Consider the following 72,089-nt stretch of genomic DNA (forward strand, 5'->3'; position numbering starts at 1 on the left):
ATAACATAATACATAAAAAATAATAACATAAAAAAAAATTACATGTGGTTAAAAGACTTACATATTTTTTGCTAACTTTCTTCTAAAACTGTTCAGATTTTCAAAAATGTCTATTTGGCTTCCTAGATTATTATATTCACTGGGCAGTCTATGGAACAGAGAGCGCTGGATGAGGCACAATCTGGGCTTCTGAGAGGCAAAAAGTTGAGTGCTTCTTGTTGAGCGGGCAGGCACACGAAAGTGAATTTCCTGAAGAAGGCGGTCACTTCTGAGGTTGCCATTCACTATTTTATGTAGAAATATTTGGTCAGCCTGTCTATGTCTCTCTTGTGGAGTTTGGATATTTAACATTTGCAGGAGGATGGACTTTTGCAAGTGTTTTGTGGACGGAATTCGGTGTCGAACAATGGCCAGGAAGAAATTTAGGATGGAATTAAGTCTATCTGAATTTGAGGGGCATGCCATAGACCAGATCGGAGAACAGTATTCAATTTTAGGTGACACAAAAGATTTGTAAAAGGTGCTGAGGGCAGTCAAGTTGTTTATTTCCGTGAAACGATAGAGAAGACCCAGCATACGCATTGAACCCCTTGTGACTGTAGAGATGTGCTCAGAAAAGGAAAGTTTCTCGTCAAATATGACGCCCAGGTCCTTTTGTGCGGCAACTCTTTGAACACAATTATTTCTTATGAAATATTTAGTATTAAATGTGTTTTTCTTTAAGGAGAAGGTCATCATGGTACATTTTTGAGGGTTGAGTTTTAAGTTCCATAATTCACACCACTACCATCTCTGAGAGTGCCGTGCCCAAGATTTTCGAAAGGGGGAAGGAGGACGTATACTTTTTAACCTTTAGATGAAATTTGGTTTAAATTTAAACAAAAAAAATAAGTGTCTTGTCGTAATTTGATTTATTTTTGACCCATGCAGCTTTAGATAAAGTTATCGAGGGTTTGCTACACTTATATTTTTATATTGGGGTGGAAACACTGACAGTCGTTTTCCGAACAAGTTTCACCATCATGTCATCCAAAGTTATCCGAAGTTGATTGGTCCCATAGTGTCAGAGTTATAACAATTTTATGAGTAATATGCAAGTTGGCTATTTTTTGTAAAAAAAACCCAGAGTTTTACATTTTGACTCATTATTCAAACTGTATTGCACCCACAAACATGACACAAATTTCATTCTGTTCATTCGTTGAAAAAAAGGCAAAAGTTCGTGTGATCTTCCAAAAATAGCGAAGAAAGAGGGGGCAAACTCCACATATTTATGTTTTTTCATTAACATTCGGGGGTTGCGCACCCGCCCGTACCCCCCCCCCCACCCCCCACGGTTGGGGTTCCGAATTGTACACGGTTGCATGCGCTGAAGTTTTAGCTCCAAAAACAAAAGTTATCCGAAGTAGATTGATCCTATAGTGTCAGAGTTATTACGAATTTTCTCCAATAAGTATACAAATTTAAATTTCGCGCTCAAAAAGCCTGGCGACACCGGGCTTACTTTCGTCAGACCGGCGCGGCGGACTAAAGATTAAGTAGTCTGGACTCAATTGGCGATATTTTCCTGTCTTTGACGCTCTTTCTTTTAAGGAATATTGGGGAAAATAGGGCTTGGGCACGCCACTGGTCTGAGGAATAAATTATGCTATCCTAATCTGTAAAGGGACACTCAGCACACAGGACAATTAAATCCCACAAAGGTTATCCTATCCCTGAGTCCATGCGCCAGTCTGTCGTTTCCTAGCATGGACTACGTGGAAGCGAGGTTGACGTGTGGGAGCCTAACAAGAAGGTGACCCCTTGAAGGATCATTGTAAGAAATTGGAGAAGAGAAACTCTCAAAGAACTCGGACGCCCATGTCAGGGCTCGAACCCGGGAATGGAGATCCATAGTCGACCCGCTAAACGAGGTAGGCCACCGAACCGACTTCTCTTCCAGTTATCATAACGCGACACGGAGCAAAATGATTTTGTGTCCAAGTCCCGGTTAAGTTGTTCTATATTGCTGTATTTGAACACAAAAGTTGTTGTTTTTTTTGGAATTTTCAAAATTGCGAAACTCTTTGAATTAAATTGGAAAATATAAAAACGTAACCAGGTTCCTGTATTTTAGGCTATTTTTTCGATCTAAGTAACTTTTTACGTCGGTAATTCTGTTCGAAAAGTAACTACACTTTGTCTCTAGAATCTGTGGAGCTAGGCCGCCCATAACGGTAAATAAGGAAAGAAAGCCAGTGGGAGGAGCAAAGCAATGTGCGCAGCAGCCGCGTTTTCTTCCCCATGTATTCGCTTCCCTCTCTCATGCGTTCATTGGTCGATCCCTCTGAAGTCCTACTTGAGCAGAGGACTTCTTTTCGTTCCGTTGCTCCACAGTAGTGTGTTGCAGGGAGATGATTTCGCTCGAGCGCCAAATAGTTCGCACGGACGACGCTAGATAGCGTATGGAATTGAGAGTTTCTTTCCTCGAGAGGTACACACTTGAAGCCAAGTAGTACAGCTATAACCGTCATTTGTTTGTCGTATTGGCCCCTAAAATAATGTATTGTGAAGTGAAAGACGCAGGGGAATTGAAACTAAAATTTACATAGTCATCATCTTCATGTTAAGATGTAATGAATCTACCGGGTGGCCAGAATTAAAGTTACCCAACTCAGAGCCTTCTGTAGCCTGCTTGAGGCATCGTAGAACTCTGAAATTTGGTGAATCCACTATGCAGACCATGAGGAAGAGGATGGCGATAAAAAAATAGTTAAATTTTTCGCCATCAGCTTGAAATGTGCCGCTGTACTCCCATGATGGCTTGTAATAATGACGGAAACTGCTCCAATTGGTTATGGATTTGCCTTTACCTTGAAATCTTGCAATAAACGAGAGATTATTTTCTCGCAACTTCCAGCCACTAACAAATGTCTTTCTAATTAATAACTCAGCTAAATCACTTAACGTGATTATTTGTACAACCCATCATAGTACAGCGCCACATTTCAACCTGGTGGCGGAAAATTGAACTATCTTCTTTTTTATAGCCATCCTCTTCCCCATGGTCTGCATAGTGGATTCACCAAATTTCAGAGTTCTACGATGCCTCAAACAGGCTTTAATTCTGGCCACCCGGTATCTTACCAATACAGTGATATGTGAAAATCAAATAGATGATTTTGGGCTGAAACTACCAGGGTAGATTATTGTCAAATTAAAATATTTTATTGTATACGCTCGAGGGTGGGAGACTCGATCGAGTACGAGCGAGCGATACTGATCCTAGGCAGTACTCTACTCCAAAGACTCCTGGGACAGTACAGTCACCAGGAGATCATGAAATGCTTGCTTCCCTGCAAGGCGTTATCGTGCCAATCTCTAGAATCTTTGAAAACATAAAGAACGAAGAACTCCAAACTCTAGACATTTGGCCATCACCTTTCCAGTCAGGAAATAGCTAGAAATATCTAAGGAATGTCTTGTCAGACATTGCCGAGATTCCTTGATCGCCATCGTTTGTAACGAACCTGAGAGTTTAAGGTTTTATACTTGTAAGACGTTAAGATTTTTAAAATGTTTGTTACTTCAAATAATATGCAAGTTGTCACAGAAAGCTATAGTTAGATTGATACAGTTGTGTTTGGAACTTGTATAGATGTTTATAAATACGTCATAATCTGTTCGTGTTGACGTCACTTTCTCATCTCAGCAGAGGAAGTGAACACACCTGAATGTTTCTCACGTAACGACAGACTGAGTTTAAAAAACAGGTGAAGGTAAGGAATCAACAAGAACGTGGTAACAGTTAATGCCGGAAAAATGTAATGGTAACTATTTTCGTTTCATTCTGGCTATACTCGAAATAATAATTAAGTACAGAAACTTTCGTGTATTTATGTTTGTCTTGTCCAACGTTAATTCTATAAGCAAGTGTCTTTAGTGATTGTGATGTGATTTAATATGATATAGAATTGTTCCTCTTCAGGCAGAAACGTAAGCAAATTTGTGCCTTGCTTGTAAGTACACACACGATAGGAAATATAAGTGCTTATAAAACTACGTTTAACTTTGAATACTGTGTAGTGTTTCTTTTCTGCCCAGCAAGCCCTGATGATTTGCAAAGATTCTCATGTTCCCGACTAAAGGAGTAGCGGAGTAACTATCGACTACTGGTGTCCAACTGCAGTACGTTGCACGTTGTAAACAGGTGTAAAGAACCGCAATCAAGGAAGAGACTACAGGTAAATAAGTCGGCAGTATTGGGTAAATTCGATTGGAATAAATGTCTAGGAGAACGGGGGTCAGTGGTCAGTCAATCGAGCAGTGAGTTACGAGCATTAGCAGAGGGAGAGACAGGAGCACGAGTTGGGCGAGACCGTGTTCAGGCGAGTCGCAAGTCAGACTCATTGTACCGTCACGAACATAACCTCTCGTTGGAGAACTTCAGCCGCTGTGCAGAGACCTTTCCAATAGCCATGTTGATCCAGTCTTTGGGGGCTTAATACTCAAACGTTGTGTTGTGCCATTCATATGTATGTAGTTATTACCTCTCGCATCTTGCCATCAAGCTCACCATGAATAGCGAGTTGCTCCATGTTTAAGGATGAATGATCAGTGAGCTATATCACCCAGTTCGAATCTACAGGTGCAGGTAGAGCAGCATCTTATGGACTCTTACAGCCTTAACTACATAAACCAACCAGCTTTTAACGAGGCGTTGTAGTAGCATCTACAAGAATCTCACCGAACACATCTGAAAGTGCACTTTTGTTACGTTGCAACAGACACAGCAAGCGCACATGGGAACAAACAGTCTCTCGCAATATGTTCAACCTAATTTTCAGCTTTCCCTAACATGACTCTAGGCCCAACAATACTCTCTCATACTCTTGCAAGCTACCTGCCCTCAGGACCCTGTTTCCTGTTGAAATTCTCTCTCTGTGCAAGCTCCTTCATGAATAGACCTGCATCTGCGACACTGTTTAAGTTTACGACGTCCAAGGGAGACACTGGTTTCTTCGCAACGTCCATGTTTGCATTCGAGTGTTCTCCCATCCAAGCAAGCGCCCTTCGCTTAGTTTGCCCCGTGTATTCGTGAAATAATTACCGGAACGAGCCGAGAGAGGGAGCTTTCGCGCCAAAAGACCGTCTCGTTGGCTGCTCCCTTTGTCCTCTCGTTCGGTTGTTTGTCATTTGTAAAGCTGCTCTCTATGGTGTCGAGTTATTCGCGTGAATGACAATGAATGGACTATTACTAAAGGCAGTGGAGGGTCCGTACACACAAAAAGAAAGGAACATTTTAAAATATGCACTAAAGGAGAAAAACAGGGAACAAAACAAGGAGAAATAAACACTACAAGAAGAGCAAAGATGAAAGAAAGATGTCTTATTTTCCTACTTTGGACTGTGCTACTTGCGGATCGGGTGCGAGTCTATCATCTGACGCAGTGCAACAGACTCCTCCCACTCAGCCCATCTCGACGTTCATGTATATGCGCAGAAGCTCACGCGCATGCGCAGCAGCTTACACCATGCCTTATCTTTCCTCTGCAGCATAGTAAGATCTAGAATCGTTGAATCACGCCAGGACTATAGCAGTGTTGTCAAATGAACTTAAATTTTCCTCAACGCAGTAAAATTAAGATAAAGTTTCGGATCAAAAGGTGAAAGGGCAATTTTTATGAAAAATATTATAATTGTAGGGAATATTTTTTATATATATGTACGATCCAATATCATTTGAAGCGTGAAAATCACTTTTACGTGTCGGATCGTGAATTGACCATCCAATGCTCTCAGCAGAGGCAACAGGATTCTCGTGAACAGTGTCTGAATCGACAGCTACTGTCGCCAAAGCATCTTTCTACTCACTGAATCTCCGTAACGTTCAAGTCCGAATCCACGGAGGAGAGTAGTGGTCGCTTCAACTCGCTGTATCGTTACTCTCGGCAACCATAATGCAACTTCCATTTTGTAGAAGCAACAATTATTGAATCGACGATCTAAAAATGGTTGCTACTTGAACATTTTAACGATAGGACTGTATTTAGAAAAAATTGAGAAAGAAGAAAACGCATGCTACACTTTCAAATTAAGTAGTGAATAGGTGGAAAACATTATGTCTGGTTGGCGTCTGCCTTCTGCTTCCGTGCAGTTAGTCTACGCCCCAGTGAGCGGTGACACCTAACTAACTAACTAACTCTCTAGCCTTCTTAAACCCGAAGGTTCATGGCTGCAGCAACACAAACCTTCCATCTGTCCCTATCTTGAGCAAGATCTATATACTCTTTTCCATCCCTACCGATTTCCTTTAGGTCCAACTCAACGTTGTCCCTCCATCTTCGTCTTGGTCTTCCTACAGGTCTCTTACCATCAGGTTTCCCAACAAGAAATCTGTAAACTCCTCTTTCCTCTCCCATTCGTGCCACATGGCCTGCCCACCTAAGTCTTCTTGATTTAATCACTCTAATAATATCTGGACATGAATACAAATTATATAGTTCTAAATTATGTAACCTTCTCCACTCACCTGACTCCTCATCCCTTTTAGGTCCACATATTTTCCTAAGGATCTTATTTTCAAATACTCTCAATTTATGTTCCTCTTTCAATGTAAGAGACCAAGTTTCACACCCATATAATACTACAGGCAAAATTACTGTTTTGTATATTTTAACTTTTAGTTTCTTAGATATTAAACGAGAAGATAAAAGTATATGAACAGAGAAGTAACATGCATTTCCTGAATTAAGCCTACTTTTTATTTCCTCTTTAATATAATTTTCACATGTTAATATTACTCCTAAGTATTTGAATTGTGGAAACTGGTTCGAACGAGTTGTTATCAATAATTAGATTTTGATTATTACCTAACACTTGGTTTCGGGCTGTAAGCATATATTTAGTTTTCTCTTTGTTAACTTCCAAACCTATCTCTTTAGCAGTTTTGAAAAATATTTTAGCATTATTCTTGATTGTATTTATATCATCCCCTAATAAGTCTACATCATCTGCATATGCTAACAACTGAGTCAAACCAGCGGTGACACCTGGCGGGGGAAATAGCAACTGAACTACTCGGGAACCTTTCGATCCCGACAGCGTCGGGAACGTAGCTGCGCTCGGACACCGGCCCTGCAATGACTATGAGAAAAACCTCGTAAGCAGTCAGGATGGCGGCTTGCGAACGAATTTTCAAAAGAAAAGAGAAAGATACACATCGGTGAAAAAAGCGCAATAAACAATGTACACCAAAGTTACTTCTCTGGTCTTTTGCGACGTAGTGCTTCTATTTAGAAGAAAAAAAGAGGAAAATTTCTAGATAGAGTCGTAGTTACTTCATCGCCCTAGATCTAGAAGTACGAAATCGAGAGATTGCGGGAACCACAAAATTAACAGTTCCGCCTTCCGACTCGTGGTTCCGCGATAAACCGTATGGAGCATCGTGGCAGAGCAGATTGCAGCAATAAAATTGCTCTCCTGTTTTATCGTTCCTTGGGAGACATCGCATGGAAGCAAGCGAACTTGTTAACGAAAAACTGGCCCGCGGGGTTATCAGTAACAACAGGCGGAAATGGTACGCGTACATGTGTGCGTGTGGGTGGGTGTTTTTTCTGTTGTTCTGCATCTATTATATACCGCTGCATCCCTTCAGGGAATTGTGGGGATGAGGATGATGCTACTTCTCTCCCTCATCAGCTTTGCTACCCACTCAACTTTTATGTACTAAGCACCGAGGAATATATTGAAACCAGCGTACTCGTATCCACACGCACATTTACAATTTTATTCCTGGTAATATGATATAATTTTTTCTTCAACTGTTTGTATATGTGTTGAAAATAAAAATTAATGTAATCATATTGTTAACTCTTCCAAGATAGGGTAATCGCCTTGTAACCAAGGGGTCTCGGATTCGATACCTGGCGGAGGCACATGGCATAGTGGTTCGGATTCCACTTTAAACTGTAGGTCCACTCCCGATTAGCCTTTCTGTGCATAAAGTGGACTTAAAACAACAATTCAACAACAATCACAATAGGGTAATAATCTGATGTGATACATACCTCATTTACGAATATATACCCACACTATGGCTCTTGTCTGTTCTTACGGCGGGCAACCTACATGCTGGCAAGGGAAGTGGGGAGCGGGGAATACGCCAGAAACCAACCAGCTAACAGTGCTGGCACTGAGAGTTAGGTTTCCGGAGGAGATGCTGGGCGCATCTCGTTCTACAGGCGGCTGTGTTTCTCATTGTGTTGGAGGTTGTTTACCCGCTCCCCACTTCCCTTGCCAGCATGTAGGTCGCCCGCCGTAAGACCAGAAAAGTGGTATAGTTGAAACACTGTCCCAATTTAATAATGTCCCTTTGTAGGTACGTTGGTTGGGCTCGCTAAATGGTCGACTCTCTCCACAGAAGGTCCTGGGGTTAAGTCCCGGCTTTGGTATGTATGAGCGTACGTGCGAATGTCCCTTCATAACTCTCGTCTAATTATTACTGATCTTCATCGTCACGACTAACCAAACCGTGGAAGAAATGCGACGTAAGATTAGAAAAAAGTACAAATGCGATTTCTCTTGTAGCTTCGACTAATTTTAACTCCGTTCGTATCGTGCATCGATTTTCATTAGTTTTCTTTATTAATCCCCTTTATCCATTCTGTTTCGACAACTCTTGCTCTCTTACTAATATCGTTCTCCTTCCTTTCGTTTTCAGGTCCGTTCCACAGAGGCCTCCAATTCCTGCTCTAACCGGAATTTTCTTCGCATTCCATTCCGCTTCATTCCACGAAGTCTGCGGTCGTATTGCGAATTGACCGTGTAATCCGCTAATTCGCGAAAGGAAAAAAAAAGATGGGGCAGTGGAAAAAGCACTGCAAGAGTCCAATAAAAGGAATAAAGAGAAAATATGGCTACCTTAATTCTATCTTCTCCATTTTTTCTATCCCTTCACCAGGGTTGATGCCAAATCTCACCAACCCACAGCCCAACCCTCGACTTGCTAGACCCCTCCGCCCACCCGGGAACAGGATTTAATCCGCAAACCAATTAGTGGTGTCGTGATTCGGTGTGACAAAACCTGCGGGCTAATTGAGAAGGACGGAAGCCTTGATGCTGCGGGGGGAGAGAGCAGATATTATGTGTGGCCGGGTGAAGGGGGTGGCGAGGGATGCTGAGGGATATTTGGAGCATGGCGAATCGGGAGCGAAGGGATTAGTTCGACCGCGGCAGGTGTACGATTTCAACCCACACCCACCTATTGTTTCTAGGGATGTAGGAATTTGAGTAGCTGGCAATTAATTGCGGCAGGGATGCCTATTTCATAGTCTCTTTTCATGTGGTGGCTGCGATTTTTCGTTTTTGTAGCCGCAGATATCTCAGGAACTGCTTCTTCTGGGGGGCCTCCCCGCTGGCGCAGTGGTAGCGTCGTCGCCTTGTAATCAAGGGATCCCGGGTTCGACACCCGGTGTAAAGGCATATGGTGCTTCGGATCGCACGTTAAACTGTAGGTTCAGTCCCGATTAGCTTTACTGTGCATAAAATGGACTTAAAAAATACCAACTCAACTGCGTGTTCTAGTGGAAAAAACAAATTAATGGACAGATTGATTAATGTATTTATGATTCAAATATCCACTCGGGCGCAAGTCTTGATGCTAATATGCCCGCTCAAAATTGGATGCAATGTTTTGATTACATTTACAAGTATGTAAAATCACTACGATAAATATGGTCTCTAAAAAGAACGAATACCACCCGATGAAATATATTTTCCCTTGAGATATCAAGCCGAGAGTGCTCACCAGGAGGTGGGAGTAAATATCACACCACCGGGTTCGATACTCGGCGGAGGCACAAAGGTTACCCGAGCATAAAGTGAAATCAAAATATTTAAAATTATATCTACTTAGCGAAAACCGTCATGTATTTCGAACCACATAAAGGAGATGATGATAGTAATAATAATACAATTACACCTTATATACGTACATCAATTATTCTCATAAAAAGATCGGCCGGGCCAAATAAACCAGCAAATATGCCTCTCCCGGACCCAATCTCACAGAAAGAGGGAACGAATATTTGCCCGCCCCCAGACAATATAGTCCCCTAAGAAAATCATTGACAAACTCAAGTGACCTCAAAACATTTAAAATTGTTCTGAATTAGATAACAAAACCCAACGTGTATGTGGAGCTACATGAAGATAATGTTGATAATAATAATAGTTTATTTCAAGTGCTGATACATTATACAACCTAATAGAGCAATAACTGAAGTAAAAAAAAATACAAAATTACAGGGATAAAATATGTAAGATGAAAAATAATATGTTGAAAACAATTTTACATTTTAAGTTATTGTTTTTGGACAAGATTGGAGAAATAATTAAATAATGCTGAGCATATTGATGGCCAGATACACAATCATGTGAAATTTTTTCTACAATTCATATCACCATTTAACTTATCAATTAGTGTTTTCATTGGTTCACCACCATTTTACCATTTACTGGAAATGGTAAAGTAAATAGTAAAATAGAAATAAAGGAATTTTTGTCTACTGCTATACTTAGGAACCTTGTTAGGGAATACGTAGTATTGATCAAATTCTCGCTACCGATTTTTGATGAGTGCGTAGTATGTATATGATGATGATGATAATAAAATTACACCTTATACACCGTACACCAATTATTTCCTTTAGTTGCCTTTTTAGCCTAGCGAGATTTCTAGCGGCATTGTAGACTGCAGTACTACACACACACATACATATACACAAACCGTTGCTTCTTGCACAATTTGGACACGGGGTATGAGCAGCCAAAAGGATGGGCCCTCAGCGGGCACCAGCACAGACTAGGGGCTTCAAATCACGACTTGAAAATTGAAGGAGCAAAAACGCTTGTTTCCTAAGATATGGGAGAGCAAGGGCTCCGAGGCGGAACGGCATATGCGGCGGAGTCGCCTGTTTCTCCCTCGGGGGTGCTTGCCAAGGATGGGGGGAGGGGGATGTTCCTCTGCCCCGAATTTCGCAGACAATAAGCTCCGCCACGTGCGGTTATTGGAAAACGTCGCCCGACCAAAAACAACGACGCCACGGAAACTGTAAAGTTCTCCCCCGTGAACGCAACCGTGACGTATGGAGGGGAGGGGGGGGGCGCTGCTGGCATCCTTGATCTCTGGTGTGGTGTGGTCTGCAACGCGTTCCAAACGCGAAGGACTTGCGGCTCGATAGGACCCGGAGCTTCTTTCACAAAATAGCCCCGAGAAACAATAACAGACGAATTAGAAAAACAACCTCTAAGTATCTTTTGGTGGATGCTCTACAGTTGAACCCATTGCTTACAAAGCTTGAGAAAATTCAATTATTCAATTCACAATTACGAAGCACATCAAAATGAAAACATTGGAAAGTAACAAACCGATTTACTCGTACTTTGTCCAATCTGTAAATTTTAGTCATCATAACGAAACACCATAAACAGAGAAATAACATGAATTCTTAATTGGACATTATCTATTGCGTAGTCCAGGGTTCGAAAAATCCCGGTCGCCAGGTCGCCATGGCGACTAAAAATTTCAGCCTATCGACTGATTTTTGGCAGTAATATGTACGAAATTTTGAAGATTCTAAGTTCAAATTGCAGTGCAGCGTAAGTTAGCATTTTTTTTATCAACGTTGTGAACATTCCATAGATTCAGTAACAATTTTTTACACTCTTTGTCCCCCATTTCCTGCTTTCTCAAATGATTTAGCGATGTTTTGAATACCGCGATGCTCAGCTTATACAGAATGTTTCAAAAGTCGCACAACCCAAATTTTGAAAATTTATATCATGAAAACCGTAAGAGATATTTACACTGGGTTTTCTGCATTATAAAGCCTCATCCATGGAGATATTTTTCATTGCATAAAGTTATCAGTTTACGCTATACAAGAAATTAGATAAATTAATAACTGGCGGAAGGCAGGGTTAAAAATTTTCCAGAAATGAACTTTTGAGTGAGAAAAATATCTAAGAAATTATCGAAGGGTCATAATTAGATATCTGATGACTGATACCATGTCAATCCATCATTTACGACCAATATTGGTCATGTGCAAGATTTGATGGATTTTTGACTGACGATTTTATGGTTTGAGTGAATAAGTGACATTTTTGGGACATATCTCCTTAGATGGCAATGCTAGCAGGTCGAAATATTGTCAACAGACGCATGCAACATGTGCCTAAGTATTGGCCGTACATTTACATGAAAAGTCATAAATCAAGATTTTGGAACAAAAAAGTAATATAGAATTAGGACTGAGCCGATAACACAATCTGCCGATACCGATACTTGTATAACTCCAGTTTAAAATAACAGAGGCTAGATACCGAGTCATAAAACCAATTACATCAAATTCAATTAATGGCATTAAATAACTCCCAAATTAATCTCATGTAGCATTATAACAACACATTAAAATGTCTTGCGACATTTCATGTGAAATTCCCTCTACCCACAGAGGATGCAAAAAGAAGACGGAGACGTTTTCGAAATATTGCAAGCCTTTTAAAATTGTTGCAGTTAAACCGAAAAATCGGTGGATTATTATAAGTGTGCCTGCTTCATTTCATAACAACAACATTCTTGTCGTTTGGATTAACTTGGAGGAGGAGGAAAACGACGTAAAAATACATACAAATATAATAATGCCATTACTAGGGAGCGGAAGTTGACCTAAAAATTATAGGTATATGACCTATAGAATGTCCTAAAAAATGGAAAAAATGACGTACAAAATGCAAAAAAATTACCATTAAATTTGTTAGTTTCGGGTTAAAAATTTAAATGAAAAGGAAATTAAACAAAATGCAATCTCCTTATCTGATCTTAAATCTGAGTTTGCCCCAGACGGACACCTGGTGGTTTCCCCCGACACAACAAAGTCTGTCACCAGTTCAGCATTTCTTTTGCTCGTAAATTGCAATCCTGCGAGATATATATATTTCACGTTGGTGAATAGACTCAAGAATATTACCAAAATGAAAGAAGTGACAAAGTACGACGAAACAATACACCAAGTATTGCGAAAAATGACGGAAAAATGCCGAAAATCGGGGAAAATGACCTAAAACCTGAAAATTGGCAAAAAAAAGAAAGAAAAATACATTTTAAAATTACCATTTTCGGGTTCTAGACGAAGTGTAATATTGTGTATATATAATGGGCATCGTGTCCGAGATGTCAGAAAAAAGATGACATTTCATCAACTTCCGCTCCCTAGCTATTAATCTCCGTGATCTGCAATAAGAGCAAGTCACTGCAGTGTCGGTATCGTGCAGCAATCACACAGAAGGGTAGAGCACAAGAAGAGAATCGACAACCCTCCCTCCCACAGTGACATTCATCCCTTTCCCAAGAACTCCGGAATGAACCTAGCATGATAATAATGCTGGTTTTGAAAACGTCCACGTTCCTACCCCACGAGTGTGTGAGCAAAAATTGGAAATTTCCTATTATTTCCACATAGCGTTGACCACCAGGCAGTTACATGCCTTTCATGTCACATTTGGGTGCAGCCTTTTTACTTTAGTCCTGCTTTTGATCTTGTCCTCTGCTTCCTAGGAAGGCGCATCATTTCTCGAAAACGTACATGGAATTCCTGTTCGAGACTCCAACTTGTCACAAGGATGGGTGAACAAGCCTTTGAAAAGGACAAATCTTGAGTAATGACTTGTTTCTTTTGATCGCCCTAGCCACTCAAAATCCTTGGTATCGGATGGTATCTGAAAGAAAGTAAAAAAACGATACTTACCGATCGGTATCGACTCATCCCTCTATAGACTCCTTAATACCCTTAGCTTTCTTTAAAGTTATGCGCAAATTTAAGTGCAGCAAAGAATATAGTTAATATCGTTTAATATCTAAGAAACTAAAAGTTCAAATATAAAAAACAGTAATTTTGCCTCTAGTATTATATGGATGTGAAACTTGGTCCCTTACATTGAAAGAGGAACATAAATTGAGAGTATTTGAAAATAAGATCCTTAGGAAAATCTTTGGACCTAAAAGGGATGAGGAGACAGGTGAGTGGAGAAGGTTACATAATTTAGAACTACATAATTTCTATTCATGTCCAGATATTATTAGAATAATTAAATCAAGAAGACTTAGATGGGCAGGCCATGTGGCACGAATGGGAGAGGAAAGAGGAGTTTACAGGATTCTTGTTGGGAAACCTGATGGTAAGAGACCTGTAGGAAAACCAAGACGAAGATGGAGGGACAACGTTGAGATGGACCTAAAGGAAATCGGTAGGGATGGAAAAGATTATATAGATCTTGCTCAAGATAGGGACAGATGGAAGGCCTGTGTTGCTGAAGCCATGAACCTTCGGGTTTAAGAAGGCTAGAGAGTTAGTTAGTTAGTGGAAAAGAATATAGTTCTTTATAAGAAAAATACACATGCTCAGTCACTTGCAATTGGAAGTTTAGTTTACTCAGTTTCTTTAGCATTGAATCTTGTAGTTTCCGGTAGCTCTTGAAGTGTCCATGCATAATAAAACGATGGATGTTGACACCAATGGTCAGACAGACTGAGCCATGAAACGTTGAGCTACGAAACTATTTGATGCATCTACAAGTCCACCCAATTGTATGTTTGCAACACCAATAGTATCCGCGTGACTTGACTTGCATCATGGCTATTGATACTCTGATGGTTGGACGCACATTTTGAACAAACCTCGCACATTAAAAAAAAGTTCCTATTTTAGCCTACATATGGATACTGTTACAGTCGAAAGAGCATGATTGTAGCAGGATTGGAAAAATTACGGAACAAACTCGAAATCAAACAGAAAAGTCATTAACAGCTTTTAATGAAGCGGACGGCGATTATGAAAGCTAAACAATTGCACATCATTATCTCTGGACCCCTACTTTTTTTCGAAACCCCCCTTGAGGGGAGGGGGCTTTTCTAGTTAATCTCACACATGCAGCCGGACAGGATGCTCACCGAAGACCGAATCAATAATCGCAGTGGAACCATGGCGCGATTGGATGGTCGCCAGGAAATGTATTTAAAGCGACGTCGCATTGTCACCTGCTGATGCATTTTTTACGCATCCTTAATGATAACCGCCAGAGACATTTAATCGTGTATCAATTTTTTTCTTAACTGAATGGCCAAATCAATCATTGTTAACGGTACCGGTCGGTATACATGGGTACATGGGTACATAACAATACATCAGTTTACGGTGGTTTCGTGCATTTCTTCTTGTATGGTATATATTTTTTATTTACCTTTGAAGGGCAAATTTCGGTAATGTACTTTTTCTGTAGTAGAGGGGATTGCCATTTTCATATATACAAGTCAGCATTTCTTCTTACGAACAAGTTCATGTTACATGAATATCGTCACATAGATCTAATCGTAGGAGTAGATTTTGTAAGTCGGTACAATAGGCTCTATAACACCCAGGATGGAAATTGTAACAGTCGAATTGGCCGAGGGACCTAATTTTACTGAAACCTCAGAGGGTGTTTCCAACACCCAGTTTCATCTTTGCAAATGTGGTAGTTGCTGAGCTAAAGGGTGCGACTATGGAACTCCGGACAGGCATTGGTGGTATTTGAAGAGGGATGAGGGAATTTCCCCTCTAGTTACTACATCTACCCTATGATTGTTAATTTTTGGTACTTGAGGAGAAATATATATGTACATATACAGGGTGTCTCATAAGTAATAGCACAAACTGACACAGGTGAAAGTACACGATAATAGAAGCAAAAAGTCTCAATAAACATGGGTATGCAAACGAACCGTTTTCGAGATAATGCCGAATGTGTGATTACATGCCGCCACTGAATTCATTGTTTGTAAACGTCGTCCTAGTTGGTTAAATGCGTGTGCGAATGTGTGGTTACAAGCCGTCATTGATTGCATTTTGTAAACACCGAGTGCTTTACTCTTCACGCGGTCCGAGGTTTCCTCTCTGTTTACAAAACATAACATTTCCGAGAAGTGGCGTTGTAATCGAACAGAACATTTCCGGGAGGTGGCACGGCTTGTACCCACACATTCGCACACATTATTAGCATTTTACCAACTAGGGCGACGTTTACAAACAATGAAGTCAGTGGCGGCTTGTAATCACACATTCGCGATTATCGCGAAAACGTCTCATTTGCAGACCCATGTTTACTGAGGCTTTTTTGGTTCTATTATCGTGTACTTTCACCTGTGTCAGTTTGCGGTATTACTTTTGAGACACCCTGTATAATTGAGTTGTCATTTATAGTTACTTTTCTACCAGTTTTGGCTAACCGTGACGATAAGGGATGATCAGATGAAATTGATGAAGGGACACTTCCAAAGAATATCCGTGGCCAGACAGGGCCAGGTTGGGACTCAAATATATATTTGTACACAGTGCTTTTCTTCTGGCGGTACATAAAAGTACATCGTCCCGGCACCATTTTACAGGTGATCATTTATGAACATACCACAATATTTTGAGTAGTTCTAATGATGAACACAAGAACACACCAACGTGAAGAGGACCGAACCTTTCTTCCAAGAAAAAAGCACTGTATATATGTATAGGGTGTTTCCGTGATGGTGTTACAGACTTTCAGGAACGACAGAGAGGGACAAAGCACTAACATGATAGTGGTTCAAGATTAGTTACTAGAAAAGTCAGGCTCAGAGAGACTAATCGGAACTGAACCTACGTTTAAAATGAGATCCGAACTACAATGTTCATCCACTGGGTATCGAACGCGGGAAGCCTTGATTACAAGGCGACGACGTTACTAATACACCACCTACATTTTTTAAATGTAACCTGGATCACCGTGTAATGTTTCCTCAACGGTGATCGAACTCGGGTCCTCTTGCTTGTAAGGCGACAATAACACAGTGCGGTGAAAAGAGAGGGAGGGACATATGAATGTATAATATGCAGGGCTCCAAAGTTGAAGACTTTAAAATAGCCAAAAAAGGACCTGTAAAAAGACCTAAAAATATCAAAAGAAGGTCCTAAAAACGGAAAAAAGTACGTATAAATATGATCCAAATTAATTAATAACTTCAGTTTTAATTACATATTTAATGAATAAAAAAACAAAATTCTGGTGGTATGGAACACACAGTGCGAAAAACTGAAAGCTTCAAAACAAGAGAAAGTTGCCACTTACAGTGCAACCTTCCAGACAAGTTACGGTTAAAGGACCTTGTACCGTACCTGCTTCAGTTGTCCAAAAATATATTTTTATTTTTTTTATTTCTTTACTACAGAAAGGATGTTTAAAAGGTGATGAAATGATGATGATTCGAATTGACAATGGGTAGTAAAGAAGGTGAAGTTGCAAAAAAAAGCCGTTAAGACCTAAAAAAAGTCTAAAAAAGGACCAATAAGCCAAAAAAACGCCGAAGAAAACAAAAAAGGACAAATACAACCCACCATTTTCTGGCCTACAATGACCCAAAATGAGCATATATTATGTTGGGCCTCGTCTTTGGACACTAAGAAGAAAAATTATTTTTCAAGCCCTAATAATATGTAAGGGGTATGACGGACCGGAGCACCTGTTTGCATGTCTGGGAGCGCGCGCCCTACAGGACAAATTGAGGGTTTGGAAATGGAAGGGCCGCTCAAATTAGTTGTGGAACAGAGTTCAGCAGGTGTGGAAAAGTTAGAGAAAGTTAGAGTGTTTTTGGTGAAAGTGAAGGAAAAGAGAAGTGAGGCGAGGAAGAAGGAAGAAAGACTGGAAGAAGAACGAGTGAAGTGAATGATCTGTTGGAGGAGTGGAAGAGTGTGTACATATGGGACGAACTAAGAGACAGCATAAAAGAAAAAATCAATGTAACAAAATATTGCAGAAAAATTCAAATATTATGTAGTGCGTAGGCGTACAGCCTATGGCTCGCACATAATAGGAAATAAATCTAAATCTTACCACCACGTCATAACTGAGTCCTGGGATAGAAATAGACGAACGTATCGCGCTATCTGTTGTTAGATTCCCGCACTTCCCAGGCCACAGAAGCGACAACTTACTACCCATTTGTTATAAGAGCAAACACAACGACGCTGGATACTTCTCGTCCTCTGTTCCAACAATCCAAACACAATCTATTTGCGATTGTGCTCCGCTCCGGCATTAATTGGAAACCTCTCCTTCCCTCTTTGGAGACTTCCACTTACGGGAAGTGGAGATAATTATGTTCCTACAGACTGCCAACATCCGTTCCGGTACGATCCGGATCGAAACGCAGAGCAGCGCGATTATAATCTTCCGAATGAACCTGAAGTGTAGGTCTCCTTGCAAGTTATGCACAGTTTCGACATCGTGGGCGGAATGTCAGTATTTGCATATTGTACTCCTTTAATGTATGCCACCTACGCATACACGAGAGTTCAGAGGGTTTCTGACATTTCGGGATATGCGTGATAGAATACCTTATGAAAAAAAATAGTGGATCTTCAGGTACACTACTCCGAGTCCTCTGGAGCCCTTTCGAAGCAACGGTTAGCGGTGAAACTTGGTTTAGAGGCTATGAACACCATGAGGAAGATTATTCTGACTAAAGAAGTTCAAATTTTCACTGCCAGGTGGAAATGTTGCGTTCATAATATTTTTTTCCGACTCAAGAGTCGCCTAGATCCCCATCGAAGCAACGGAGTGCGGTGAAACTTCGTATAAAGGCTATGACCACGAAGAAACGAAGGACTACTGGAAAAAAAAAATAGTTCAAATTTTCACCACCAGGTGGAAATGTGGCGCTAAAATAACACCTACCCGAAGTCGGACATGCAAAACTATTATTAGTTTATGTAAATACATAAAAGTAAGAAACGCATAAACATTGTGATCAATGGGCACATGAAGAGTTTCCCGTGATGTTCACTCTGCACCAGATTTCAGCTCCACATTTCCACCTGGTCGTGAACATTTTAACTATTTTTTTTTCGTCCGTTGTTACGCCTTGCTTAATTTGATAAATTTGTTAAATCAGGGTGGCTACTCTAGAAATATAAAAAAATGCAAGTATAATTCCCGGTTTTCAAGACGAACTTTCCAAAATTCAAGCAGATGTATTCTCTATTTCACCTTCACATATTACCGCCTCTCAACATCCACACACAAATATCTTAATAATATAAAGGGTCTATGCGATTCCAACATACAAAAAATATAATTAAATTAAACGGAATACGTAATATAATTAAAATATTTAATTTAAGGTGATGAGTTTCTATTTACAATCAGAGGCGCAACCACGATTTTTTGGCTGGGCGGGGGGGGGGGGGCAAATGCCAGGATACATATTGATATTATTATGGCAAAGATGGAGATGGGTGATATAATGACATTGATGAATGGACACTCATAAACATACATGCCCAAGCCGGGATTTGAACCCGGGACCAACATTGTTATTATTAGTAGTAGCAGTAGTAGTACTAACAAAGACGTTATTATCCTCGTAAATTATGCAAAAAGGGGGTAGAAGTTGGTGCTAAAGCATTTGTGTTCGAACAAACTATTTGAATATTTTTTCAACACGTTCAATTTCACATTAATAATGGAAAACAAGCACACGATACTATTTTTGAGACAGAAAATGCTCAATAAATGCATTCTAAATATAATTATTTTCTACATTAACATGTATAACTTTCATGCACGATATAAGTTTCACATATATGCAACATGGAGCGACGTGGACACTAAATTGTGTACGTATTCAAAGTTTCTTTAATACATACAACATCAATTTAAATACATTACACAAAAAATTCATTAATCTCACAATAAACCAACAGCAAAAATTACATAATTGTCTCTGAAATATGCACGGTCCCTTTCCTCAAAACAATTGTTCATGCATTTAAGACAAAATAAATTAAGACAAGTCTTATTCCTCTGTCTGGTGATTTACAACACGATGCATTACGGAGAACAATGAAACAATCCCAGCAAGAAAATTTTTGTATCTAATTTCTTGCAGGCTGAAATCAATATTTATTTAATAGGGCGCAAATAATTTAACGGGACGCCAATGTATTATCTCTTTTACAACTTTTGTGCCTCCCTGATGGTGAAGTGGTAACATCGTCGCCTTGTGATCAAGGGATCCCGGGTTCCATACCCAGTGGAGGCACATGGCACAGTGGTTCGGATCCAACTTTAAACTGTAGGTCCAGTCCCGATTAGCCTTTCTGTGCCTAAAGTGGACTTAAAACTACAAATCAATCAATATTACAACTTTTTTTTTCATTTAGATCGTTTGGCGCCCAGGGTTGACTCCCGCCGCCCTCCAGTTACTGTTATAAACGTGATAACATTAAGAAAAGCACGAATTGCGAGCGAAGCGAGCAAGATGATTTTACAAAAATAATTTTTATTTGCATAAAATGTTAAGTTGCGGGTAGTAATTGCCCCCTGCAGGTACACTTGGCCGCCAATGTTTGTCCCCCTTGCCTCTCTAGAACTCATTTCCGTCCAAGGATTGTAGGGGGGGCAATGCTCCCTTCCCCCGTGGTTGCGCTACTGTTTACAATTTCACATAATCAGACACTAAAACTCAACTTTGAAAAACTTGCCTCAGGACATTTATAATTATAAATACATGTATAGTTTTAATAGGAGTTGGATTAATAATGTAATTTTTCACGTCTACGGAGAAAAATTCAAGTAGAATTCACGCATAATCCCCGGAGCTAATAATTCACGCATAATTCCCGGAATTCAAGGAATTCCCGGTGAGTAGCCACTCTGTAAATCATTTAAAAAGAAAGATAGAAAAATTGTATAAGGTGCCAAGTTGAAAACAAAAAGATATGTTATAACCAAAAGAGCAGAGTTGATTGCTCCGATAAACGTTATGACGTAATCGAATGAACGCCAATTGAAATTTAAAAGATGCTGATGTACTAACCATTATGTAAGAAACTAATGGCGGAAGTTTTAATTTTATACTTATGAATGTACAAGTATTTGTTATCTGAAAAGATATATCAGAACCTTTAGGATAATTTATCAAATACAACTTATGTATAAACTGCACATTTTAATGTAATTTAAGAAATACTTTGTCTTCTTAAATTGCTAGTCAGGGGTTCGAGAGTACAGAAATCGGGTATAAATACGCCAAAATTTAATTGCAAAAGGAGTTCTTTGTTGGTATCCGCGCCTGCGTGGGTCTGTTTACAAGCCTAGTGTTGAGTCGCTCACACCCCACAGGTTTTCTATACTGAGTAAAGTTCTTAGGAACGATCTCAGGCCGATATTTAGGAAGTTATCACATACAAAACACCACAATTACCAGGTTTCTAAGTCTCGCGCTCCTAACTATCACGAAGTACACAAATTGACTTACCTTAATAAACGAGATAAAACCTATATTCGGTGGTTCGAGTCTATCTGTTGCCCACCTGAGATGGTTCCAGTGCGGACCTTTGGAGTTTCCGTGATGCTGACTACAGGAGCTGAGGGAAATTTACTTAGTTCCTGCGACTGCGTGTGTCTGTTTACAGATACAGTGTCGAGCCACTCACACCCCGCAGTTTTGGGAACGTAACACAGTACCCCCTTCCCCATGATCTGCATAACCGATGCTTCGAACGGACTCAAGAGGGATCCGAGTTGGAGAACCTTAAATGATATCACCTGGTAGGTGATGTGCACTCAGAAATACATTTATCTCTTCTCCATTTCCAGGTCGTGAATATTCAAGGGATACAAATGCAAATATTGATGTTGTACACACCATTTGAAAAACAATACTTTTGTACACACAAAAGGAAAAAGCTCGAAGAAACATTCAACTTTTACTAAACTGTAATGGGATTGGATGAAAGTGCCTGTCGCTTTGGGTTTGCTGCGGATAGTGGAAATTACAAGGACGGATCTTGAGTAGGTAGTGTTTATTTTAAGCGGGTGCTGTGTATGAGTGACTCAATTTTGTGAATGGATTCTTACTATTGCCGAGCTGCTGCAAACGGCTGTAGTAGCCGCGTTTCTTTTCCATGCACTCACAGATCGAACACTTTCGAGTCACTACTTGAGCAGATCACGTGTTTTCATTCGCTTCCTCCAGATATTCCTGGGACACAGTGTACAGTAGAAAAAATTGTTAAATGCGAAGAAATTGTTGAGAAAAAATTCTAAAAAACGCGGTAATCGTACGGTCGCGAATACTGTCCGAAAGTTGGAAATGAATTTATATTTCCAATTTGGCAATACACCCTTGGAATATGATACTTCATTGCCCAATTGTGGCCAAAGTTTGTAACCATCTTATTAGATAAGATAGCGAGGAGTGGTGAGCAGGACCAGCCATTCTGCAACTGACCAACCTCACCGATCCAAGACACAGCAGGCTGTTTTTCACTTTAGTTTTCAAGGCGTAGTGCTGATATTTTACATCTAAGTTTTCACAAGAAACTTGAAGGTAGATTAGATGGACATTAAATTTGAACTTGGCAAGAGAAATTTGACCAAGTGTTCTTTCTGTGTATGAGTTTTGGTTGTCTTAGAATGCAGATACGGTGTTTCTGAATTATCTGTAAATGTTATTATAAGATTTAATGATCTAGGATAGAACCTAGGTATTTAGAACTAAGAGGCAATAGTTTAGTTTACTAACTGGTAACATATACAAATTTGCATGCCCCCCAAAAACTACCTCCCGAAATGAAATCACAAATACGCCACCCCAAAGCAAAAAGCTTATTTCACACAATGCTCCTAACTAACAACGTAGGCATCATTAGAATTCTAATTGTGAAAAGAATGCAAGCATGTTGGTTAGGAGGGTTAAATTTGGTACTATCATCTTGTTTTAGAAATCAATTTTCGCGAGGTAATAGCAGTGCCCCGAACCAATCCCAAAAATAAATCAAGAACTCCAATGGAAGTTAGGCAACTAAACTTCATTACATCACCAGTCAGTCCGTAACGGGATGTAATCCTTCTGAATTGGAACGTTACCTCAAATAGGAGTATGCATTTCGAAGTGACAGTAAACTGCCGTGACGTGTGTAAATAAAAATAAAGACCAAAGATCGGAAATATAAAACTTTGGGAAGAAATAATGAAATTTACCGGAATGGTGGAAAACTGTCGAGTGTTAAGAACTTACAGCGAGTTCCATAGTGTTCGAGAGTTCCAGTATATTTAATCCAAGTGGCACTAAGTTAGAACTATCCAGAATCCGGCGTCCAGTGTGTTTTAGAATTCCAGCGTCCAAAGAGTTCCAGTGCCAGAAAGGTCCAGGCCACTTAATTGGTGTAGGTTAGCTAGTGGTGACAAGAAATTACTTATGGTACTTACCAGTATGGAGGAGGATACTGACGAATTTGTAGATAGTTGTACTCGACTCACTCCTGCAAGAAACATATAGGTATCAACACAAATCAAATGATCAGTAGTGATACAATTTTACAAACATTAAACAATTTAGGTTAAACGTGTAAGAATGCGTGAAACTATATCATTTGCATTATACCACCTTGTTTGTTACGATTCCAAATTGATTGTGTGCATGACAACTTTGATTAGTCACTCCTCAAGTGAAGACTAAAAATGTAGAAAAATTAATGTTCTTTTGGCACAAATATGCATATTTTTGAATGGTATTTAAGGGTATTTCAAATGTGGCAAGCCCGCAATATTTTTTCCACGCCCATTTCTGCATCCCCACTTACATTTTCTGGGGGTAGACAGTGATTGTGCGTGAGTGTGTGACTGTATGATGGCGTCTTCGTGGCATACACTGAAAAAAAATACTTGTTACTATTTCTTTGAATTTGGTTTTAAGTTCACTTTATGCACAGAGAGGCTAATAGGGACTGGACCTACATTTTGAAGTAGAATCCGAACCATTATGTACTTCCACCGGGTATATACAGCGTGTCCAAATATTATTCATCCCATAAATGTTGTTCATAAATAAGATTTCTATGCAAGTGGGGTAGAGGCAGTTAGAAGAACATAAAAAAAAATCTTGCATCAGCTTGGCAACACTCTGTACCATCATGCATTGCGGCAAAACAGTAAAACAGTGAAAATGGCGACGATGCAGGAAAAGGCACACCGTGCGTGTGTTGTGGTTGTGGGAAACAAAACCTCCTGTAACTGTTCAGCATTGTTACAGAAAAGAATACAAGACAATTGGTTAAAACAATTCCAGGAAACTGGCAACGTGCTACATCAAAAGGAGTTACAGGAGAAGTATGGTTACTATGATTCTTTTAGTCAATGAATGTAATTCCATGTCGGTTATTCCAAATAATTGTATTAACAGTAAAGATACTCTGATCTGTTATGGGGTGAATTGACACCCTGTATTATTAGTTTCCATCATTTGACTCACATATAAATTTTAGTGCAATTGCAACCTCTGCATACTATTTGAGCACACGTCATACATATCAATTTACACCTAAACAGTACATAATCAGTGGATTTATCGTCGGGATCATAACCCCTCTTTGGGTCCTGATTTCCTAGAAAAAAAATACATCGAATACATGAAAAGATGGTAAAAATGAATTTATATATATATCAAAATATATACCAAAAGCTCCCTCATGAAGTTTCTGGAGCACGTCAATCCATGTAATCTTACCTGTCCCTATTAACCCTCCCTGCAACCTGGCAATCTGATAATCATAGCGTATTAAGGCTCAGATAACCAGACTGATAATGTCAATCCAATGTCAATTAGGAATTTCATGCTCGTCTGAGCCGCGTATTTGACCTCCATGCATGCTCCGGGACCCGTGCGGCCATTTGATAAAGCGAAGGACTATCATCATGCAAATAAGATTGCCAACTGACCCCACGCGCGTGATCACAACGGTGGGATCATAAGCCTTTTAAGGGTCGCTGCGCCCATTGTTGGCATTGCATCGACTCTGTTTGGATTTGCTGATCAAATATGCGGCACGCACGTCACGGCGGCTTTACGCATGTTATCGTGCCTTTACGCATGGGTGCCAATGTGCGAATTTAAATATAAATGCCTTACCAAATCGTCGCTTGGAGAACCTGTTTTATTCAGAATCAAATTTATGTAAATATGCAAGTTTCGAAAGCTATTTTGTGGTGAAAGTTCTCTGTTTAGATACTTAGTCCTTGGGAGCTACAAGCCCTGAAATGTCTTGATCTTTTTCACCCCCTATTAGCTCACTCTGTCATATCTTCTGTTCTCTTTCTCCGCTTTCTTATAATCATCTTTCTGAGGTCCTCCTCAGCATCCTCGGCCATCCTGCAGCACTTTCTTCGCGCTATCGCGTTCTTTCCCTTCCGCTGAGAAGCCATATTAACGCGGCTCCGAATCGGACACAGCCGTTTCATACATCGCTATTTGGTGGAAGACTGTGCCGTACCTGTAACGTTGTTTTACATATTCGGCACAATCTTCTCGAATATGCCGATAGTAGTAGGATCAAGCCGGTTGACCAACCGAAAATGAGGCTCGGTGAGGCTCGCCTTAATGGATTTCTCTCGTAAGGCGAGCCTCATTTTCTTGCAGTGTTGCCAGCTTCTTACTTGAAAAAATCACCAAGGTTTTTTTTTTGGGTCTAACCTAACCTAAAGCAAGGAGCTGGCAACACTGCTTGAGGCTTGCCTTGCAGCGTTGCCAACATCTTACTCGATAAAATCACCAAGGTTTTTATTTTGGTCTAACCTAACCTAAAGCAAGGAGCTGGCAATACTGCTTGAGGTTTGTTTTGCAGTATTGCCAACATCTTACTCGAAAAGTCACCAAGGTTTTTATTTTGGTCTAACCTAACCTAAAGCAAGGAGCTGGCAACTTTGCTTGAGGTCTGCCTTACAGTGCATAAAGCAATTTGCCAACCTACTGGTACTTTTGCCATAGCTTTTTACAAAAAAAAGAGAGAGAGGAGAAAAAGAGAGAGAGGGAAGAGTTAAACAACCGACAATGCTGCCAACACCTACCTACAGCTTTTTTTACTTGGCAAGGGTTTAGCCAATTTAGCAAGGAGTGCCGGCAACAAATATATACTGCCGTAAAAGAGAGAGAGATGGATGGATGGATGGCAACACAGTATGTGTGTGCGTGTGTGTATAATATGTAGCATTATTAACTAGAGTGTGTTGGCAACCCATCTGCAACTAAAAAAAAAGATAGAGATACCAACATTGCTGTAAGATAAAGAAAGAGAGACCTATTGCGACTTTTGTAAACCTCTCTCGGGGGAAACACGATGTGCTATACACACGTGCGCGCTGGTGCTTCTTATTATTTTTCGTATTGTGAGGCAAACAAACAAATAAATAATTGTTGTTTTTTAGGATGCCTGGCCCCTAACCTCGCCAGGGTGAGTGGTGCCCAACCCAAAAAGGTTCTAACGGCTGCGGCTCTAGATAACCGCACCTCTGTAGAGTTTCACGTGTTTTTTTTTGTATGGTAGTGGTGGTGCTGGCAATAGTGGGTGGGTTAATTGTTGTTGTAGTATTTTGGTTATTTGGCAGAGTGCTGCTGGTAACTGGAGGAGTTAGCGTGGGAACGTGAGGCGGTGGCGTCTGATTGTCTCCCGTGTTATTGTTCCCACCCGAAGGTCTGCTCCGCCCAGTTCCGGTCGGTCTTTGTACGGGTGACCTCGGCGGTATTGTGTTGGTTCCGCTGCCGGGCACGCCAGGAATGCTCGGGTATTGATTGACATCCGGTGAATCGGGGGCGTGATACACGCCAGGGCTTTTGTCTGCTTTTTCGTCATTCTTCTTGCTGGATTTTCTATAGTATGCCAAGGTGACCCATATTATGACGACTACAATGCAGAAAATTCCAAAAGCTGCGATCCAAATCATGACGGACGGGTGTGTTGTTTTTTTTGTTATTATTTATCGTCAAAGGCCATGCACACGTAACTCGAACCGACCTTGGAATTTTAGCTACCGACAGGTATAAGTTTCTATTAGAAACCCCGCGCACATCAGTTGCAGTCGAGTATTGCTACTGGGTAGTCGCATAAAAGTGTACGCTATACCAAGTGTAATATCAAGTGTAATAGAAACCGAATTAGTTTGGTCTGTCAGGTGAGTACCATATCAGCATAAGTTATACGCACACAAGTTGCTTGACCAGCTATAAAACTAAAATTTATGCAATTATACTACTGTTTTGTGCGTGTTAAATTGCTAGTAGTTTTTTGTAGGAAAGTTTTGTTTTTTGTTATTTTTTTTTGCATGTGTGTGTGTTAATAATAATTGCGAGCGGCGTTAGTGAACAGAAAGTGTTGTTTTGATTAAACAACGAAATTACGCTAAACAAAAAAATATGAGCATATATAACATGTGCTTGAAAAAAAACTATTCTTCATCGCAAATAACATAAAAGCGAGGTAACAATCGGAGGAAGAGGGGGCAATGATTATGATCATGTTAGTTTACTTCTAGTGGATAGTATTGACGCGTGTACACTGGGTTGGATTTGTTGTTTTAAGTCTATTTTATGCATAGTAAGGCTAATCGAAACTGGGTCTACAGTGGGATCCGAACCACTTCCACTGGGTATCGAACTTGGAGTTTACAATTATACAAGTGTACAGGGGAAACTTTATTTTTTTGGAATTTGTTGATACTCTCGATTGGATTTTGTTGTTTTAAGTCTATTTTATGCATAGTAAGGCTAATCGAAACTGGGCCTACAGCGGGATCCGAACCACCTCTGCCGGGTATCGAACTTGGAGTTTAAAATTATACAAGTGTACAGGGGAAACTCTATTTTTTGAATTTGTTGATACTCTGGATTGGATTTTGTTGTTTTTAAGTCTATTTTATGCACAGTAAGGCTAATCGAAACTGGACCTACAGTGGGATCCGAACCACCTCCGTCGGGTATCGAACTTGGAGTTTACAATTATACAAGTGTACAGGGGGGAAACTCTATTTTTTGAATTTGTTGATACTCTGGGTTGGATTTGTTGTTTTAAGTCTATTTTATGCACAGTAAGGCTAATCGGGACTAGGCCTACAGTTTTTTTAAAGTAGGATCCGAACCACTATATATTTTTATCGGGTTTGAACCTAGGACCTCTTGATTACAAGGCAACAACACAACCACAGCACTATCGAACCCTAGTAAATATGTAGGAAAAAACAACGGTATATACATAATCCAAAGTTGCGTGGTTCTAGGTCCCATAGGAACCAAGAAAATCAATGTCTTGGAAAAACATCTTAAGATATTTGTCTTAATCTTTAAGAAAGTCGACTTCCGGTCTGTCAAGATGTTACTTCCGGTCTGTCAAGAAAATTTTCTTAAGACATTTGTCTTAAGATGTTTTCCAAGACATTGATTTTCTTGTCTCCTAATTGACCTAGGATGATGATTTTAGGTTTGTTGGATAGGATTTGACGAAAACTATTCGAGTAGCAAATAAAATCGATTCCACCCCCTCAAGTTTCGAAAATATAGACAATTTTTTTATTTTTTGAGAAACTTGATTTTCTGGCTTAGTTTTTACCCTATTTCGAAAATTTTAATGACATTTGATAAAAAATTGAATGTACTCTACAACCTATTGGAAACATAATGATTAGTGGTTACTGTTTTCGAGTTATTTTAAATTTAAATTTCAAGATGTAATTTCTAAGTTGTTTTGTAACTCGTTAACTATGGGTCGTAGAAAACCTATTCTTGTTTTATCTGCTATTGCCCGACAAATACTATAAACACAAATAATGTTTATTGCTTGATTTAAAAAAATAAAGATCGAAAATAATTTTGTTTTCTGAAAATAAAAAATGTGTGTATGGAAAAAAAATACGATTGTGTAATTTTTTTATGATGTATGTTTGCATGTAAAAATAAGTATACCTGAAAGTTTTAGAATTTCAAAATAGCTATATATATATATTTGCTATTATATCAGCCAAAATAATAGAATATATATAAACAAGTACATTTTCATAGTTTCATACCTCTACTAGATTGGTGGAAAAATATACTAATGGGCAATAAAATCTGAAGAAAATTTGTGTCTAACAAAAATAAACTAAATAGAATTACACATGCATACAATATTTATTGGTTTGGTTTGAGTTGGTTTTTTAAGTCCACTTTATGCACAGTAAGGCTAATCGGGACTAGACCTACAGTTTAAAGTGGGATCCGAACCACTTGTGCCTCCACCGGGTATCGAACCCGGGACCCCTTGATTACAAGGCAATGACGCTACCACTGCGCCATGGGGGAGCCCCTACAATATTTATTGTTTTTTTTTTTTTTTTTTTTTTTTCTATCTACAATTATATTTTTCTTATATATTTTTTCTTTATTTTTTTTTTTTTATAGAGTTGATTAAAGCACATATTTGAGGAAGGCAACACCACCCATATATAAATAAACATACCCCCCAAAAAATGCGCTCCATGAAAAGTTGCCCTGTGTGCAAAAAAACTATATCAAGCAAAAATTTTGCAAGACATTGTCGCACCTGCGTGCCAGGCAAGCATTTGGCTGCCACCGAACTGTGTTCCGGATGCAATAAACACATTACAATTGCGTATGTCAAGAAGCATAAGCTTATTTGTCTAAGCAAAAATACATCTGGGTCCCAGCCTTCGACCTCCACCAAGAGGAAGGCAGAAACAGCCTCCATCAATGCACCACCCGCCAAACGCGTCAAGCCTGCGATAAAAGCGAACCAGTCTGCTTTCCAGCGTTTATTAGAGAACTTTCCCCTTACTTCGGAGGACTCATGCGACGTGCGTAGCTTTTTGGAGAACGTGCAAGCCCAAATTATTTCCATCCTCGGCGATACGCTTGCAACGCACTCCACCAAATTCTACGCATCGCTTCGTTGCTGGTACAAGAAGCCGTCTGATGAAATTTACAGCTTCTGCCACAACACCAAGGCGAAGACGCTGCATCTGGCGGATGTCGACAACCTCGAGGACATCTACAACAAGTTTGTCGAGGAGCTGGTGGCAAAGCAAGAAGAACATCAAGCCAAGGGCTCGGGGGGTTCGCTGTGTGGGAAGCCTCACGAACTGCGCGTCAAACTTTCCAAGTTTGTGCCTCTCTCCGCCTCCAGCTACGTTCCCTTACCACCTGCCATTGCGGCAAAGAAGGCTGTCCTGAACATTCAGAACAGTGACGCCAAGTGCTTTCTCTGGTCTGTGCTTGCAGCATTGCACCCTGTCCACTGGAAAAACCAACCACACCGAGTTAACCACTACCTACCCTACGAGCCAGAGCTGGAAGATGCCATTGCTGGGATCGACTACCCGGTGGAGGTCTCGGACATTCGCAAGTTTGAGGCCCGCACACACAACCCGCGGTTGGTCATCAACGTTTATGGCCTCACTGACGAAAATGTGGTGTACCCTATCCGGGTGAGCGACGTAGACGACGACGGTGCGCAGGAAATTCACCTTCTGCTCATCAAGGATGAAACTCGCCATCACTACACCCTTATTCGCTCGCTTTCTCGGCTTGTTTCGAGCCAAACAAGCAAACACGAACACCACAAAGAAGTTTGTCGAAGGTGTTTGTCAATGTTCGACGGACAAGATCAACGCAGTTACCAACACATCAGAGGTCCCAACATCGCTGCCGACAAGCTCGCTAACCACAAGCTCTACTGCAATGCCAACGAACCGGGGGTGGCAGACTTGCCCGAACCTGGCACCGTGGAGCGTTTCCACATGCACGGTGCCACGGTGAAACACCCTGCTATCATCATCGCGGATTTCGAGGCCTTCCTCAAACCCCTGTCCACTTGCGATCCCGATCCCGAAGTTTCCTCCACCACCCCTTACCAACTCCACGAGGCATCCAGTTTCGCATACGTTATGGTGCGACGAGATCAACACATCGCCCCCGAGCCCTACGTGTATCGCGGTCCCGACGCAGCCAAACACTTCCTCGAGAGGATGGTTGACGAGGCCATCGAGATAGGGAAGTTTCTGTTGACCCCCAAGTCTATGCTCCCACTGTCCCCCGACGATCAACATAGACACGAGGAGGCTACTACCTGTCCTGTGTGCACCTGTGAGTTTAGCATCAACAACCGTAAAGTCCATCACCACGATCACTTTAACGGTAGGTACGTTGGTCCTTGGTGCAACGACTGCAATCGCTTGGCCCGGGACCCGCGCTTCATCCCTGTGTTTTTTCACAATGGCTCGGGGTACGACTTTCACCACCTGATCAAGCATCTTGGGTACGACAACGAGGGAATCAACGTTCTCGCCAAGAACGAGGAGCGTTATATTAGCGTCAGCAAGTGGGTGCCGATCCCCAACTCAAAAAGCAGGAGCATCGAGCTTCGCTTCCTCGACTCCCTGAGGTTCCTCCCGGCCAGCCTCGATGCTCTTGCAGGGAAGCTGAGCAACGAGCAAATGCTTATTACCTCTGCAAATTTTCCAAACTTGGACGCCGGTCTCTTCAGGCGTAAGGGGGTCTACCCCTACGAATACGTCACCGACTCTACCAAGTTTGCGGAGACGTCGCTACCTCCCCAGGCGAAGTTCTACAGTCAGCTACGAGGCTCGAACATCACCGACGAAGAATATCATCACGCCCAGTCCATGTGGCGCGAGCTAGGTTGTCGAACTCTCGGAGACTACCACGACGCCTACCTCAGACTTGATGTGACGCTCCTCGCCGACGTGTTCCAGACGTTCCGGGCGACCGCAATGAACATCTACCATCTGGATCCCGCCTACTTCTATAGTCTCCCCGGACTGGCGTGGTCAGCCATGTTTCTAGTGACGAAAATCAAGCTGGAGCTTCTTTCGGACGTAGACATGGTGCTGTTTGTGGAACGCGCTATCCGGGGTGGCATGGTCCAGGTGTCGCAACGGCACGCGCGCGCCAACAACCATCACATGGCTACTGGCTATGACTCCACCCAACCGTCGAGCTACATCATGCACACGGACGTGAATAACTTGTATGGGCACTCCATGATGCAGCCACTCCCTTTTAGAGGGTTCGAGTGGGCTGATCCTTCCAAATTCGACATCGAAAGCTTCGACGATTCGGAATGTGGATTTTTCGCCGAGGTGGACCTTGAGTTCTCCGAGAAGCTGCAGGATTTGTTCTGCGATCTTCCCCCTGCACCCGAGTTCAAGTGTCCACCCGATTCCAACCAGACGAAGCTCGTCATGGATTTCGAACCCAAGAAGAATTACGTCCTTCACTACCAGAATCTCCGGTGGTTGATGCAGCAAGGGGTCACAGTCCACGCAGTTCACCACATCCTCAAGTTCGAGCATTCTCCATGGTTGCGTCCATATATTGAAGTCAACACTGAATACCGCACCGCAGCCACGTCCGAGCTTGATAAGGATTTCTTCAAACTTATGAATAATGCAGTGTTTGGCAAGACCATGGAGAATGTACGGAATCGCGTGGACATAAAATTGGTGACGAGGAAAGAGCGATGTCGTCAGCTTGTCGCGAGTCCATTGTTCAAGTCTCGAACAATCTACAACGAGCAGCTGGCTCTGATTCACATGAAGCAAGGTGTGGTGAAACTCACCAAGCCCATCTACGTTGGAGCCACGGTTCTGGATCTGAGCAAGCTCCACATGTTCGAGACGTACTACGACATATTACGTTCACACTACGGCCACAACATCTCGCTTCTCTACACGGACACGGACAGCTTGGTGTACCACGTTCGCACAGCCGACGCATACGGGGATATAGCCACAGTTCCATCTTTGGTTAACCTCTTCGACACCTCGGGCTATCCCCAGCCGAACCAGTACGATATCCTGGCCCGCAACAAGAAGGTGCCTGGCAAACTCAAAGATGAGAAGGACGGAGACGTGATTCTTGAGTTTGCAGGTCTTCGCGCCAAGGCCTATACCATCAAAGCCGAGGGCAGCGTTACCAAGAAGGCCAAGGGTGTCGGCAGACAGGTGGTTCGGGAGCATCTCACATTCGAGGACTTTGTGGATTGCCTCAAGACCAGGTCGTCGGTTCTAAGAGCAGAACAGCGCATCCAGAGCGTCGACCATGTGTTGACCACCAACAAGGTGAGGAAGATTGCCCTGGATCCCAACGACGACAAGAGGTGCGTTCTTCAATGTGGAATCCACACACTGCCGTGGGGGCACTATCCTGCAACATATGCCCATCTTCAACAGAAGATTCATAAAACAAAACAAAAAAAAAAAAATATTTTGTTAGTCATTACAAAAAAAAAAAAAACACTGACTGTCATTACAAAAAACTTTGACCGTATTCTTAAATAACCAGCATACCTATGAATCTCTTTGGTTTCCGAAAACAAACCAACATGGAGACTGTACACCGCGCGACGACAGATCATGAATTTCTACCTTCCATGTTAACTAAACTCAACGGTCTACTGATTGTTCACCTTAACAGCATTTGGACGAAATTGGATGACGATGTAGGCAAGATGTTTTACGTCTTCAACAACAATTTACATTTTTACGAAATTCCGATCGATGGAAAACTTCAAATCACCGTGAATCCGGAAAACGTAGGCGAAATCAAAATATCTACCGGCAAGAACATTTTTCGAATCAAGCACGACAAGATGCTTTCTAACATTACGTACGATGTTTCCGCAGGAGATTGTTTATACGTGGAACTCCTAGGAGATTACGACAAACTCATTCCTCTCTTCGTAGAATTACGAATCGTCTATCCTATTATAAATAACCGTTAACCAAAATGTCTAACGACATTTTCGGCCACACCAAACGTGTAGACCACGCAGAAGAGATTCTCATGTTGGACGTCCGAATTAAAAAGTTGAGGAGCGATTTGATCGCTTTGCAGGAGACCTTAAACAAAAGTTTAGAGTCGGAGATCGCTACGCTCCAAACGCAATGTCTCGACCCCATTCTGAAAATCGATTCCGAACTGAAAACGCTCATAAAAAATTATGTCGACGTACCTTCTTACGACAACGTTCAAAATATACAGTTGAGCGTGGATAAGCTTCAAAATGATTTGCTCAAATTGCAGCAATTTCAATCGAAAAATGAAGATTTGGAAAAATTGAAACTCGAAATCGAAGAACGAACTTCGGCAATCGAAAAGAATTTCTTTGAACTTCAAACCGTCGTGAAAGATATTGATGTAGAACGCTTGCATGTTGTTGTTTCCAAATTACAAGAAGAATTCCCCGGCACGTTGGAAGAAATTAAATCCAAGTTACAGACTTTGGAAGATACCATGACGAACCTACCATCGTCAGACGAACTGCAGGTCATCGGCAAAAGCGTCGCGAACATAAAAATTCAATTGGAGGCTTATCAAGATTTCGAACACATTCAAACCACCATCGCTACGCTTCAGGCGTCTCTGGAGTTGATCAACGAAGAAATTAAAAATATTCACGCTGAAGCAAGTGCGTTGACGAGCATACAAGACACGTTGAGCACGGTTCAGCAGAAGATCGAATATTTAGAAAATTTGAACGTCGAAACGAATCTTGCTCATTTTCATCACGTACTGGACAACATACAGGGTGACTTGGAATCGTTACGGACGAGCGTACCTTCGAGCGAAGATTTGGAAAAATTGAAAACGGCCGTGACGGCACTATCCGATTCGAGCGACGTCAAAAGTTCATTGAGCGATCTCGAGAGTAGGGTGGCCAATCTCCCCACCTCAAAAGAATTACACGCTTTGAAAAGGAGCATATCACGTATGCTGAAACGACTAGAAACGGAAACGGCGAACGTGGAACAGATTCGAGACGAACTTGCTTCGCTGGTGTCGACGCTGCCCACTTCGCAGAGCGTCGCCGACCTTCACACGCAGTTTACCGAGATGCGAAGCATCGTGAACGATCTTACCGAGAAAAGTTCGAAATTGAATCAAGTCGAGAACCTTCAGAGTATCGTCGTCAACATCAGAGATCAAGTTGGAGTGCTGGAATCCACGCAGGAATCGACGCTGGCCTCTTTCGGTGCCAAATTACAAGAACTCAACGAAAACTTCAAGCAGTTGAACGTGGAAGTGAAAATCAAACCGTCATTTTCTACAGTAACGGATACCATCGTCGAACATTTGTTGCCCGTACAAAATACACTGGGACAGCTTCACAGCAACCTCGTTAGCGTCGATACTAAATTCGCTAAACTGCATTCTCTGCAAGCCATCGAAATCAACAGCGTACCCAATCAACAGAGAATCTCCACGTTCGTCGAAGGTAACAAACTGTACATGTTACATCCTTATCATCCGTACTACAAGTTTCTCCTCGATGGCACGATTCAGATAAATTAATTTTCGTACTGGTCTCACGGCAGAAAAGCTAGCGTTCCCACCATGACCTTGATATCGAATCGTGGTGTCCAGAAAGCAGGAAACATTCCTCTGGCACGTTGGAACGAAACGCGCAACATATATGAAATACACGAAGACGAAGATCTTACCGTTTTTGACGTGAGTGCCGGCGATAAGCTGATCATTCAAAACACGAGCGAAGTGCCACCCTCTTTGAATCCCATCACGCTGGTGCTTCTCTTCAAACGTAATATTTAAAAAATGTCTAGGCAAGCCATCGTCGAAGAATTGCATAAACCTGCACGCCGCAACTACAAACGTTTAGCTGTGGTAACCAAGGGAATCGATGACCTTTGGCAAAGTGACCTCGTGGAGATGAGTAGCGGCAATCTAAAAAATGTGCATAAATTGAACAAGGGCAACAAGTACCTCCTCACCGTCATAGACACGTTTTCGAAATTCGCATGGGCTCTACCTTTGAAAGCCAAAACGGGGACATGCGTCACGGAAGCATTCAAGACAATTTTTCGCGAAAGTAGCAGACGACCTCGGTTTTTGCAAACAGACAAGGGGAAGGAATTTTACAATGCCGTATTCCAAAAGTTTATTCAAAAACATGACATTCGGCATTATTCAACCTTCAGTCACATCAAAGCCAGCATCGTGGAAAGATTTAATCGAACCTTGAAAACACACATGTGGAAACGATTCACGCTTCGAGGAAATTACAAATGGGTCGACATACTGCCGGAACTCGTCGACACCTATAATGATACAGTACACAGAACGATAGGCATGAAGCCAGCTGACGTTACGAAATCTGACGAGCAGCGTTTAATTTCTACAGTTTACTGTCCAAAGTACACTCCCACGACTACCAAGAAATCAAAATTCAAAATTGGAGACCAGGTGAGGATCAGTAAATTCAAACGTACCTTCGAGAAGGGATTCACAAAAAATTGGAGCACGGAACTTTTTACGGTGGTTCGAGTTTTACCCGGAAACCGACACACGTATATAATAAAAGATAGTAGCGGCGAGATTTTGAAAGGAAGATTTTACGAAGAGGAACTCTCTAAAACAAAACATCCCGACACGTACCTCATCGAGAAAGTATTGCGTAGGAAAGGTGACAAACTGTTTGTCAAATGGCTGGGACTTCCAGAAAAGAGTTGGATCGACGCGAACGAAGTGATCTTGTGAGTACGTGGAACGTGGTGAAACGTCTACCGGATTCGGAAAGTCAAACAAAAAAAAGAACGGCAAGTTGCTTCCCGACAGCATGCGCTGTCTGATCGTAGGTCCTTCGGGGTGTGGGAAAACAACACTGCTCGTGGACAATTTTCTCCTCGCACCGAATTGGTTAGATTGGAAGAACAGGCACCTCTACGTATTTTCGAAAAGTTTGGAGCAAGCGAAATACCAGCAACTGATAAAACTGTACGAAGGTCTGGACATTGCAACGTTCGCTTCGGAAATAAAACCACTCGACGATTGTCGTAAAAATTCAGTCGTTGTGTTCGACGATGTTATCCTGGAAAATCAAAATGAAATTCGCAATTTTTTCACGCAAGGTCGTCACAAAGGAATAGATTGCTTCTTCCTAGCTCAAACGTTTTCCAAAATTCCAAAACAGTTAGTACGCGACAACGCTAATTTCATATGTTTGTTTCGTCAAGATCACACCAACCTCAAGCACACGTACGATGACTACGTAGGCGGAGACATGAACTACAATCAATTTTCGGAACGTTGCTGCTCCCACTGTTGGAACAGTGACGATTTCGGATTCGCGACGATCGACATGACGAGGAAACCCAACGACGGAAAATACAGAAACAAAATCAACGACTTTCTAAACGTTGCAACGTTGTGAGAAACGACGTGTATAAATAACGCTATGACGAAACGAAAAATTGAAGACGAAAATCTCAAGCTTCGCGATTACCTCGCGAAACGTTTCAAAGGTTGGAAATCCGAGAATCGCGGATTCTACGAAGATGAAGAAACGTCAAGATCAACCTGTGATCGACGCCATCAGCGATCTAGGTAAAGAAATTAAAGGCGTCACGGAACAAAATAAAAATTTGATCAACGAACTCGTACCACTTGCAGCTAAAAGTTACACCGTACCCACGCCCATTTCGAGCATTCCTTCGACGCCGTTCGAACTGAAGAACGTACCGGCACGACGTCGAGCCATAGGTAGTACGCCGTCGTCTTTGGATAAGATCGAGTTGGGACCTTTGGCACGAGACTACCTGAGCACGGGGAAATTCGACAAGGATGAAGTGTTCGGATTGTATCCGAGCATGGAGAGCAACGAAGGCGGCGGTGTGGTTTGGAAGATTGGAAAATCGAAGGTGAGCTTCGAAGGCAACGACATTAAAGTTAATTTAGGCGAGAAGGATAGTTGGAACAGGTATCCGGGTACGGTGGGACTGTGGGAACTCGTTGCCAAAAAGCAGCCGAAAGATTACACCGACGAAGATTACCAGAGTTACAAGGAAATTTTGATCATGACGGATGCCTTATACCAGAACAACGACGCCTCGCAGAATAGGGTGAAATCGAGCAGCGGCGAGAAGTACAGAAATCTCATCAAACCGATTTGGAACCAGGTGAAAACAGGCAGCGGCGTCAAACTCTACAACACCCTGCCCAAAGAGTTTGTGTGGGTGGACGACGTGCCCAAGCTCATAGACCGATTGTTGGTTATTGCAGGAGAGGAGAATGCAGGCAATCGTAATTTCTACAACGAGAAGGTAGGAATTGTGGACATGATCAGCACAAAACTTTCCAACTTCATCGTAAACGACGACAAGGGCATAGGTTACCTCATTAAAATTATCAACACGCTGCCTCCGAGATTCTGGAACGTGGCCGAAGGAAAGGGACTCGTGAACGACATCATCAACAAGTTACCTTTCGAGATGCATTTACCCGGCTACCAGTACTGCGGACCGGGTACCAAACTCGAGAAAAGATTGGAGAGAGGAGACAAGGGTGTGAATCCGTTGGACGCCGCATGCAAAGATCACGACATCGCCTACAACACCACTCGCACCGATCTGGATGCACGTCACGAAGCAGACAGAAAGTTAGAGCACGCAGCTTTCGAAAGATTCGTTAGCAGAGACGCTTCGCTGGGAGAAAGAGTTGCAGCACTGGGCACCACCATCGCCATGAACACGAAATAAAAATTTGGATGGGGTGTGTAGAAATAAAAAAAATTTCTCGAACCGTGAAAAAAATTTCTTCGGTATATAAATAACACTACGTAAAAAAAAAAAACCTCCAGTTGTGTTTGTCATCTTATAAAAATTAGTAAACAATCACTAGACGCCCAAGCATTAAAACAAATGCTAAATTCATCAGTCGAATATGTAAAAATTCAGGAATTGGAAGTGGACAAACCTTACACGATAACTTCCGGTTCAATTGTTTCTACCCAGTATGGTCCCAAGGCGCGTCTGTTGCTCAACGCACAATACAGTCTATTTTTACCAGATCGATACGCTAACATGTTATCCGACGAGAAGCTAGCTATTTTAATCGAGAACAAAACTCGAATCGTGTACAAGGGTACAAAGGAACTTCTTGGTAAGAAAACAAAGCACGTAATAGAATTTGTGTAACGGCTCTGCGCGGAGTATATCCTTGAAAAAAAATTACACGGAACAAAAAAAATCTCAGAACATTTATATATAAATAACATACCGAAAAAAAATTACACAAAACAAAAAAAATCTCAGAACATATATATAAATAACATACCGTGAAGATAACATATAGAGCATCAACATGAAGCCCAAGGGTGTCGTGTACCAGATACCATACTCCAATCTGAAAAATCTAGGTGCCCTCGATGGGTTACTCACCAAGAAACAACGCGAGAAGAAACGTTCTTGCTTGACGAAAGGACACGGAATGAAATTACTTCTCAGCACACCTCAATTGAGACGCTTGCAGCGTTCGCGGAAACAGCAAAAGATCGGAGGTTTCATATTCAGCATCCCAGCCATCCTGGCAGCATTGGGGGCCGTTGGAAGTTTGGCCGGCGGTAGCGCCGCCATCGCGAAAACCGTCATCGACTCGAAGAAGAACAAGGCAGAATTGGAAGAACAGAAACGTCACAACCTGGCTATGGAGAAGAAGGGGAAAGGTATAACCAAAAAACAAAAAAGCAACCTCGATGCTTTGAAGAAATATAAAAAAAAGAAGAAGCCCTGTCCAACTTCGATATTGAATCTCTGATCGAACTGTTGGGAATAAAGAACTTCAGGGGTGTTTTCATGTCCGATTCTCTACCCTCTGCTGTGAAGAAAAAAGAGTATGGCGTGGTCAACCTGGACAGTTACAAAAATCCTGGTACACATTGGATATGCTACCTCAAAATTGACGATAACAATGCATTTGTTTTCGATTCGTTCGGTGGCACACCACCTGCCAGGTTGGTGAAGTATCTCAGTGTTGCCAACCTCTACTACAATGACAAACGCATCCAGGGTTTCACCGATGTTAACTGCGGCCACCTATGCCTTTCCGTTCTCGCATACATGTCTAAAATAAATAACCCGTCGGTGGAACATTTTCAGAAAACATTGTGGAATCTTAAACACGATGGGCGTGTTCCATCTCACGAGCGAATCTTCAATCTTGAAACTCACGCTGCACGACGACATCGTCTATCCTAAATCCGTAGCTCTGCGTGCATTCTACAGCATGTACCTCATACCTAACGTCACGCAGCACAACAACAAAATTAGCGTCGGAAGCGAACACATCGTCGTCACGCCAGGTCAATACAATCTTTCCACTTTGCAAGCTCAGTTACCCAAAGGCACGTACCTTTCTCAAAATTCGGTCACGCACAGAGTGGAAATCGTGTCGGCGACGGAGACCGTGGACCTGGGCACCATGGGAGAACTTTTAGGTTTCGAGAACGACACCAAACTCGAAGCTGGCATCAAGCATACGGCAACCAACATTCCTAAATTTCTAGCCATAGAGACTCTAAACGTTCACTGCAACGTGGCGGAAGGCATGATCACGAAATCCTCGGACGGGGAGTTGCTGGGAAGTCACAAGCAGACGGGAATCATAGCTACGTTCAAACCCAGTTCCGAATTCATGGAACCGATCATCTACACACCCTCTTCGCCGATCTATTTTCCAGTATGCCGCAACCGCATAGACGACATAGAGTTGGTGGTGACAAACGAGAAAGGAGACGTGGTGGATTTCGCAGGTGCAACAACCACTGCCATCGTGGAGATCAACGTATAATAAATAACACGCATAGTGAAAATGGAGCAAATCGAAAGTTACGAATTGCAATCTTTCCCTCCCAACCGTCGCACGTTCGCCAATCTCAACGAAGCGAACAGGGAGATCGAATACGACGTGGACGTAGGCGACGGGTTCGTTCATCCTCACAGAGCGGACCTCTACCTTCAATTCGACGTGGTGAAGAAGGAAAGCGGAGACGCGTTTCCGCCCAATGCAAATTTGATACTCGTGGACAACTTCGTGCCTCACCTATTCTCGCAGGTGGAGGTGAGGAAACACAACACCGTCATAGACAGAATAGACTATCCAGGCATCACGTCGACGGCAGTGGGAACTTTGAAATTATCCAAAACGGACGCAGCATACTATCAAGCGGGAGGATTCGAAGCGGGGACCAAAATATCGACTAGAAGTCACACGGTGCTTTTTCCCATGCGTCTGCTGCCGGGATTCTTCTCGGACTACAAGGAGATCATGTGGAAGGGAGGATTGCGCGTCACGTTTCGAAGAGCGGCCAACGACAACGACGTACTGATGCGATACACCAACTTGAACGCCGACGGCACGCCGATAGCCAACACATTACCTGAAGCGGCCAAGTGCGTCATCCGGAGCATGGAATTGAGAATGCCGATCGTGGAATACGAAACAAACTACGCCCTCAAGTACAAAGCGGAGATCTTGAAGAGTCCGCAGGTACCGATTCACTTTCACAGTTACCAGTGCGTGCAGAAGATGGCGTCGGGAAGTCACATGGAATTTGACGTGACAACACAGTTCAACAACATACAGTTCGACATGCCAGATTTCGTCGTAGTGCTCTTTCAGACCGGGCGCGATAACAACCAGGAAAAAAATTCCAGCAAGTTCGACGACTGCAAGATCAAAAACGTTTATCTCAAGAACGGTAGAAACGAAGTGTTCCCGCGCGAGAATTACAACCTCGACATGACCAAAGATGATTACCTCAAACTTTACGAAGCTTACACCTCTTTCAAACGCGTGACCGAGGGAAGCATGGACATGTACTACACGCCCAGCGAATTCAAAACCCGCAGACCCATGTTCGTCATCAACACATCTAAGAGAAAGCAGGTGGTGGTCAACGATCGAACCAACATCTTGGTCGTCTGCGAGTTCCACGAAGCCTTGCCCGAAGACACCGTGTGCAGCGTCATCCTGATCGCAGAGAAGTCCTTCGTCCACGACGTGAAGAACGAGAGGGTCACAGAGCAGTTTTAACATATTTAACATCTTTTCTTGCACAAATAAGAAATTTTTTGTACTAGCACAATCAGTTACAATAGCACAATACAAATTTCACTAGTTCAGATCAGTTACAAATGTCAATTTCATCAGTTATCAGTTACAATATCTTTTTTTGCACTATAGCACAAGAGACAAATCAGAAAATTTGCACAAAAAAAAATTTGTTGTTGTTTTTTTTTTTTACACGAGAAAATTAACAATAAAATTCTTTTTTTATCGTTTCAGATGCTGTCGAACATCAAAAACACATACACACACACTAGGAAAATAAGCATGCAACTTTATTTGTAACACACACACATACATTCTCCATCTTCATCAAAAAAATATTATAATAAACATAATTATTTTTATCTATATCTCACAATAAAACTCTATATCCAAAAATATTACAACATCAAAAATAACACTAAAGTCGTTAGTACACGTTGCATGCATTACGGAGGTCCTCTGTAGGGTTTCATGGAAGTTTGGGGAAAAAAAAAAACACGTGAAACTCTACAGAGGTGCGGTTATCTAGAGCCGCAGACGTTAGAACCTTTTTGGGTTGGGCACCACGCACCCTGGCGAGGTTAGGGGCCAGGCATCCTAAAAAACAACAATTATTTATTTGTTTGTTTGCCTCACAATACGAAAAATAATAAGAAGCACCAGCGCGCACGTGTGTATAGCACATCGTGTTTCCCCCGAGAGAGGTTTACAAAAGTCGCAATAGGTCTCTCTTTCTTTATCTTACAGCAATGTTGGTATCTCTATCTTTTTTTTTAGTTGCAGATGGGTTGCCAACACACTCTAGTTAATAATGCTACATATTATACACACACGCACACACATACTGTGTTGCCATCCATCCATCCATCTCTCTCTCTTTTACGGCAGTATATATTTGTTGCCGGCACTCCTTGCTAAATTGGCTAAACCCTTGCCAAGTAAAAAAAGCTGTAGGTAGGTGTTGGCAGCATTGTCGGCTCTCTCTTTTTCTCCTCTCTCTCTTTTTTTTGTAAAAAGCTATGGCAAAAGTACCAGTAGGTTGGCAAATTGCTTTATGCACTGTAAGGCAGACCTCAAGCAAAGTTGCCAGCTCCTTGCTTTAGGTTAGGTTAGACCAAAATAAAAACCTTGGTGACTTTTCGAGTAAGATGTTGGCAATACTGCAAAACAAACCTCAAGCAGTATTGCCAGCTCCTTGCTTTAGGTTAGGTTAGACCAAAATAAAAACCTTGGTGATTTTATCGAGTAAGATGTTGGCAACGCTGCAAGGCAAGCCTCAAGCAGTGTTGCCAGCTCCTTGCTTTAGGTTAGGTTAGACCCAAAAAAAAAACCTTGGTGATTTTTTCAAGTAAGAAGCTGGCAACACTGCAAGAAAATGAGGCTCGCCTTACGAGAGAAATCCATTAAGGCGAGCCTCACCGAGCCTCATTTTCGGTTGGTCAACCGGCTTGATCCTACTACTGCCGATTATAATTTCCTCAGACAAGGTTTTAACGTTCCCAACAATTTTCCATCCATATTGGGAGATGATGACAAAATTTGAGCATTTTTTCTTAGCTTTTTGAGAAAAGCGGGCCATTTTCACTGTCTCTGTTTTTAAACTATCCTTAATTTTTCTAATGTGTTGTGTTTGTCCTGTGCAGGTACCTTTACAACTTGCAATTTTATCCTTTTTAAAAGGCTCCTTACACTTTTTTTTAAGGTAAGGATTTTAGATAAGGGGATTTTTCCCCTATACTTAGAAGGATGCAAATTGACCACACGTGCCGAACCACCAAAAAATTTCAAATAAATAAGTAACTAAAATAAAATCCACCCTTCAATGTATACGGGGAATTCAAAACTTCTTACTTAAAAGTTTAAAAAGGGGTGTAAAAAGCCCCTTGAGAAATGTTAAAAGTGCAGGCTGTAAAGGGATATGCACAAAACAAACAGCACATTAAAAAGGTAAGGATACACTAAAATAACTTCATCAGAGACAATAGAAAAGCTAAACATTAGTTGAAACATGGGCGTAAGTTGGGACTTAACTTTGGGAGGGGCAGACTCGAAAAGTTTTTCATCCCATCAAAATAGTGTCCAGGATTATTTGCTAGATAACTGTTACATTTGCGAAATCATAAATATTATTATTTATTACTTAGCTCCTCAGGTCTTATGATGTTAACAAAAGTATCCGTAACTTGTAAATTTTAACAAACCTTAATTAATTTTTTGGGGGGAGTGCCCCCCTTGCCCCAACCAAGTTACGCCTATGAGTTGAAACACTCTCATCATCTCCAAACATGGATGACAAATCACTGGACAAGGAGCGCCTAATTGTGTGACAATGGTTAATGTCTAAGATGGCATGCTGTTAAATTAATGTCACTTACCTTCAGACAAATATTAAAAGATCTCCTACATAAAAATACACTTTCAATTCCTTGCAATTTCTTTTGACGAAAAAAAGATTCCCAAATGTAAAGAATTTCACTGAAAGCAAATCCAATAACGAATTTTTACTGAGCTTATATAAAAAACGGAAAACGTATTCAGACTAAACTTCTTAGCTAGCTGAGAAGCCGGTTTCAAGCTCTTTAACCTTCGGATGATGACGCTTTCGCACGGACTTCTGGGAATTTCAAAGCGCCGGGAACAATCTGAGAATCGTTTGAGAGCAATTTACCAGGCGATTAAACTTCATTGGGGTCGAGATTAATATTTCCGAACGGGAGGGAAGGGACTGTTGTAATTGAAAGAGATTCCCCCTCCTCTCCCAAAGCAAAGAGAAGTCAAAAAGAAAATTAAATTTTTTAATAAAGTTTTTTTTTTTTAAAAAAAAAACTTTAATAAGAAAGCAGGAGAAGACTGTCAAATACGGATTTTGACAATTGATATGTTCAATCTGTAGGTCATCTCGCAGCTTCAGGTTACGTGAGATTAAGTGCCTCAGTGAAATTTATTTCATTGTCAGATATTTTCCGTCTTGATCCTCTTGTTAATGTAAGTTGGCAATACATAATTAATCTCCTTAAGTATAGTGTAAGTACGTGGGAATGAATCAAAATGAATTATGATAAAAAATACTTAGAAGTAGGATATTGTGGGGTCTGCATTCAAATCTACATGCATTACTTTAAACTTTCCGATGAATCCTAGAGAAGATACAGTGCATTTGACAACCCCGGACTTCTTCCTATGGGGTTACTTAAAAGACAGAGTTTATGCTCAAGCCTGCAGACTTTGGACGATTTGAAGCAGAACATTGTACACGAGATCAATAGTATTGACAACAGTGTTCTCCAACGAGCGGCCAGTAACATGGAACGACGTGTTGCGTTGTGCTTGGAGCAGCAGGGAGGACATTTTCAGCATTTACTGCAGAGGGTAGTAATCTCCCAAAGTTACTCTACATTTGTGTTTAGCAACATTCTTGTTGAAATAAATTAGGAAAAAAATGTGTTAGTTTTCTGTGAATCACCCTGTATCTTGTTAACTAGAAGTGACTGGTTTAATCATAAAAAATGATCTCTAATGGAATGGGTTTGCAACACTACATTTTCTCGCATACTGATGGCTGCGTTCACAGCTTTCGTAAATGATGCAACCTCCCCTCACACGGCGCTCAAGCCGAAAGACCCAATCAGCGTCCTCTACGCGACTGCTTCAACAGCGTCATAGGGAGCGAAACTAACATTGCGTTCAAGCCCCAAGTGTGGTTCGGTAGACGCGGGTTGATATCATTGATCGCACGCTTCTCCACCATCTCTCTTGGTGAAGCGGCGTGGGAACACTTAATGTTCCGAATAAATACAGTTCAATAAATAAGTATAATAATAATGTTTTAAAGAAAAAAAGTAAAGTGCTCCCCTGTGCATAGCACCACGCCATGAAGGCGTATAGGGGGTGTGGGGGTAACGCATCACACTTTCTTGATCCGGTCGTGAGTGGGGGTGATGGCCAAGGTGATCAGCATCACGCCCCTGACCGCCTTTACCCACCAGGGATTCCCCCAGGTACCCTTGTCATTCGACTCTGGGTGGGCGCCGGAGCCGCTTCCAACGTTAGAAAAGTTCCCGGATTTGAATCGACAGGGGATTGAACCCGGGACCTTGAGCATGGTAGTCAGACGCGTTACCGACTGAGCCACCGCGGCCACCTAATAATGTTTTGCATTACAGATTTATTTGGTTGTGCACGTGCGAATGTGCTAGTAGGCAGAAGCCGCTACTGGCCCAGGGGCCGCAAGTCCGAGGGGGCTGCACAAAAATTAGATCCTAAAGGAGCAGAAGTGTCAAAGACCACCGACTATTAAATTTCTTTAATATTGTGATAAAAGCAAAATAAAACAACATGTCAAGTCCATTTACTTCCTTATTTCATGAACGTTTAATGAAACATTTTTAATCAGATGTTGGCTGGAGAAATGACCGGGAAACACATCGCCAAATCTGGAGTCAAGGTTTCCTGTACTCCAGCCTTGCCTTCCCGAGTTCGTGCAGCCCTAGTTCGTCCACTACTGCACAAAAGGCGCTTTGACATTTGTATGCGAGTCTGTTTATATTATATGATGTACAGTGGGATCTATGAGTATTACCGTGCAAATTGTCCATCACCATGTTCGTGCACTTTATTTGACCCAATAAAGAGCTTCAAGAATTAAAAGAAAACTGAAAACAAGCTGTTGACAACTTCTGCACCAGCATACATAAAAATCCATCGCTTAAAAACATATAGGGTGCAAGAGAAAAGTTAATGAAAATAGTCATGGACAATTTGCACGGTAATACTCATGGATCCCACTGTACAGCCGACACAAGCTGTTGGACAACTCCACTGGTGCACCTCCACAGGTTACTCTTTCATTGACTGTGTGGTAGGACCAGGGCCGGATTAAGACGAAAATGGGCCTGATGTTTGAAATCTTCGGTGAACAATAAACACAATGACGTAATAGTTACGTCACAACGCAAATAATAATAGTAACTGTATAATAAGTAATACTGTGTCTAGGCGTCCAAAATTGGGGCTCCAAATTTCATTCTAAGATTCATTTTCAGGTTAAAATAGCAAATGAAAAATTTTCAGCTTTCGGAAAATTCTCGTCTGTTTTCATCTGGGCCTATTTCAGGAATGGGCCTAATGCTGCAGTATTAATAGCAGCCACCTTAATGCGGCCCTTGGTAGGGCGTAACGTGGACCTACCTTTGGGGGAAGGGGGGGGGACAGAATCGAACTTTGAGCTTAACTTTGAGGTAGGGGGCAAATCTAACTTTAAGGGGGATAGATTGGGAATGTTTTCCATCCCATTCAAATAGCATCCAAGCTTATATGCTAAGCAACCATTAGATTTGCGAAATCAAGAAACATTACACGCCGACATCCACAGCGTGATTCGACGCCAGGGGTCTCGGATTCGAATTCCTGCCTGGGCATGAGTGTTGTTTATGAGTGTCGCTTCATCAATTTCACCATATCATCCCTCATCCTCATCTTTGCGATTAGCCAAAAGTGGCAGAAGAGCGAAGTAAAATAAACCAAATCAATAAATCAATCAAAACAACATTACTCTTTTTTACCTTGCTGCTCAGGTACCACAAGGTTAACAAAAGTACCCTTATCTTGTAAATATTAACACACCTGATAAAAGTGGGGTAGGGCAAGTGTCCCCCTTGACCCCGCCAAGTTACGCCTATGTGTGGTATTACCCTCCTCCGCATCAAGCAAATGCACAAGAACTAACTAAACAAATCTCCAACGATCCCGTGGTTCACCCAAATACCATTAGGCTGAACACCCTATAGAGTAGACCCATTGAAAAAGTGCCTTTCCGAGAACCTACCACAAGCACGTTTGATTAAAAAGGCGAAATCGTTAACGGCACCAGCTTCGTACAAGAGAGGCTGATTAAGGAATAAATCACAGACTATTTACTTTCCGCTGTCGACGAGGCTCCATAAATTATGGCGCCAATTGATTGATATACGCACAATGGATCGAAATTGTTGGCTGGGCGTTAAAAAGAAAAAAAAATATTGGCGGGAGCCTTGAATATGCGTGATTGACAGAGGGTGATGACCCTCTGCGTGGAGCTGCGTTCGACCCTAATCTCCTTTATCACCAAATGCCATCTCCCGCTTAACGTCTGTCATGTGGAAGGTGCGCGCGATATTTGATTAGTGCCTATACTGGGCTGATGGGAAAACAATGTCCGAAACCAGTGCAATATAAATGGAGAGAGGGTGATACGAGTTTCGGTCTCCACAAGCAAGGGCATTACGACCAGAAAGAGGGAGAGAGAGGGGGGAAGTGAAGGAGAGAGAGAAAGAAAGAAACAGAAGGAAGGAAAAAATGGAGTAGAGATAAAAAATAGAAGGGAATTAACTCTTTCTCTCCTATAAAGTGTACTAATATATATATATATATATATATATATATATATATATATATATATATATATAGTTCTCTCCACAACTAAGAGCACTATGGGCGGAGAAGGGGAGACAAAGGGAGGGGGAGGAACAGAGAGAGCCTTCGAGAAAGAGGGAGAGAAAGAGAGAGAGAGAAAGAGAGAGAGATAGATATAACGTGTGCTGTGGTTCCAAAATTTGCAGAGAATATACTGTACTCTAAGTTTCGGGAAACGTTAAGTGTTCTCCTTAACTTTGGATTACGTCTCCATTAAATATAAGGGTGAAATCATTTACTGGTGATGATGATGATACACTTACTCATGTTTGGCATAAATGAGACTTCGTTTAATGCAAAAACAAAAAATTGAACGCGTATTTTAATGACTGCATTTAAACGTAAAGGCTACAGCACTCAAAAACACTGCGAAGCGTATTTGTCACTAGAAGGTTTTGCACAAATTCTTGAATTAATGTCATTTTGAGCATGTGGTAGTTTTCCAGCCATATCTTCACATATTTCTAAGTCTGAAACTGATCAAGTGGTTGGACTTTCTCAATATTATGTTTCCTATCACGAGAAATCATAAGTATTTGACCCTAATAAGTTCACTGGAGTAATGGCCAAATTACATCTATATATGAGGCGCATGTAAAAAAACAACAACTAAGGGCCGATTATTTTTACGCGGGGTTTGCAACACTGATGAAGTTGAGCATGCGCAGGAGCATGCCCTAGTATTCTGTGCTTGCAACAGAGATAGAATCGTCAGAGTGGGGTTGCGTACGTGTGAGTAGCAGTAAGGTGAAATGACTGCCGTAATACAAAATCAAGCCAAATGTGAAGTAAGATCTGTCATACGATTTCTGAACACCGAAGGACAGAATGCAGCTGACATCCATAGGGAATTGTGTGCCATTTATGGACCGACAATGATGAGTGAAGGGAAGGTCAGGCAATGGTGCAGAGAGTTTCGGGGAGGGCGTTCAAATGTCCATGACTATGAGCGTAGCGGAAGGCCTAATGTTCAGACGGACGATCTGGTGGAACGCGTTAACGAGAAAGTGCGTTCCAATCGCCGGTTCACAATATCTGAACTCGCCAAAGAGTTTCCAGAAGTGTCTGCGAAAACAGTGCATCGAATTGTGGCTCACAACCTTGGGTATCACAAACTGTGTGCGAGGTGGGTACCCAAAATGCTGACATACGCTCACAAAGAGCAAAGAAGGACAGCTGCACGTGGTTTTTTGGTCCGCCGGGGGTAAGAGGATGGGGATGGCCTCTTTTCGCACATAGTGACGGGGGATGAAACGTGGATATTGTACGCCACTGGGGAGTCGAAGCAGTAGTCAATACAATGGCGGCACTCTGGTTCTCCTAAAGCGAAGAAATTCAAACAAACACCATCAGTTCACACAATCATGGCAACCGTGTTAGGGACCAAAAGGGTGTGATTTTTGTGCAATTCTTGGAACCAGGACGAACAACTACAGCAGAGGTGTATTGCGAAACACTGAATAATCTGCGACGTGCCATCCAAAATCGGCGGAGAGGAATGCCACGCTCTGAATTTTTTCTGATCCATGACAACGCCCGCCCACACACAGCTGCTCGTACTGTTGCGACAATTAAAAGATTTCGATGGGAACTATTCAATCATACCCCTTGCAGCCCCGACCTTGCCCCCCAGCAATTTCTTTCCTTTTCTTCACCTGAAAAAGTGGCTTGCATCGAAGCATTTCAACGACAGTGACGTGCTCAAGACATCAGTTCTGAACTGGCTGCACTCTCAGGTGGCAGATTTTTACGCAGAGGGTATACGGAAGCTTGTGCCACGCTATCAGAAACGTCTGGAGGTTAATGGTGACTACGTCGAAAAATAGCCAAGGTATGTACTTGTTTATCCATGTCAATAAATTTCTTCTCCTATGATTTTCTTGTTTTTTTAAAAAAATATCGGCCTTTTTTTTTACATGCGTCTCGTATATAAAAATGTATGTATGTAAATATGTTTGTTCCGGCATAACTCTCGAATGCCTGGAGCAATTTCAACTAAACTTTGTACACATATGACTTACAATTTGGAAAGAAATACTGTGGGGGTAAGACACCCATGGCACCCATAGGGATGGGGGTGGGAAGAGGGTGACATGTAAAAATAATCGAAAATGACCGATATTAGTGTGGACTCCATAGTTTTCGGGGTCGCTAAAATGAATAGTGACATTCCAAATGCCGTTCAACTCCAAGATCATCACCTATCGGCATGGGGGTGAGAGGGGGTGAAAGTCAAAAATGACCTAGATTAGTGTCGAATCGCTAAGCTAATTGGTGTCATTCACAATGCCATTTTAAATTGGTTACGTTTTACACTATAGTTAGAATTCATTATTTCCTGTCTAGTAGAAGATTGTGATAAATAAATACCTGGGCAACGCCAGCTAGTAAATCAATAAAGGAAACAGAAAGTAGAATGTACACCCATACGCAGATGATATACGGTAAGGAGTAATGTTAACCAGGCATATAACACCGTATACCCTGGACTACAGCCCTGGATAAACTCTCTACAAAAAGGTACCTGAATCGGAGATGAGTGAGAGAAAGAGGCACCAAGTAGCCACAATTAGAGTTGCCCAACTCAGAGCCCTTTGTAGCCCATTCAAAGCAATGGATTGCACTGAAACATGGTATAGGGGCTTTAGAGACCATGGGAAAGCGAATGCTGATGAAAAACATAGTTCAAATTTTCACCACCAGGTTCAAGTCTGGCGCTGAAGTAACATCCAGTAATTTGAGTTTATGTCGTACAGCAGTGCGCCCTGCCAACGTGACCCTTTGGAAGCGTATGACAGTGTGATCAAACTTCTCCCGGGATGATATTCACTGTGCACCAGATTTCAGCGCCACATTTGCACCTGGTGGTGAAAATTTGAACCTTTTTTTTCCGGTTGGGATCCGCTTCTCCATGGTCTCGATAGCCTCTATACCAAGTTTCGCGCCAATCCGTTGCTTTGGACGGGCTCCAGAGGTCTAGGAGTAGGGCAACTATAATTGTGATCACCCTGTATAATCGGAGAGAGGGACAGAGAGAAAGAAAGAGGGAGTGAAGAGAGATTGAGGACGAGAGAGAGAAAAAGATAGAGAAACGTATAACTTTCTATATACAAGAAAGGTTTTTAATGCCGTAGAGAGTGAAAGAGAGAGGGAGAGAGAGAAATATATGATGCCATCTCCACAATCAAAGATACTAGGACCGAAAATATACCGTATAAAAAAGAAAAGTGAAACCTTCGTCACTCAGGAGAATTTCACATCTCATCTCTGGAAAATGAAGGAAAGAAAATATATATCACCTTCAACCAACAAGGAAAACCAGAGTTTAGACACTGGGCAGGATAATTTATTCCAGATCACCTCCGCTGGACGAGATGGCTGTCTCGTCATCATTAATTCAACACAGTCTCCACTACGGGAGATGAGGAAATCAGCATCTCGACTTCGACAGCATCCGAACAGGAAATCTGAGATTGTGGCCGTTGTTCCTCGACAGTGCATGATAAATTCAGCATCCACACAGAGTATGACGGAGACAAAATCGTCAAGCTTTCTGAGAGAAAAGATGACGTAGTCAACATCATTATTCCAGGAAAACATCCACGTGACATATGGTCTAGTTTATTGGTGACAGGACAATCGAACATCAGTAAAGATTCGGCTAGCTACTTCATTCTAGACATGATGCAGTAACTCAAGTCTCCGCTAGATGGCTACAAAACAACTCAACACAACACGCATTTCAAGAACATTGCGTGAATGTCTTGAAACATTCTTACAACGCTATCAAGCTAAACAATTCATATAACTGGTGATGAATGCTATCCCCACCACTTCTAAAAGTATTTTCTACTGTTACGGCGGCCGATCCTAATGCTTGCAAGGGATAAGAATATAGCACGATAAGAAACGCAACAGCCAGTAGAACGAGGTTCACGTAGTAGTTCCTCCCCTCGACGTCGTGACTCTCGGCGCCACCGCTGTTGTCTGGTTGGTCTGCAGCGTAATCGCCGCTCCCTTTGCCAGAACTAGGATCGGCCGCCGTAAGAGTAGAAAATACCTATAGTAAGAGCGAGGCAGTATAGAATGGGGACATTCTGATTCGCCGAAATCAAAGAATTTCCGTATGACTGGAAATAAATACTAATGCAGTTTAACGAGTACATATGCCTAATTCTGAAACATTACATGTCCAAGAGTTCATTAACAACAACGAATCACACTGCATGTACTTCTGAACACGCTGCAATCAAATCAATAGGTGAAAGTTTGTTCACTTGGTGTACGTGGTTGCAACATGATAATGTCCGGTCGCACATGCGACGATATGGAAACAGTAGATCTGCATTTGGAGTATTTTCCTCAACCTACATATTCACCCGATCTGGTACCGAATGATTATGTTGTATTTGGATTCAGAATTCAGGAAGTACTAAAACATAAAAACTAACGCTTTACGGTTCGCCAAAACTAACGCGTTACAGTTTCCAAAAATGTACGGAGTGGTTAGCACAGCACGCTACGACATCAGGGGTCCGGGGTTCGAATCCCGGCCTGGGTATTGTGATCCTTGTGAGTTTCTCTTCATCGGTTTTCATCATATCATCACTCATCCTCATCTTTGCGATTCTCCAAAAGTGGCAGACAATAGACGTGAAAGGAGCAAACCAATCAATCAATATTACAGACGTTATAGGTTTTTGTTTTACTCCGATTCGTAAATGTAATAGATGTTCACTGGAATTCAAATATAATGTTACTTTTTGACCCAGCCTCGTATATACAGGGTATTTCCGGGCTGATGATACAAACTTTCAGGGATGATGGAGGAGGGCACATGTATCAATTTGAGATAAGGAACCCTGCTCCGGAAACGACTTAGTCGAAATTTATAAGCGAAAATCGGTGGATGAATAATACTTTTATTACCGGCACAAGTTTCACAAGCTGCTACATTCACAACAGTTGTTCGAAGTGGCGTCTCCCAGCTTTGCTGCAGGTATGACATCGTCGAACAAAGTTCTGGCGTACCTGTTGGAACAACCCCGGGGTCGTTCGAACAAGGTCACAGGCAGCGAGAATTCTTGCCAGGAGATCCTCTTCAGTCTCGACAGGTGTCTCGTACACAAGACTTTTCACATGACCCCACAAAATAAATCAAGTGCGGTGAGATCAGGTGACCGAGCTGGCCACGGAACAGAACCCACTCAGCTTGTGAAACTTGTGCAGGTAATAAAAGAATTACATCTTCATACGCAGATTTTCGCTTATAACTTTCGACTAAGTCATTTCCAGACCAGGGTTCCTTATCTTAAATTGATACATGTGCCCTTTTCCATCATCCCTGAAAGTTTGTTTAATAACCACGGAAACACCCTGTATAATATGCTGACTGTTATTTAAAATAAAGGTTTTGACTCATACTCGAACATATAATAGATGATCGTGGGAATGTTGTAGCGAATACAGCAAGTTAAAATGTTCCAGAAAAAAACTCTGTAAATGCAACCCGGGTTCCAGTAAATATGAAAGTTCATGTGCGCTGGCTCCGTTGACCTATCCATCACCAGCATCAAGATGAACTTTGAGAAGCAGAAAAGTGACGCAAAAGACCAAAGTTTCCAGACTCACGTCTCCTGGACCGTAACGAATTGGCAACTCCACCTACGACACAAGAGTTCTGCTTGCTCCTTCGCTTGCCTGCAACGTGACGCTCTCCTGGAAATCCTTTCAATACCAGCCCCCACCCATTTTAAGCGTGGGAGATCTACCAACCAAGGCAGAAAACCTCGAGCCCAACATCCATAGGAGGCAATAATGAACAGCGAGAACATTGGAGTCTATGAATACTCGGCCTTTGTGGCTGCAGCCAGGGATGCTGAATTCAACTTTTGTAGTTGGGTGTTGTGCGAGTAGTAATTAAGCAAAAGCTGAATAAGTCAACGTTATGTTGTGCAGGGTGCGTCAAAAGTCACGTACAGCAATATTATCATCGTGTCCCGGGAATCTTTGGAGCGAGGGAACGAACGCAAGTCTCTGCTCAAGTAGCGAGTCGAGAGTGCTCGACCAATGAACACGTGAGAGGGAACAGGATTGCGTGGAGGGGGAAAGCGACAGCAGTTACCAGCCTTTGCGGCAGGTGTACTGCATCGCCCCTGCGCGCCTTGCTCCAGAAATTCCCAGGACAGAGTAAAGATGGAACGGGGCCTGGGGTATACATATTTTCAGAGCAGAAAATCAGAGAGTTTTGTTTCTTAGTCCGAAGTGCATTTGTCATATATGATTACAATTTAAACATTATTACATTTAATTATAGTTAATTTTATATTTCGAATTATTACCTAAGAGCAATAAGATCATGTTGAAGGTTAAATCTAAGAATTATTGCAGGGTATTTCTAAATTAGTGTTCTCTTCAATTTCTTATGTGCCTCTGGTGTCACCTTCATTACATCATTTAATTAGCTGATTAACCGGCGTTGCCCGGGTATTTATCTATCCCAATCTTGTATTAGACAGGAAAATAATGAATTCTAACTGTAGTGTAAAATTTAACTAATTATAAATGTGATGTCACTCATTAGCTTAGCGACTTCGAAAACTATGGATTCGACACTAATCTAGGTCACTTGTGGCATTTTATTTTTCACCCCCTCTCACCCCCCATGCCGATAGGTGATGAACTTGAAGTTCAACCGCATTGGGAGTGTCACGAAAGCTATGAATTCCATTCGCAACACAGCCTGAATGTTAGACAACCAGGGAAACAGTATCGTTGTGCAGATTGCATAGAGTCACGGATGTCTGTCCGTGCGGAATTTAAGATGGGTGGTTCTCGATTATTTTTACATGTCACTCCTTCCCACCCCACCTATAGGGGTGTCTTACCCCCACAGTATTTCTTTCGAGATTACAAGTGATACGTGTACCAAGTTTGGTTGAAATTGCTCCAGGCGTTCAAGAGTTATTGCTGAACAAACACACATATATACATTCATTTTATATAGAGAGAGATTACAAAACTGTGTGCCCTACCCCGACATCCCTTTAATGTGTGTTCATGGTACGGTATTATATGCACCTTACCTTTGTGTTCAATATCTATTAAAGTGGCATTTTTTAATCATAGCCAAGAGCGTCATCTACCATAATTATCAATCTTTACTTTTATTTAAATTTTGTCACTGAAGAGTGTAACATGCAGCGTAGACTTATTAAAAGTGTACATATCAATTTGTCGTTGGCAAATGCCAGTAAAAAGATCGGATTATCACGTTCAATCTCGTTTTTGAATGCAGTAGTCAAAATCTTAGAAAGCTGTAGGAACTTCTTGGATTCATTTTTAGAACACGCAAAAACAAATGAAATGATCCATACTGCAGTGTAAATGCTTCACTTTGCGTGCTTTAAAACCTGATAGCATGGATGGTATTCTCAAAAGCACGTTGCAGGGTGCTTAGCTTCGTTGAAGAGCCTTGTCCCAAATCCAGCTATTTATGAGCTCGATGTGTGGCAATAACGTCATCGCCACGGTCCAGAGAGAAGTAATAGTGCTGATCACATCACCTCCAAACGTGACGACAATGCTGCCAATCTTTCTCTTCGATGCTCTCTCTTTTGTTTGCAGCTAGTCTCCAAATGCACATCCGCGCGTTCAGCCTGATTGAATGGGATACGGTCTTTTCCTTTGACAAGACCGCGTCAACCAGCTCCCAGTCTGAGAGAAGATGCGGGGCTCAGCGTTGCCAACTTATCCCATCAAATTTTCTGGATTACTTTTGCTTGGGACTACACGTTCCCTTAGGTTACCGATATTCTGTGTGGAGGTTCATTAGGCTTGTTAGGTTTAAGTCTCTTAGCATAAGTACACTACGTGTAGCCTAACAATTACATCTAAAAGACCTTGCAACAGTTTGAAATATATATAATAGTACTTGAACTCAGCTCCGTTGGCAAGAAATCGCAAAAATACACGGTGTGAGCCAAGAAAATGAAGAAGAACAAGCCTAACAACTAATGCATTTAACCTGACGTCAGAAGACGAAATACCGCGCTTGATAGAGGAGGTGTTTAAACTTGTGAGATAAGTGAGAACGAAGATGCACTTTTAAGGGTTCGTGGATGGTGGTTCGGAGCTCCGGCTCATCAGTGTTGCCACAATATGAAGGCACAATTTCCCTTTCCAAGGGGCAAAATTTCCCTTTTTGGACCAATTTTTCCCTTCACCTAAGCAAATTATATAATAATAATAATAATAATTAGTAGCAGTAGTAGTAGTAGCGGCATTATTAGTGGTGGAGGTGGAACCAGTAGTAGTACGTAGTAAAGTATTCCGTTGAATAAAATTTTTTTAAAAAAATTTCACATTTCAGTTTCATCACTTCCTGACCAGATGTCCCAGGTTTGAATCCTGGTCAGGAGTCCATTTAATCGTTAATCCTCATCGTTACTATTTATCCAAAGATGCATAAAAGCAACGTACAATAAACTTAAAAGGAGCAGAAACAAGTAAGAATAGCAAAATAAATAAATAACATAAAAATGTGGATATGAAATTCAAAATTAACAAACTGTAATAATGTAGTCAGATGACCTTAAAATTTCCCTGCAATTGTGGTATTTTTCATCGAAATTCCCTTTTTTCCCCTTTTGGCTCAAAATTCGGTCCGAATTTCCCTGCAAGAGGGAAATTTCCCTTCATGTGGCAACACTGCGGCTCATCTGACTGACAGGAAATGGTCTTCTGGAAAGTGGCTTGGGCCTGCCTTCCTTCCTCTCGTTGTGTTGGTGGTCTCGGCAGAGAAGTATTTGTTTTATGAAAGTCTTTTACGCACAGGTAGTCTAATCGGGACTTGATCAACAGTTAAAAAGTGCGATCTCAAATACTACATATGTCTTCACCATCTCGGTACCCCTTGATTACAAAGGGGGGAAGGAATTGTTAGGCTTTTTTCCCGGCTGCTCTTAGGGCGTGGGGCGTGTAAGGGGTGACCTGAGGAGGCGCCCAAAATCAACCCCACTGTCACACACCCCGGTAACTGTCTTGCAGGCCAGCGAGGCCCTGGTGCCTGTACCCAGGGCCGTGAAATCTTGTCCTTATGAGTGGTCCGTTACAGCCTCAGCTTTTAACTATACTAGAGTATTGAGATTTTATCCTAGGAGACAATATAGTTTCAGTTCTGCTTAAGGAACCTATGACTACATTGGTTTAAAAATTGACTTAGGTTTTAACAGACATATTTTCTTTTCTTCTTAGGGCTTTGTCCTTAATCTCGTTTTAGTTAAGACGCTTTTCCCCATATTGTGTGACGGGCATAAATAGCCTATGTGTTGATGTGCCCATAATTAGAAATGAAATTTAATTTCATGGCCTAGGATGTTTCAGTGAGTGAATGTATATTTGTGTATTATATATCCACATTTCGTCCTCTTATGAACATTAATCCATTTGCTGAAATTAGTAACACATGCCATTTGTTTGAATAGTTATCCCTAGTATAGTTGGTAGACGAGCAAACGCTATTGTAAGTCTATTTCGCTGCGTATGGCGCGATACATGTATTTTAAACGGAGTGAACAAACAGAAAGAAGTAGCTATCCTTTATTTGCGTTTAACAAATCAAAAATCACAATCTAAGCGAGAGGTTAGAAAAAGGTCATTAGTTGCCAAATGAAAATTCCGCTGGCCAGCGTCACATCTGACGTCACGATTCAAATCATAATAGGAGTAATGAAAAACACGAAGTCAATAGAAACGTTTGACATGCCGCAGATGTCCGTTCGCCTCATCTTCCCACTTGCAGTGCATTTACGTGGTTATCACCCTTGTCTGACCACCCCCAAAAAAGAAGGGGGAGGGGGATCCTCGGAAAGACAATGACGTACGCAGCTAATGAGAGAGATAACAGGGCCGACACAAAAATAAATTCCCGGCATTCGCATTTTCGCAGAAGCTCATGAATCAATTGAACGGCAGACCAATAATGTATCTGTTTGTCCAGCGAACATCCAATTGGACTTTGCGGATGTCGAGATGGAGCTTCGATTCACCCGTGGTTCCCTCGACGTCCCCTCCCCGCCCTGGCTGTGCAAACTCTCTCCCTTGCTCCCAGCGCCGTCCGTGCATAATCAAAGCAATCTAACAGCGCACTGATTGAACGATATTCGAGACAAAAGCTGGCGTTTTCAGCGATTTACTGCTAGTGCTTCTCCGACTGTATTCAGGCACAAAAGGAAGATTTATATATATAAAAAAGGATATATAAATCGCGGAGACTGACACGAATTGATGCAGACCTATATTCGAATACAACAAAAGCGTGATGTGAGATTGCATGTTGTCGTTGAATATTCTTTGGGCATTATGGTTCGCAAGAACCAAGTAAATCGGGTCGTATACCAGAAAAAATGATGGTATTTCCCCATAGACTATGTTTTACGTTATCTACTGTACAATCAGGCTATGCAGACAATATCAAGTACAGAAACGATATTTCCACACAACACTAGAACATGACCCCAAATACAAATTAAAGCACTCGTAAAAGACAAAAAGATTGGTACACGACAAACAAAATACTTTCCGACCGTGGAAGGCGAGACTAGCTTGAGAGGACGAGTCTACGCGCGCGATAGGGGAAATCGATAGAAACATGCACGAAACAACGCAATAAGTTTCATATCAGTGTTTCGTGTATGTATGTATATATGTGTGTGTATAATATATATATATATATATATATATATATATATATATATATATATATATATATAATAAAGTTCCCGAATTCTTTCTGTAAATGCATATTTTGCTAATACATAAAATGAACTAAATACGTGGTAAATTACTATCCTTTTCTTGACTCCAAACACACAGGTTTCTACATCGCCTACAATGGCGCTGTACTACTGATCTACAGTTTAATGTGAGATCCGAACCACTGTGTGCCTCAAAGGGTATCGAACCCAGGACCTCTTATTTACAAGGCCTCTAACAAATATATGAAATTTATGGTGTAAGTGTCACTACCTGTGATGTGGAAAAGTCGTTTTTACAATTCAAGTCCTTGTTCAGAGATAATCAGCATGCATTTTCAATTAACAATTTGGAAATGCGCTTGTTGTTTGTTCATTGTAACAAAGAGAATGCAACATGCAACTAACGTCCTTCTGTCACTGGCGAGTATGACAGAATATGGAGTTTTGAATGAAAATACTTTTGACATCCAGCCACATATTTCCTCTTTTTTACAACACAAGAAATAAATATTTTTCAGTTCTCTAGCATATTAAAATCGGCTCTCTACTCATAACATTTCCTCTGGACGTATTCTGCCGGCCACGTTACTCTGTGTGAAACTTCAATGTTGTTTCAGGAGAAGACAATTTTCAGGGAACCATTTTCCCTTATCCCTCCATCCCTATGTTGCCGCTGGACTCTACCAGTAAGCGCATGCGCACTTGTGTTGATGGTCAGGACTAATTCAGGAGAACTATATGAAACAAATGGCAGAAAAGTAAGAGCAAAGCAGGCATTGAAGATTGAAATTGACCACTGTAGAGAAAAAAAAATCGAACCGCGGAAGCTGAAGATAGGCACATTAAAATATCCATGGCAAGGACAGTAATAGAAATTTGATTAGCATTTTTGCTTGTTTGAGTCACTGTTTTGCTCTCCATGTTACTCGTGATGATGAGAATGAAGAGTGCATTGATGAATTAAGTAAAGGAACAAAGAATGAAATACCCATGCTTCACTCAGGATTCGAGCCTAGAATCTCTGGTTTTTTGATAAACTAAGATAAACCCATATGAAATTTTACTAGGTATATAAAACGAATTAAGTATTTTAAAAAAGAATGGAAAAGCGGCAAGGTGCCTGTGAAAACAAGCAGCAATGTTAGAAAGTGGTGAACAAATATTGCAAAGAAGATGCAACGACAATATGTCTCGTACATTAGTAAGAATTCATTAAAATACAGTGCTCGGGCATAGTTAAATGGTTGGCGGACTCGCAGTAGAGCTTGGCCCTCATAGCTCTGTTGCGAAAAGAAATTTAATATTAAAAGACAGGTCCACGAAATAAATATTTTTCTTCGTTAATCTCCTCTACATTGTATCATGCCATGTAGACGCATAAGGGCTGTGGCGGTATTACTCCACACATTCTTAATATCGGCCATACATGTGCTGTAAGGGAGGGGGGCTTTCCAAAGCCACCCAAATATCAACCTCCCTTCCACGTAGTACACCCTGAACTGCATTCTTCAGACTAGCGAGGCTCTGGCGTCTGGACTCACAGCCAGTATAATTCTCTGTGGAGCTTGAGCTGTCATGTTTGTGATTGTCCATTCATCTATCTATTTCATAATCACTATTTATTCTCATAGTCGAAATTAGCCCAAAATGGCAGAAACGCAAAGTAAAATAAAGTAAATTAATCAGTCAGCCATACCTGCCACATTTCCCCCTCCCGCACGAAGATTGTAGCCAGGTAACCCATTGATTGCAGGCTGAGTGAGTCACAGAGCCTAGTTTCATGTCGGAAAAAATAAATCCTCCCACCCTTGGAATCGAACCCGGGTATCTTGCACGGCCCTATGTAGGGACAATCTGAACGAATGCATGTAGTACATAATTTTAAGATAGATCATCGGAAATTTGCACAACGAAACAACTCAAGGCCTTGTACAGCGTCAGTATCACACTTCCTAAGGCAGGGATTAAGGGATGCAAACGCCATTAAAGGAACATTAAGAAGCACAGCCCCTGCATTGAGTTCCTCTGCAATGCGCGCTCGCTGGAGTGTTGTAAAGGGAAAAACCGCCGGGGACCTATTTGTGGAAGGGCAGCAGGGCTTTTCAATTAACCCCGCCGTGCATCGAGATTCGCGACAATGTACAAGCGCCCGGATGATTGATTCACCCGCGCCGCACCTACAGCTGCCCGGAATTAAATGCGCCAAGATTGCCGCCACGTTGCAGCACGCTGATTACTTTATCAGACTCCCAACCGTAACCTTTTCAAGAGGCGTGGGAACGAACTAGCTAAGTTGCAGGTTTAAAATTGCTCAGCTCTCGTGTTAGTGCCATGTCGATAAATTTAGGCAAACTAACTCCTATACTCCATCACATCCTCTTCCTCTCTTGTTTTCACCAGGATCTACTGGAAATGTAGACATGAAAAGGATTCATAATTTATTTTATGAAGATTTTCTCAAAGTATGAAGAATCACTCGCTCTTTATGTTTACGACGATCTATTGTAAACATGAAGAGGCTCCTTATTTTTCTTGAAGATATTATCTTGAAAACCATTAAACGAACAATACTAAATATATGTAAACACGTGAAAGTGTTACATAATAACATGTAGGTAAAGTGCCTTGTTCAAAACATCATCTGCAATCTTAAAACTGCAGACAAACGAGGTTTTTTTACATATCTTTCCTAAGGTTTGAAATTAGACGAAAGACAAAAGTGCTTCTTGAACACCCACTATTACAAAAATGACGACTGTAGTGGTCCTATGGCCTTCAGGGCAAACTAATAAACAAGTGAAAAGCGTCATCACTAGAGTGCAGCAGATTCTTCTTCAGATATTGGGGGACTCCATATCATCAGCAGTGCTCTATATAAAGCACAAAATGTCTGAGGAAAATACAAGATAACAAATTCATTTTGACTTCCAGAATAAGAGCTAGATTTTGCACTTCTACGGTGAAACAAGTTTAATTCTTGTAGCGACGTCAGTTTTTATTGAGTGAGATTAACACCTGATCTAAAGTATTAATACCGACTGTTTTTTGTAAAGCATCATGCAAGTAATAGGATCGCTGACTGACTGATATCGGAATACAACTAGTGAAGAATTCTAAATTCAAGAGCGAGTATATTGATGTAGAAACATTGTCTTCTGTCACCTGTGGTTAAACTGTCGTGGGCATGTAACAACGGCCTTGTGCCCGAAATTCCCAGACCATCGGGCAAAATCTGCATGAAATAATTGGTTCCTGGCTTTTCTCTTTCTTGGATATCTTCCGCATCCAAACTCAGAGCATTCTTTGTAGCTTTCAAGTAAGATTATTAGTACACGTGTCACGAGACGTACAGACAAAAGTATTCTACAAGAACTCTCCATGTTCCAGATGCATACGCCGTACTATTCTTCAGAGATTCAAGTTGTAGTTCACAAAAAGCAATAAATCTTCAATGCTTTTGAATGCAGAAACGAAATGAAATTTCTGAAGAAAAAGTAGAAAATGGAATGGAGACGTGATAAAAATCCTATCTTCCCCATTTTATGGTATTGTTTCACGTTTGGTTGCATTTTCGTACCTGATGTACCTGATGGATGTAGGAAGAGGGCTTGTGTGGGCTGCAGCCCCGTACCTCCATTTATAACGGGATTTCCACTTGGAAGAAATTACTGGAATATGTCCGAAGATTGTTTTTAGTGCAATATGCATGTTTTGTAGGAAAGACACTTAATTTTTTCGAATACTGATTTAGCAACTTTCTTTCCCCACAAAGAAAATCGTATGGTATTATTTAAATTGCTGAAATAAAAAAGTCTTTTAACAAATTTCCTTTTTTTATCTACTGCAACAGGGTACTCGCACAGTAAAGAACACCTGTAGGACACCTTGTGAAAAGTTAACCTCAGACCAAATATAATCCGAGTCTGATGATGAAACACAACAATAAAGAAATTTAAAACGCAATGTAAAATTCTCCTTTGTGAAGAACTCGCACCATAAAAGATATGGGAACATTTCATATGATAAACAGTAAGTCCTGAGTTCGAACCCCAATATCATTTATTTGAATAGTTGAAACTGTGTTGAATTTCAACATTGAAAATAAATCGTTGTGGTTATTACACTTAACCATAATGCATTTTATTAGAGTAATAACGGTTGAATAATTACTAAATTAAATATTGGAAACATATTAGGAAATCATTGAAAAATAAGTACACAAAAAACACATTGTAATAAGCACGGACGGACACACACACACACACACACACAAGGCTTCTACTATAGTTTTTCACTAACTTTATCGCTTTATACTCAAGGAGTGGGTATCCCCAATCGTGTCTTCCCGTTTCGCCCAGTACCGAAAAACTTGTTTTATTGACCCAAGTGATAACACGCGCCAGAAACGGAAGTACGATCTCGCCCGTTACCGTTTCGTCCAGAGGGAATTTTTAAGAGATGGTTTCAATGTGAAGGGAAATGTAGAAGTAAAAAGCCAAATAATCAGGTGTGGCTTCCAGAGGGGAGCCTTGTCGCACTGTTTAATGCATTAATAACAGAAATACAGATACATGTACATAAGAATACACAGTACAAACACAATATCAGGTTAAGTTAGCTTAGGTCAGGCAAAAAATTGTTGCGCGACATCCTTCGTTGCATTTCCAGTACGATTTGTTAGAACCATCAAAACACAGTAACTTGCCACCATGTTTCCTTAAAATGAAAAACACAGACATGTTGCATTTGATGGTTATCTATTTGAAACCCACACTTATATAGGTGAGGTGTAAAGAGATAGGACACGTGGCTCTCCACGATTGGGAATTTTTACTTTCACATTTTCATCTGGGCGAAACGGGTTATCACAAGTTATTCGGTACTGGGCAAAACGGGCATGAATCAACCCCGATAACGTGGTGATAACGCTGCTACCTTGTACTCAAGGAGTCTCGAGTTCGAACAATGGAGATACACTGCACAGTGACTCATATCCAACATAGTTCCAATCTTGATTAGCCAAAAAGTACCTAAAATGAATTTTAACAGAATATAAACAAACACAAACCTCTACACGATCTACAAAAGAACATTTTTATGCCCACGTTGTGTGATATCCGTTATCAATCTATATATTTCACGCCCATTTTCCCGCAAAAACTCCCTCCCTTAAAAAAAGAAAAAGCAACGAAAGAGCCGCAGAGCTGGACGCGCGGAAATTGTTTATCTCGACCGGTTCGTTTGCCAGGGTTCGCCTTGCTGTTCCTGTAATCATGCAACCCGCGTAACGCACACCATTAATTCCATCCCGTAGTGCTGAAGCGGCTCTTCATTTGCAAGTCACGTGTGCTGCGTCTGCGCATGCGCGTACCTAACGCTTTTGAGCCCCTCCCCAATCTCCCCCGAATGGGAGCTCGCCCACAGCTGAAGACATCAACGAAGGCAAAGTAATCTCCACACCAGACGTCTTTCGAGTTTTGTTCAAAGCAATGACGACTATAATTTGCACAAAAATGGCGCTGGCGAAAGCGTGATTAACGAAATGACTGCGATAAACAGGGGATAAGGTCTGCCAGCAAAGTTTAAAAGGTGTTCTTTTCGCAGGATCCAGCGACATGGGAAATCATCTTCCGTCTCTGATGACAAGAATACATAAAATAATACGAGGGCCGTTCAAAAATTAATCGCACCTTGCTGTACTTCTCTATAGGTTAGTCGTACTGCTTTCTGCGCGCACGTGCCAACGTAGTGTGCATTTGCAGTTGATTTAACGAATATTTGACCTTCATCACTTTTTTCTTGTCTTGTTGTTCCAGGATAAACATGACAGTGCCTCTTTCCGTTTGCGCCAAAGATAACAGGGATACTGATTTTACAGTTTCTGATTACTAGATCGATTGATTGATTGTCCATTTTATGCACAGTAAGGCTAATCGATACTGGACGTACAGTTTATAGTGGGATCCGAACCACTGTGTGCCTCCACTGGGTATCAAACCCGGGAACGGAGGATATCGCAAGTGCCTAATGAACGTCGTTCCAACTTGCTTACTTTTGCATCAAATTTGCTATGAGAAATTAATGGACTAAAATTAAGTGTCATAATTCAGTAAATTCAATTGAACATAATAATTTGAAGCAGCAAGGATTTTAATAGCAGAGATAAAAGTAAACATTTATATGCTTACATTCCTTTCTGAGCATGAAATAATGATATATAGAAATAATCATTACTGATAAGTAGGGACGTGAAGTTTTATTTTTCCCTAAATTTCGATGTTATTTTTACATGCATTTTTACTGTTCCTTCTGTGCTTAAGATTTTCATATTGTGTTATTTCTGGAAAATTGAGACAAATTTTAGTTTTAATGACAAAGAAAAAATATGGCTTACCTTTGTGAAAATTGACCAAATTTCTTCCATTTAGAAACCTATTCATTCTCATCAGCCACTAAATATGAAATGTTTATTGAATAACCAAATATTTCAACTCGATTACACACATCACATTTCCCTTACAAAGCCAAAAAATCCCTCTGCAACCTTAAAATACCATTTTGTGTACACACACACACACACACACATGTCCCCCGAAACTCAACAGGTGCTTCTCCCTAAAAATCTTCCCGTTCCTACGAAACTTCCCATCTGGGAAGATCCCTGCAGGGAATTATATTTCAGAACGAGGTTCAACACTGTGTTGTCTGTTTGAGCCAAACTGCAATAAATAAAGCGTGACAATCTCTTTTGAATTGACCTATCATAGCGTTTCAGGTATTTCTTGTGAAACAGAAGTGTTATCCCCTGTTAGTATTGGATTTTCGCGCAAATTTTCATGTTAAAGTGCGCAATTCGGTGTTATTCTGAAAAAGGGCGTAATTCGCGTTATTTCGTGATTCCGAAGCACCAAAAACTTGCCTTCTTAACCTACCCAAATACATTTTAAACACTTTATTTTGCTTTCCTCAACTTTACGGTGTTATCGTTAAAACGAAAACTTCACGTCCCTACTTATAAGTTGTTTGAACCCATTTTGGTAAATTTCTCGTAAGGGACAGGCAGCTGAAATTTGCTAGTTAATTTAATTTGAATATTCGTAGTTACGTATTCTGCATTGAGAAACATTGCTGAAGGTGGCATTTCGCTTACTTCACGGCATATCGAGTAAGTTTTCTTCGTTTCTTTTTGCCTTCGGTAACACACAAAATGGCGGTCACAGTTTCACTACCGTACTCGGCATGCAGTGTTTCCACCACACTGCACCCAAAAATACCTACGTAGCCCCACAAACCATTGACGCATAGCCCCACGAACCATTCATACATAGCCCCACGAACCATTCATACATAGCCCCACGAACCATTTCCGGTAAGGTTAGGTTAGGTAGGGTCACGTATAGGTTACAATAGCTAAAAATTCGTTTCGAAAAAAATATGCGTAGCCCCACACACCATTCTCGCATAGCCCCACGAACCATTGACACACAGCCCCACGAACCATTTGTGGAAACGTACCTTCTTCAGTTACAAAAACACATGTTTGTAAACACTGACCGGGATTAATTCATCACACACAGGCTACATCCACCTGGAAGTAAATAGATGCAAGAGCTTTCGTGAATCGGTCACACATTTATATCGAAAAATAGATGATTTGCTGGCAAAATTCAATGAACGATGCGAGAAAACACTTCCCCGAACTTCCAGAAGTATAAAGAAACTGCATTCGGTAAGTAATTTCTCCTGTAAATTTGATGAAATCCGTCTGTCCCTTACGAGAAATTTACTCCAATTTTAAAATTAAAGTAACTCTACTCTGTCCTGGAAATGTCTGGAGCAAGCGATCGAAAACAAGTCTCTGCGCTAGTAGAGACGCGAGACATAAACACGTGAGAGGGAACGGGATTGCGTGGAGGGGTTGGGGAAGCGACTGCAGTTACCAGCCTTCGAAGCAGAGTGTACGTACTGCTTCGCTCTGCCCACTCAAATCCCCGCTGCGCGGCCTTGCTCCACAGATTCCTGGGATATAGTATAGTAGTAGTACTAGCAAATGAAAACGATATTCAAAATCACATTAAAAGCAAACGTGATTCTGATAATGCACATACGACCTTTCAATTCAACAACTTTTACCTTGTGCTTCCATCGCTAAGACAGAATGCAATTACATGTGGATAGACACTTGGGACTGTAATTTCAGATATGGAGGAACAGTCCTTCTTGCACGATGAGACGTTATTGTGTGGCATTAACTAGGATAAATAAAAAATAAATCTTGTTTTATCTTAATTTCTGAAACATCTAAATTACATATTTCTAGATTTGAAGGCCTCATATGAAAGTATAAATAGAAAATAAATGTAAAACGCAATGGAAGAGGTAATTATTCTAACTAAAAAATGATAATTTGTAACATCATTGGAATCATGAGAATACATTCTTATGTAATTGAACCAACACAAATCTCAAATGAAGAGCAAAGATGGTGATTGTTTAGTACGAGTTGTAAAAGTGGTGGCATTGAGGAAGTAATGTTTGTTATAGAGAGGGGTGGGGAAAGAGAGACAAGACAGACAGAAGTAACTATACTCTGTGTCGTGAATCTTTGGAGCAATGCCGCACATAACAGTAGAAAAGGGGAGAAAGCGACTGGGTAGAGGAAAGCAGTGCGAGCTGTTGCGAACGCCTGGTAGCTGCAGACGCACTTTCCCCTCCAATACTCAGTTCCCCCTCTCACGCGTTCATTCTTCAAGCCCTCTCGAGTCACCACTTGCGCAGAGATTTCCGGAATAGGGTGTAAAGGAGCACAACATCAAAGAATAACTATAGAACCAAACAACAATGAGAAAGTGGATTCGTGTGCATTAATTTGTAACTTTACTATTTCTTTCTTGAAAATAGTATTTAGTGCTCAGTTCTGATCCCTTTCGTATTTAGTTTATTATTTTTTTAGTTACAAGTACAAAACTAAATGTTACTCGAAAGTACTTCTTAAAAGCTGATTAACAATTAAACACTAACGTATGCATTACGATGTATAGAAACTAAGGCGTTTCCAACTCATCTTCACGAAGACGATCATAAAAAGAAGCCAAGAAACCAAGGATGCTACACACCAAACAGAAGAGGATCGTCATTGAAAGCCACCAAAACCAACGAAAGATATCGACCCCGCAGGAATTTCACGGCGTTTCCGTGACACGAAACCGCCGTGTTTGAACGCGGTCATGCTGGTCACTTTGCAATATCATCCGCAGAACGCTTCACTAGCCTCAAGTGATGGATGGCGTGCGGTCAACCGAGCACCCAGCCAAATCGACTCTCGGATGACGTCTACATGAGGTATGGACTTTCAGGTTCCGGCGGCGGCTGTTACGGCTCGGAGATGGAACGCCTCAGCATCCCTAAGGAGCAGCAGAGATGCAAATTTCAACAAGCCAGGAGAGGTGGAGAAAGGCAAGACACCGTCATGGGAGCACAAGATGTTCCTAAAATACATCTGAGTGAGAAGTGTCTAATGCAATTTTGTAATCAGATTATAAAGGCGGTGCCAAAAATTCAAATTGACACTCAAACAGCAGCGGTTGTCATGGTCACCAGCACTTTTCCCATTTAAAGCTTACAGATAACGACTGACCGTTTTCTTCAAAGGTTTTCAGGGCGCTTTACGATCCAACAATGTATCCTAAAAACAAAATCAGCACATCCAAATATTTTACATATACACAGAAATTAGTTATATTTCTATCTATCGAAACATTTGTCAACATTAGAATAAAAATAACGTATTCTCGTATTAATGAACACTCCAACTTCCAAAGATGCTGGATACAATTAAATTGGAACTCGAGACTTATCAGTGCTGAGAATAGCAATTTTCATTTCCATTTAAACCCAACCATAGATTTCTTTTTTTTAATTGTGCATTCACCTTATTCACCTTATATAAGAATATGTGATTTCTACGCTTACAACTAATAACCAGGCCTTATATTTATCATTGCCATTCAAACTATATAAAACAATGATTGAGTCATAATTATGACAACAAATACGTACATTGTAATAATTTTATTGTCACTATTGTTTCCCATTATTTTCCATTATATTCTACAATTATATATCTATAAGTATTTAATATATGTAATTATTGCAGAAGTCTTTGTTCTTGTATGGTGAAAGACAAGTAAAAGATCCAGATTGTTCAATTTGATTATTTGTAATTATGCAATTGATTACTTGTATTATCGGTTGATATACGAGGGCAATTCGGAAAAACCTCCGTTTGCGCATGTGCGAGAAACAGCCGGGGATAGCGACGTCAGTTCTGTGGCGCTGTGCGCAGTAGTTCAATAGCAGTGAAAGGAGAAGGTTGTGTTGCAGTTGACTCGTCCGCTATAACAATTGAAAACGAACTCCAATAGAATATCCCGCCAAATGTGAAGTGCGTATGTTTGTATATTTGCTAATTGTATTGTTTTCTTTGTTTTTTTTTCTGTGTAAACCAATCTGGCGTCTATAATTGGCGGTTTACCTCTGTAAAGGGCAGTAAATAAAGTACTATACATTCCTTGGTTGCAGTATCTAACTAAAATTGAGTTTTAAGGAACATAGAAATCACAATATAGGCTTGATTCATAGATTGAAGCAAAAATTTTGGGTGCGTCAGCACTTGGACGACTTGTACCCGTCACATTATACAGGGTATGCACCATAAAAATTAGACAACTATAACCGACAGAATTTCCAGAAAATGGGTTTAGTTTGTAGTTTAATACAACAGACTGTTTCACCATTAATGAGCCTGGACATTTTACCACTGTTCTATTTAATTACAAGTTTCAGATACTTTTGAGATTATCGTTAGACAGATCAATGAGAAACAAACAGATCAAACCTTGACAAGACCTGAAGATGTTATACACTATCTACCAAAAAGTAATTGGGCACCTTGATGGTGGTTAATTTAGTATCTAATTTAAATCATTTAGTATCATTTAGTGGGACCACTGGTAGTTGTTCGTGGCACAATGAACTCACAGGCATACTGTACAATACTAGACAATAAAATGCTACCAACCTTGTGGTGTTTTTACGGAATGGACCCCTGTTACTTCCAGGATGACAATGTTAGGTGGCATGTTTCGGAGGCTACTATGCAGTGGTATGCCGACAACAATGTTCACCGATTGGTCTGGCTTGCACAGAGTCCTCATCTCAATCCCATAGAACACCTTTGGGAGGCATTGGACTGGCGGGTGAGGTCTCGGGACATTCGGCCAAATTTTGTCCAACTGAGTGAGATCTTGCAAGAGGAATGGCGACACATTCCAATGGACGTCCTCCACAAACTAGTCGAGAGCATGCCTGACAGAGTGGCTGCTGTTATAGCAGCAAGCGGTGTCTCCACGAGGTTCTAACAGGGTTCGCACCACCAGACAATCATTTTGTACACGTGCCCAATTACTTTTTGGTAGATAGTGTACAAAAGCCTTGGATGATTATTTCAAGATGACCAACTCTGAGCAGTGTCCAGGAGTGTGAATGAGCTATGACTATGTGAGTAGACGGAAATAGAGATTTACCCCTGATTTCACTCTTCCTATGCAAGTATCTATCCCATTCGTGTGCTACAAAATTCATTGCTAGAACACTAACAGTTTGAATTAAGCAGTGATAAACAGGATAATAACGAGATAGACCCCCCAAAAATTGGCAAAGATAGTGAAGATTGCTAGTGTTGCTATGACAACAAACTTCAGACCGGAGGTTGCAAAGGGAAGTTCGTGGATGTAGTTTATGCGGGGAAGGACCAGAAACTTTGCAAAGAAGACAAAGATATTGGGTGCATGATATATTTGTGAAGAGGAGAAAATATGGATAATTTGGATTGAAGGCGATGCCAGATGAATGGTTATGTCTATAGAAAGTTCCTCTACACTTTCCCTGGTCGTCTGACAACCATGCGAGAGACCCCGGTTCGATCCCGGTGGGGGAGAAACGGGATTTTTTCCACCTGTTCAAGCGGCTCCGGCGCCTACACAGCGTCGTAGAAAGTTGTTACCTGGAGGAAACTCTGGGGGGTAAAGGCGACCAGGGGCGTGGTGCTGATCACATCACCCCACCTTCGGCCGATATATAAAAAAAATGTGCGGCCCTAACTCCACACTCCATATACGCCTTCATGGCGTGGTGCAAAGCACAGAGGCACACTTTACTTTTTATTTTTACAATTTCCCTGGTTATTTTTCCCCCTCAAGAGTAATATTGTTTGATTTCTTTAATAGATTGATTTGGTTCATTTTACTTCGCTTTTCTGCCACTTTTGGCTAATCGGAAAGATGATGATTGATGATATGATGAAATTGATGAAGGGAACGTCCATGTCCAGGTCGGGATTCGTACCCGAGAGCCCAGGCGTCGTAGTGCGCTGTGCTAACCACTCTGCCACAGATACCAGCCAAGAGCACAATATGGTGTTCATTAAACAACAAAAAAGAGAATGCAGCAGCGTGGTGCAGATGGTTTGGGACTAAGCTTCAAGCCAGGTTTTAATTTTCGGGTAGGCATTCCGTCCATACCACTCATACGGAGAGCCGAAATTAGACCAACAGATGTGAACCTGGCGCTGTTTCCGTTTGACTGCCTTTAAATCAATGTGCCATGTCGGGCCGACAGTTCACAGCGAGTTTTTTGCCGAAGTCTTCGCTTTTCTTGCATTGTTCCACGACAAAGATCCACTTGCATACACAGACACATCATTTATTATATTTTTCGCGAATGATAGCAATTTGTCCCGGAACGAGATTAAACCATAAGCGGCGCCAAAGGAACATTTCAGTTGTTCCAGAATGACGGATGAGAAGACGGAAGGAAAGAATCAAATAAGAATCCGGAGGTGAAAACCTTAACAGTATTGACTTCCTCGAAACCGCAGATGTCACAGGGGCAAAACAGCTGACTTTGTCGACGTCCTCCACCGGAGCTTCAAGAAATCCTTTTCGGATCTCCCTGCTCTCTCTCTCTTTCTGCCACAGCTGCGAGTTTTCCGTTTTATTGCAGAAGCCTCTGTAGTTTCAGTT

This window comes from Lepisma saccharinum, chromosome 14 (genome assembly GCF_977018435.1).
Source record: "Lepisma saccharinum chromosome 14, izLepSacc3.1, whole genome shotgun sequence".
NCBI classification, from domain to species: Eukaryota; Metazoa; Arthropoda; class Insecta; order Zygentoma; family Lepismatidae; genus Lepisma; species Lepisma saccharinum.